Source organism: Triticum urartu, chromosome 2 (genome assembly GCF_003073215.2).
Source record: "Triticum urartu cultivar G1812 chromosome 2, Tu2.1, whole genome shotgun sequence".
NCBI classification, from domain to species: Eukaryota; Viridiplantae; Streptophyta; class Magnoliopsida; order Poales; family Poaceae; genus Triticum; species Triticum urartu.
In genome coordinates this window covers 224750444-224821130 of record NC_053023.1, presented here as the reverse complement: position 1 = coordinate 224821130, position 70687 = coordinate 224750444, and the positions used below count along the sequence as shown (strand labels likewise).

General features: G+C 45.6%; 4 protein-coding genes across 20 annotated transcripts; 2 read left to right on the top strand and 2 right to left on the bottom strand.

Moving 5' to 3' along the window:
• Positions 1-33897: 33897 nt before the first annotated feature.
• LOC125536881 (probable protein phosphatase 2C 62) lies at positions 33898-37947 on the top strand. The gene is made up of 5 exons (XM_048700170.1): positions 33898-34262; positions 35891-36142; positions 36553-36838; positions 37102-37256; positions 37605-37947. Exons 1-5 carry the CDS (start codon positions 34224-34226, stop codon positions 37743-37745), a joined length of 873 nt encoding a protein of 290 aa, XP_048556127.1. The 5' UTR covers positions 33898-34223; the 3' UTR covers positions 37746-37947.
• A 2694-nt stretch (positions 37948-40641) lies between these two features.
• Positions 40642-45262, top strand: LOC125536878 (WD repeat-containing protein DDB_G0290555). The gene is made up of 12 exons (XM_048700156.1): positions 40642-40871; positions 40958-41073; positions 41175-41204; positions 41292-41431; positions 41590-41766; positions 41927-41990; positions 42073-42180; positions 42770-42923; positions 43379-43468; positions 43626-43681; positions 44182-44239; positions 44604-45262. The coding sequence occupies exons 1-12, from the start codon at positions 40790-40792 to the stop codon at positions 45047-45049; spliced, it is 1521 nt and encodes a 506-aa protein (XP_048556113.1). The 5' UTR covers positions 40642-40789; the 3' UTR covers positions 45050-45262.
• A 232-nt stretch (positions 45263-45494) lies between these two features.
• On the bottom strand, positions 45495-50458 carry LOC125536876 (filament-like plant protein 3). 5 transcript variants are annotated; one of them, XM_048700153.1, is made up of 6 exons: positions 50219-50458; positions 49661-49838; positions 48164-48341; positions 47582-48045; positions 46080-47459; positions 45495-45964 (listed from the first exon to the last, which is right to left on the bottom strand). In XM_048700153.1, the coding sequence occupies exons 2-6, from the start codon at positions 49772-49774 to the stop codon at positions 45740-45742; spliced, it is 2361 nt and encodes a 786-aa protein (XP_048556110.1). In that variant the 5' UTR covers positions 49775-49838; positions 50219-50458; the 3' UTR covers positions 45495-45739. The 5 variants fall into 5 exon arrangements, with proteins under 5 accessions (XP_048556110.1, XP_048556108.1, XP_048556109.1 ...); XM_048700151.1 differs by having other exon boundaries at positions 50322-50458; XM_048700152.1 differs by having other exon boundaries at positions 49661-49831; positions 50322-50458.
• Positions 50459-50518: 60 nt separating this feature from the next.
• LOC125536879 lies at positions 50519-56233 on the bottom strand. 13 transcript variants are annotated; one of them, XM_048700166.1, is made up of 11 exons: positions 56005-56233; positions 55401-55423; positions 55204-55295; positions 54904-55105; positions 54734-54820; positions 54516-54643; positions 54273-54369; positions 51703-51780; positions 51328-51553; positions 50927-51150; positions 50519-50824 (listed from the first exon to the last, which is right to left on the bottom strand). In XM_048700166.1, the coding sequence occupies exons 4-11, from the start codon at positions 55036-55038 to the stop codon at positions 50795-50797; spliced, it is 1005 nt and encodes a 334-aa protein (XP_048556123.1). In that variant the 5' UTR covers positions 55039-55105; positions 55204-55295; positions 55401-55423; positions 56005-56233; the 3' UTR covers positions 50519-50794. The 13 variants fall into 13 exon arrangements, with proteins under 13 accessions (XP_048556123.1, XP_048556124.1, XP_048556115.1 ...); XM_048700167.1 differs by having other exon boundaries at positions 55401-55420; XM_048700158.1 differs by having other exon boundaries at positions 54904-55060; positions 55401-55420; positions 56005-56134.
• Between the last annotated feature and the right edge of the window lie 14454 nt (positions 56234-70687).

The following is a 70687-nucleotide window of genomic DNA, read 5'->3' as shown; positions in this document are numbered from 1 at the left end:
GCTTTCGAAAGTTCAAATCCCTGCAGGGGTGTCCCAACTTAGCCCATCACAAGCTCTCACGGTCAACGAAGGATATTCCTTCTCCCAGGACGACCCGATCAGACTCGGAATCCCGGTTACAAGACATTTCGACAATGGTAAAACAAGACCAGCAAAGCCGCCCGATGTGCCGACAAATCTCGATAGGAGTCGCACGTATCTCGTTCTCAGGTCACACCGGATGAACACTACGTACAACTAAAACCAACCCTCAAGTTTCCCCGAGGTGGCGCTGCAAGTGGCTCTGTTTTGGACGAACACTCAGAGGAGCACTGGCCCGGGGGTTTAAAATAAAGATGACCCTTGAGTCCGCAGAACCCAAGGGAAAAAGGCTTAGGTGGAAAATGGTAAAACCAAGGTTGGGCTTTGATGGAGGAGTTTTATTCAAGGTGAACTGTCAAGGGGTTCCCATTATAACCCAACCGCGTAAGGAACGCAAAATCAAGGAACATAACACCGGTATGACGGAAACTAAGGCGGCAAGAGTGGAACAAAACACCAGGCATAAGGCCGAGCCTTCCACCCTTTACCAATTATATAGATACATTGAAGTAAACAAGATATAATAATGATATCCCAACAATAAGCATGTTCCAACAAGGAACAAACTCCAATCTTCACCTGCAACTAGCAACGCTATAAGAGGGGCTGAGCAAAGCGGTAACATAGCCAAACAACGGTTTGCTAGGACAAGGTGGGTTAGAGGTTTGACATGGCAATTTGGGATGCATGATAAAGCATGTGGTAGGTATCGTGGCATAGGCATAGCAATAGAGTGAGCAACTAGCAAGCAAAGATAGAAGTGATTTCGAGGGTATGGTCATCTTGCCTGCAAAGTTCTCCGAGTTGACGTAAGCTTGATCCTCGTAAGCGTACTCAACGGGTTCCTCGATCACATACTCGTCTCCCGACTCTACCCAAGGCAAGAACACAAGCAAAGTCAAACACAATCAATCACGGTGCAATGCACAAGCAACATGATGCAAAACATGGCATGATATGCGGGATGTAATATGCAATGCATATGCGTGCTTCGGAAGGGAAAGATTTGTAACGCCCTCGATGCGGCTATATCTCCCACGTGTCGAAGCACGACTTAGAGGCATAACCGCATTGAAAGCAATGTCGCAAGTGAGGTAATCTTCACACAACCCATGTAATACATAAGGTAAAAGATACATAGTTGGCTTACAATCGCCACTTCACACAATTACATGAATAAAGCATTACATCATCCAAATACAATCAAGGCCCGACTACGGAGCCAAAATAAAAGAAGACTACCCCAAATGCTACACAGATCCCCGATCGACCCCAACTGGGCTCCACTACTGATCAACTAGAACGAAACAACACAAAGGACAAGATCTTCATCGGGCTCCTCCTTGAGCTTGGTTGCGTCATCTGCACGGTTCAACGGCACCTGCAAACTGGTTTTGGAAGTATCTGTGAGTCACGGGGACTCAGCAATCTCGCACCCTCGCGATCAAGACTATTTAAGCTTATGGGTAAGGCAAAGGTATGAGGTGGAGCTGCAGCAAGCGACTAGCATATATGGTGGCTAACAACGCAAATGAGAGCGAGAAGAGAAGGCAAAGCACGATCGAGAATCTATGATCAAGAAGTGATCCTAGAACAACCAACGTCAAACATAACCCCAACACCGTGCTCACTTCCCGGACTCCGCCGAGAAGAGACCATCACGGTTACACACACGGTTGATGTATTTTAATTAAGGTCAACTTCAGGTTTTCTACAACCGGACATTAACAAATTCCCATCTGCCCATAACCGCGGGCACGGCTTTCGAAAGTTCAAATCCCTGCAGGGGTGTCCCAACTTAGCCCATCACAAGCTCTCACGGTCAACGAAGGATATTCCTTCTAGCGGGAAGACCCGATCAGACTCGGAATCCCGGTTACAAGACATTTCGACAATGGTAAAACAAGACCAGCAAAGCCACCCAGATGTGCCGACAAATCCCGATAGGAGCTGCACATATCTCGTTCTTAGGGCACACCGGATGAGCCAGACGTCGGGTGGGCCAGCCCAGAGTTGCCCCTGGTAGCTCCGGACATCGCTCAGTTTGGACCAACACTCAGAGGAGCACTGGCCCGGGGGTTTAAAATAAAGATGACCCTTGAGTCTGCAGAACCCAAGGGAAAGAAAAGGCTAGGTGGCGAATGGTAAAACCAATGTTGGGCCATGATGGAGGAGTTTTATTCAAGGCGAACTGTCAAGGGGTTCCCATTATTACCCAACCGCGTAAGGAACGCAAAATCCGGGAACATAACACCGATATGACGGAAACTAGGGCGGCAAGAGTGGAACAAAACACCAGGCATAAGGCCGAGCCTTCCACCCTTTACCAAGTATATAGATGCATTAATTAAATAAGATATATTATGATATCCCAACAAGTAAACATGTTCCAACAAGGAACAACATCTCCATGTTCCAACAAGGAACAAACTTCAATCTTCACCTGCAACTAACAACGCTATAAGAGGGGCTGAGCAAAGCGGTAACATAGCCAAACAACGGTTTGCTAGGACAAGGTGGGTTAGAGGCTTGGTTCAACAATATGGGAGGCATGATAAGCAAGTGGTAGGTATCGTAGCATAGGCATAGCAAAAGAGCGAGCAACTAGCAAGCAAAGATAGAAGTGATTTCGAGGATATGGTCATCTTGCCTGAAATCCCGCAAGGAAGAAGAACGAGTCCATGAAGAAGACAAACGGACATAGTCGAACGGGTCCTCACAAACTCTACGTTAACAGAACCAACCCGAAGAAGCAACACCGGAAAGGAAGCACACAACATAGTAAACAACCAACACATGAACATGGTATGATATGCGGGATGCGGTATGCGATGCATATACATGATTTTACAAGGAATGATTGAACCTGGCCTCAACATGGAAATCCAAGAGTGCCACTGGAAAGGTGACGTGATTTCGGTTGAAATCGATATAAAGATCACTGGAATCGGATGCACGGTTTGGAAATGGCAAGCAAAACAAATATGGCACCGATCTGCGATAAACAGCAAGTAGCCACCTAAATGCATCAAGATAAATATGCTACAGCACTCAAACATGACAACAAAATACATGGCAGGGATCCACTCATAATTCTTGACAAAAGATGAACACTGAGCTACGGCCAATTCATCCATTAACAGGTTAAAACAAGCATGGCAAAAGTGCAAACGATAACAGGTTTCAGACTTAGTGAAATTAACACAAGCCTGGAATTTCAGATCAGGTAGCACACTTTGGAGCATAAAAACTAGATGCTACAGGAACTTAACATGGCAAAGTAAAGCATGGCATGGAGCTACTCAAAGAGCTTAACAAAAGTCCCTTAGTGACCTTGAGACAAAAGGGATCAGAAAATACAATTGCAAGCATGTGAACATGGCAAAAACATAATCAGATCTCAGACTTAGAGAAAAACTGGAACATGCAAATCTGTTAACGATTAGGCATGTTTACGAGCTCGATGCACTTACTACAGAGCAAGGCATGACAATCTAAGCATACACCCATCAAGAATACATATTGTATAAGCTAGACATGGCAAGAACAACAACATATCATGCACGGATCAACTACAACATCCTCGGCAAAATCGCTAACAAGTAGACAATCTGCCCAGATTCACGAAATAGCAAAAGTAGAGCTCGATTGACTCAAGCTAGGGTGCTCCATAATTGAAAACAAAGGCATGGATGGATATAGCACTACAAGATTAACAAAACATCCTTACTGATCATCCTCAAAAGAGGCACGGATCACTAGGAAACAACATGAACATATGGAATATTGATAAAGACACATCAAGGACTTAGTGGAATTGCTAAGTCCCTGAAATCAGCATTAACGAATGCACTACTTTGCAAGCTTGTGCTAGTCACCACACATATCACAAAAATACATGGATAGAACCTATGTAAAGATGGCAAAACATATAACAAATCACATGTAGAGCTCAGGAGCATATCATGCACACATTAAACATGGCAAAAATGACAAATAGCTATTTGGTGCAGCAGATCTGACAATTAACTCAAATAGCTCTCTTCCAACAGCATTTCGGGCATCAAGATGAGCTCGGATGAAAATGATGCAATGAGATGAAATGATGTGCTCTCTGAGACGAACATTTGGATATGCTACATGCCCAAAACGGGTCTAAGGATGCAAAGATACGGCATGATGAACATGGGCACCTGAAACTGGAAATATCGGGGACTTTGTAGAAAATCACCTCACAGACTAGGGTTGACCGCGGCACGGATTTCGAGGCGGCGGCGGATCTCGCCGGATCCGCGCCGGAGAAGGCAGGGGCGGCGACGGGAGCTCTCCGGAGTTGCGGTGGAAGCCGCCAGGGAGCTCGCCGGCGTCCGGATCTAGCCGCGGGACGGCGGGAGGCGGCGTGGCAGGCGCGGTCGCCGGCGTCGGGCGGCGCCGGGACGAGGAGCAGGGCGGCGGCCCGGTGCGGCGGCGGCCGGCGGGGAGGGCGCCGCGGCGGGGCAAGGCGAGCTCTGGCGAGGGCTCGCCGGCGACGGACGGCGGCCGAAAGGCGCGGGGCACGCTGATCGGGCAGATCGGGCCCGCCGTGGCCCGGAGCGAGCCGGAGATGGGCTCCGCGGGCCCGGCGCGGTGGGGAGGAGAGAGGCGGCGACACATGGCAAGAGCTGGTTGGCTCGCGGCGGTGGCGGGGTGACGTGGCGCGACGGGATTCATCGGAGCGACGTGGCGGCGGCGGCTGGACATTGTCCGGCACGGTGGGAGATTTGTCCGGGCGCGAGGAGGACGAAGCTAGGGTTTGATCTGCGCGAGGATTTCAGAGGGAGACACATATTTATAGGTAGAGGGAGCTAGGAGAGTCCAAATGAGGTGCGGTTTTCGGCCACGCGATCGTGATCGAACGACCGAGATGATGGAGGAGGTTTAAGTGGGTTTTGGGCCACTTTGGAAGGGTGTTGGGCTGCAACACACACGAGTCCTTTTCGGTCCCTCGGTTAACCGTTGGAGTATCAAACGAAATCCAAATGGTACGAAACTTGGCAGGCGGTCTACCGGTAGTAAACCAAGGCCGCTTGGCAAGTCTCGGTCCAATCCGGAATTGTTTAATCCCCACACACGAAAAGAAGGTAGAAAGGACCACCGGAGGAGATAGGAGCGCCGGATTGCAAAACGGACAATGGGAAAAATGCTCAGATGCATGAGATGAACATGTATGCAAATGAAATGCACATGATGACATGAAATTCAATGCACGACACGCAAGCAATGACAACACAACAACAACGAATAAACGGAGGACACCTGGCACATCGGTCTCGGGGCGTTACAAGATTGAACCAGGCCTCAACTTGGAAACCCAAGTGCGCCACTAGAAATATGAGTTGATTTCGGTCAAAATCGATATAAAGATCACCGGAATCGGATGCATGGTTTGCAAATGGCAAGCAAAACAATAATGGCACGATTCTGCGATTAACAGCACGATGCCATCTAGAATGCAACAAGAAACTAAGCTACTGCACTCTAACATAGCAACGAAGCACATGGCAGTGAACTACTCAAGATGCTTGACAAAAGATGAACACTGAGCTACGGCTAAATCACACAATAGCAGGTTCAAACAAGCATGGCAAAAGTGCAAAAGATAACAACATCACAGACTTAGTGAAAATAACATGCCAGGAATTAACATCAGGAAGCAATGTTTAGAGCAAGATAACAACATGCTACAGGATCATAACATAGCAAAGCAAGACATGGCATGAAACTACTCAAAGCATATAACAAAAGTCACTTACTGACCATAAGCCAAAAAGGATCAGAAGATATGACTTAGCAGAACAACTGGACATGGCAAAAATAGAGTTACGTAGGCATGTTTGCGAGCTCGATGCACTCACCACAAGGCATTGCATGACAAACTAAGCATACACCCAGCAAGAAGACATGTTCAAGAAGCTAAACATGGCAAGAACAATCTCATAGCATGCATGGATCAACTACAACAACCTTGGGAAAATTAATTAACACGTAACCAATCTGCCAGGAACATTTTATAGCAAAAGTAGAGCAAGATTGAGTCAAGCTAGGGTACTCCATAAATGCAAACAAAGACATGAATGGATAGAACATAACAATATGCTCAAATCATCCTTACTGAACATGCTCAAAAGAGGCATGGATCACTCTGTAAAAACATGAAAACATGGCATAAAAATAATATCAGGGAAATGACTTAGTGAAATTCTAAGTCCCTGAAATCAACAACATCACGAGAGCTACTTTGCATGCTTGTGCTAGTCACCAAATTGATCACAAAAATACATGGCATACACCCCTGTAAAGATGGCATGGCATAGCCCAAAACACATGTAGGGCTCAAGTTCATAGGAGGCACACAATAATCATGGCAAAAATGACGAACGCCCATAATCTGTTAAGAAACAGAAACTAACATTTTATAGCACTCTTGCAACAGCATTTTAGGCATCAAGATGGACTCAAACAAGCATGGTGCAATGGAACAAAATGAAGAGGACATCCTAACGAACATTTTGATATATGGCACGCGCAAAACGGAGCTATGGATGCCATGATGAATAGTGCAAGAAAATGTTGCAGACTTAGGAAAAAATATGAGGTCAACCCTAGATTTTGGATCCAGATCTGGAGACACGGTTCCCGAGGTTCGTCGGGGAGGAGGTTCGCCGGCGGCCGGAGTCATCGCGGATGGCGGCCGGAGTCGAGGAAGAGGCGGTGGCCGGAGCAGCGGGCGAGGTGGCGGCGGAGGGCGCTGGTGTTGGGGAACGTAGTAATTTCAAAAAAATTCCTACGCACACGCAAGATCATGGTGATGCATAGCAACGAGAGGAGGAGAGTGTGATCTACGTACCCTTGTAGATCGACAACGGAAGCGTTGACTTTGGTTGATGTAGTCGTACGTCTCCATGGCCCGACCGATCAAGCACCGAAACTACGTCACCTCCAAGTTTTAGCACACGTTCAGCTCGATGACGATCCCCGGACTCTGATCCAGCAAAGTGTCGGGGAAGAGTTCCATCAGCACGACGGCGTGGTGACGATCTTGATGTACTATCGTCGCAGGGCTTCGCCTAAGCACCGGTACAATGTTATCGAGGATTATGGTGGAAGGGGGCACCGCACACGGCTAAGAATATGATCACGTGGATCAACTTGTGTGTCTAGGGGTGCCCCTTGCCTCCGTATATAAAGGATCCAAGGGGGGTGCGGCCGGCCCTAGTAGGAGGCGCGCAGGAGGAGTCCTACTCCTACCGGGAGTAGGACTCCCCTCCCTTTCCTTGTCCAAGTAGGAGAGGGGGAAGGAGAGAAGGAAAAGGGGGGCGCCGCCCCTCCCTCCTTGTCCAATTCGGACTAGGGGGAGAGGGGGCGCGCGGCCTGCCCTGGCAGCCCCTCCTCTTCTCCACTTTAGGCCCATGAGGCCCATTAACCCCCCGGGGGGTTCCGGTAACCCCCCGGTGCTCCAGTTTTATCCGAAACTTCCCCGAAACACTTCCGGTGTCCGAATATAGCCGTCCAATATATCAATATTTATGTCTCGACCATTTCGAGGCTCCTCGTCATGTCCGTGATCACATCCGGGACTCCGAACTAACTTCGGTACATCAAAACTCATAAACTCATAATATAACTGTTATCGAAATCTTAAGCGTGCGGACCCTACGGGTTCGAGAACAATGTAGACATGACCGAGACACGTCTCCGGTCAATAACCAATAGCGGAACCTAGATGCTCATATTGGCTCCTACATATTCTACGAAGATCTTTATCGGTCAGACCGCATAACAACATACGTTGTTCCCTTTGTCATCGGTATGTTACTTGCCCGAGATTCGATCGTCGGTATCTCAATACCTAGTTCAATCTCGTTACCGGCAAGTCTCTTTACTCGTTTCGTAATACATCATCTTGCAACTAACTCATTAGTTGTAATGCTTGCAAGGCTTATGTGATGTGCATTACCGAGAGGGCCCAGAGATACCTCTCCGACATTCGGAGTGGCAAATCCTAATCTCGAAATACGCCAACCCAACATGTACTTTTGGAGACACCTGTAGAGCACCTTTATAATCACCCATTTACGCTGTGACGTTTGGTAGCACACAAAGTGTTCCTCCGGAAAACGGGAGTTGCATAATCTCATAGTCATAGGAACATGTATAAGTCATGAAGAAAGCAATAGCAACATACTAAACGATCGGGTGCTAAGCTAATGGAATGGGTCATGTCAATCAGATCATTCACCTAATGATGTGATCCCATTAATCAAATAACAACTCTTTGTCCATGGTTAGGAAACATAACTATCTTTGATTAACGAGCTAGTCAAGTAGAGGCATACTAGTGACACTCTGTTTGTCTATGTATTCACACATGTATTATCTCGTGAGTGAGGAGCGGAGTCCCAGGGGGAGTTTTGTTTGCAATTATTTTGATTTAGTTTGCATAAAGCATGGGACTGGGCATCCCGGTGACCAGCCATTTATCTCGTGAGTGAGGAGCGGAGTCCACTCCTCTTGAGAATAACCCGCCTAACATGGAAGATACGGATAGCCCTAGTTGATACATGAGCTATTCGAGCATACAAAACAGGATATTTATTTGAAGGTTTAGAGTTTGGCACATACAAATTTACTTGGAATGGCAGGTAGATACCGTATATAGGTAGGTATAGTGGACTCATTTGGAATAACTTTGGGGTTTATGGAGTTGGATGCACAAGCAGTATTCCCGCTTAGTACAGGTGAAGGCTAGCAAAATACTAGGAAGCGACCAGCTAGAGAGCGACAACAGTCATTAACATGCATTAAAATTAATCAACACCGAATGCAAGCATGAGTAGGATATAATCCACCATGAACATAAATATCGTGAAGGCTATGTTGATTTTGTCTCAACTACATGCGTAAACATGTGCCAAGTCGAGTCACTTAAATCATCCAGAGGAGGATACCACCCTATCATACCACATCATAACCATTTTAATAGCATGTTGGCACGCAAGGTAAACCATTATAACACTACTAGGGAAAACCTTATACACAAAATGTTACCACTAGCGCTTGTTAAAATGAGGCGCTACTGCTACGTAGCAGTAGCGCGTCTACTAGAACGGCGCTATTGTTACCCGCTTAGCAGTAGCGCGGCAGGAACAGAACGCGCTACTACTATAATTGCCACACCGTTCCCGATGTGCTAGGTATAGTAGTAGCGCCCTTCTACGAACAGCGCTACTACTACGGATTTTAGCAGCAGCGCGTTTTGCCTCCCCACGCTACTGTTAAAGCTATTTTCACCTAACCCCCCGCGCGGCCTGATTCCCTCTCCTCTGCTTCCTCCCCCAATTCTCCTCTACTATTCCTCGTCGCCTCCGCCTCGCCGCCGTCTCCCCCGACCCCGCCTCGCCGCCGTCTCCCCCGACCCCGCCTCGCCGCCGTCTCCCTCGACCCGCCTCGCCGCCGTCTCCCCCGACCCCGCCTCGCCGCCGTCTCCCCTGACCCCGCCTCGCCGCGCCTCGGTGTCGCCGTTTCCCCTGACCCCATCTCTCTCCCCGCCCTCTGTAAGCACTCTCCCCTACCGATCCCTCTTCTATGCTTAGTATGAACCCTAGCTATTTAGTGCTAGTTAGTATGAACCCTAGGCTATTTTTAGTGCTAGTTAGTTAATTACTTATATGGTAATTAGGGCAGTAGTTCCTCGGTACTAATTAGTTAGTAAGAACTAGGTACTAATTAGGTATTAGTTTATTTTTATTTATAGTAAGTTTATTTTTAGTAAGAACTAATTGAATTAATAGAACTCGTTAGTAAGAACTTGTTGCTATTTTTTAGTTAAAGCAATTTTTCCTGCATCGACGTCGACGATGCCTATCCCGCATCCTCGTCATCGAGTCGGCGGAGGACGACACCTGCTTGACCAGACGGGCCATGTCCGGGACTGAGCTCCGCCGGGGTGGTACTAGGAGGCGCAGGTTGGTGAGGAGCCAGCCTGTCGTTGACCCGAACCTTCTTTGGTGGCGGTCGCGTGGGCCAGTGACGGTCCAGAGGCTCGAGGACCCCGCGGAGGTGGTGCGTCACCGTGTCAGTGAGGAGGACGCGCACGTCCGTCGCTACTTGTTTGCGTTGGAGCACAGGTTCTCCAATACCTGGCAGGTTCTCCAGGGATCTCACTGGAGCTATGATCCCGTGATGTTTCCTTCTCTGTGGGTGTCCACCGCCCGTGCCGATACCCGTCGTGTGCTAGGGTTTTAGTTGTATTAGTGATGTTATATGTATGACACTATTCAAGATGTATTAGTGATAATATTCGACGATTTACGGACGCATGAGATGATTTACTTTTGCTTATTGAATGCATGCTAATTTGAGTCCTATAAGATATTTTGAAATGTATATCTTGTGTTGCTCAAATAGGATATGTGCTTGCCCAAGTGGCCGGTCATGTTTGCAGGTTACACCTCCGAGTGGCCTATGTTTTGCCGGAGTGTTGATTCATTTCCGTTCCGGCAAATTTCAGGCGCTCGATATGTCCTATTTTAGCAAAGGTCATGCCGGATTTTTCCGTGAATTTTGGCATGACTTGTGCCAGAATATGTAGGAAATATCGAGTGCCCCGAATTTGTGTATTGAGTACCCTGATAGTTGTCTTCGATCAATTTTCAATTGATGTTTTAACAATGAACATAGGAAATGTCTGACGACGAAAAGGATTTCGGTATTTGCAAATACTGTGAAGACGAGCACGACCTGTGCGACGGAATCTTCCTAGATGATGGTAGGCGCTTCAGCATCAAGCTGGACGAGAACTTCGAAGTGGATACAGTAAGTCACAACGACAAGTCTTTTTTCATAATTAAGCATGACATTTGCTTCAACTTATAATTTAAGCATGACATTAAGCATGACAAGTCTTTTTTTACTATTCTACTAGCGTATCCCCTGCCATGCAAGAGTTTTTGTATTGGATAAGATAGGTTTCAGTCGTACTATGGAGGAAAAGAAATTTTACTTGAAGACCGAGCATGGTTATATTTTCAACGTAAAATTATACAATTCAGACGACTACACCTATTTTGGATGCAAAACATGGCGATCACTATGCAAGACTTATGCATTTGAGCCTGATATGGTTATCACCTTTGATATTCGTCCGGAAGATGATATTGAAGGTAATACCGACATCTGGGTCGATGTGCAGACGCCTCCAGTTATACCATTATGTAAGTTTCTCAACCATATTTATGTCTTTGATATTGTTTATTCAAAAATAGTTGACAACTAATTTGTATTGTCAGCTTATTTCTATGCAAGCAAACATGTCCAGCGCTTGGTAGACAGGACCTACTACTGTCCCGGGGTTGAACTAAACTGCGAGGAGCTAAGTCATTATGTTTCATGGCTTGAGGATCTTGATACTGTCAAGACAAATTTTCTTCCTGCACTTAGAAATGTTAGTACTGAAAACGTGCGACCAATAGTGTTCGTAATGAACTACGGTCACATCTATTTAGGAAGGATGGTAAGATTTTTACTATTTGTCCTCAGTGCATCTTTTCCATACATTATTTTTGAAGCTAAACTTCATTGCTAAGTATGTTACCATACGATGTTCTTCAACAGGGACTCCCGATGAATGTTGTGCCTTATGGGATCGAGACTAAAGGTACCGTGAGTATTATTAGCTTACGGCCAAGATATCCTACATATTTCTTTAGTGCATTCAAGATTAGCGATGAATGCTTAATAGTGCAAGACGGGACCAAATATGTGATGGGGGAGCACAGAGAAGTACTAGGGGGCAGCAAACAGATGCGCTACCCACGATTAGGAGACAGGTTCATCTGCATGCTCCAACTTGATCAAGGAGGAGAGCTACACATGTTTTATGTTATTTTACCTAAGAGAGAGCAGCAGGAGTGATTAGCTAGCTAGAAATGAGTTTGAGGATGATGATGTGCTACACTATTACTATGATGATAAAATAGCTAGTGTTGGTGGTAATGAGTATGATTATTATTATTATTATCTAGTGTTAGTGGTGATTAAATAAATACTGTTGGTGGTAATGACTATGATGATGATTAAATAGCTTGTGCTGGCGGATTAGATTCAAGTGGAGGCAACATGTGGTGCACATCGAAAGTACTACTAGTCCAAACTAGATCAAGTTTGGATTAGTAGTATACTTTTGACATGCACCACATATTGCCTCCACTTGAACCTAATCCACCTTCATTTGACACACTGTTATGGACATAATGATGTAAACCTCATAACTGGTATTGTACCAATATTTGTACGATGGCGCATAAATACACTAAAAATAAAAAATAAAAAAATAATACTAGTAGCGATGGAGAGAAAACACGCTGCCAGTAGTTACATTAGCAGTAGCGTGGGAGTGAACAAACGTTGCAGCTATTTGTCCTAGCAGTAGCGCGTGCGGGCACGCGTTACTGCTAAGCAATAGCTGTAGCGCCTTATTAGTAGCGCGCCTACCCGCGCTACTAGTGAGCACAAAACCAGCGCTACTGCTAGGGTTTTCCCTAGTAGTGTAACTCATAGCTAATCAAGCATGGCATAAGCACTATGATCTCTAGTTGTCATTGCAAACATGTTTATTCATAATAGGCTGAATCAGGAACGATGAACTAATCATATTTACAAAAACAAAAGAGGTCGAGTTCATACCAGCCTTTCTCATCTCAGTCAGTCCATCATATATCATCATAATTGCCTTTCACTTGCACGACCGAACGATGTGAATAATAATAATAGTGCACGTGCATTGGACTAAGCTGGAATCTGTAAGCATTCAATAAGCAGGAGAAGACAAGGTAATATGGGCTCTTTTGTCAGATCAACAATAATGCATATAAGATCCACTTCAATAATTTAATTACGGTATTCTCCTATCGACCCCCAAAGAAAAGAAAAGAAATAAAACTATTTACACGGGAAAGCTCCCAACAAGCAAAAGAAGAACAGGATATCTTTTTGGATTTTCTTTTTAATTACTACTACAAGCATGGAAAATAAACTAATTAAAAGCTACAACTAATTTTTTGGTTTTCTTAAGGTTTATTAAACACACAAGAAGGAAGCATAAAAAGGAAAATAAACTAGCATGGATGATACAATGAAAAAGTATGAGCACCGACATCTAGCAGTGAGTGTGTGAACATGAATGTAATGTCGGTGGGAAATACGTACTCCCCCAAGCTTAGGCTTTTGGCCTAAGTTGGTCTATGGCCACGGCTGGCCTGGCGGATATCCATAATAATAGTTGGGGCCGTACTGCGAAGAAGAAGAAGACTCCGATCGCCACTGGTTGACAATCATCTCCGGATCCCACTGGTAATTAGACTGTCGTGAAGGATCAACTTGTGGTTCCGGCTCTGGATCCATGGCTGGTGCAGGGTTCCGGTAGGCGTGAATAGCCTCTAACGGAACAAGGTACTGGCCTGCAGATAAATCAAACAAAGAAGGAGCAAGCAGGGTAATAGTCTCAGGATGATGTTTATCAAAGAACAATTTGTATTTAAGCTATCCTTCCCTATTCTTAACAATAAAATCATGTGCCACCATACTTTTATAGTCTAAATAAACACGAGGCAGTACTTTTTCTTACTTCTCATAATGCCTAATAGGTATGTTAAAATGTGCAGCTAGGCGTGAAGCATAGATGCCTCCAAAGATGGGCCCCTTTGTACGGTTCAGACTTAACCGTTTAGCAATAATGCCGCCCATACTAACAGAGTTATCACCGTATAAACCGTGGAGCAAAATAATAATATCAGGGACACTAAGGTTTCCATAGTTTCCGCGACCAATTAAACAACGACTAGCAAATAATGCAAAATAGCGTAAAACAGGAAATGTATGCTAGTGATTCGTGCATCGGAAACCTTCCTTGTTTCCCCTACAGTGATAGTATCAATAAACCCATCCACATCCTCGCGATGTGGTTCCTCTGTCTTGCCCTCGAAAGGGACTAAACAAACCCGACAAAAATCATAAAGTGACATCTCCTTATGCTCATCATATAAATGAAACTCCACCGTAGGTGGTGAGTTCCTAGAATGGAAATGAAAGTTTTGCACAAAGATATTTGTGAGTAAGAGATACTGATCGCGTTGGTCATGGAGGAAAGCGGTGAGGCCTGCATTCTTAGCCATTTCATAAAAATCTTCATAAATCCCGGCTGCTCTCAAGAAATCATCGGAAGGCCATTCACACGACCGAACCTCTGCGGTGCGAGGCAGATTATACTTAGGCTTCGGTGCCTTTTTCTTCGAGCTTCGGCTCGATGAGCCCCTCAAAAGTCTCTTCATCATTTTCTGAAAAATTCTGAAATTTTTAGCAACTTCAAAATAAAAGTAAACCAAACTCAATAATATTGATAGCAACTACCCCTACAAGTGCCTAGAGCCTATATCATGCATCAAAACTACTTTTGACCATATAAATTTGACATGCAAGCACAAGAACAGGGTCACCTAAGCAGCAAAAATTTGCAATGAATAAAGCACTAGAACAAAAACTAATTGGACCAATGGAGGAGTTGCATACCAAGGAACAATCTCCCCAAGCAGTTTTATGAGAGGTGCTTTGAGCAAGGAGATCGAAAATGGCAGCAAAACGAGCTTGGACTCGGGTTTGAGCTGGTTATTCGTGTTTGGGGGAGGAAGAAGAAGTGTATGGGTGAAAGGATAAGTGGAGGAGGGCCACCATGGGCCCATGAGGCAGGGGGCGTGCCCAGGGGGTAGGGCGCGCCCTCCACCCTCGTGGGCAGGAGGTTGACCCCCCTGCTGTGTTCTCAGTGCCAAATATTCTCAAATATTATGGAAAAAATCATATTTAAATTTCAGGGCATTTGGAGAACTTCTATTATCGGGGTATTTTTATATTGCACAGATAATCAGATAACATACAGAAAAATATTTGTTTTTATTTAATATAAATTGTTGGAAATATGCCCTAGAGGCAATAATAAAAGCATTATTATTATATTTCTTTGTTCATGATAATTGTCTTTATTCATGCTATAATTGTCTTATCCGGAAATCGTAATACACGTGTGAATACATAGACCATAATATGTCCCTAGTAAGCCTCTAGTTGACTAGCTCGTTGATCAACAGATAGTCATGATTTCCTGGCTATGGACATTGGATGTCATTGATAACGGGATCACATCATTAGGAGAATGATGTGATGGACAAGACCCAATCCTAAGCATAGCACAAAGATCGTGTAGTTCGTTTGCTAGAGCTTTTCCAATGTCAAGTATCTTTTCCTTTGACCATGAGATCGTGTAACTCCCGGATACCGTAGGAGTGCTTTGGGTGTATCAAATGTCACAACGTAACTGGGTGACTATAAATGTGCATTACAGGTATCTCCGAAAGTGTCTGTTGGGTTGACACGGATCGAGACTGGGATTTGTCACTCCGGATAACGGAGAGGTATCACTGGGCCCACTCGGTAATGCATCATCATTATGAGCTCAAGGTGACCAAGTGGTTGGTCACGGGATCATGCGTTACGGTATGAGTAAAGTGACTTGCCGGTAACGAGATTGAACAAGGTATTGGGATACCAACGATCGAGTCTCGGGCAAGTAACATACCGATTGACAAAGGGAATTCTATACGGGGTTGATTAATCCTCGACATCGTGGTTCATCCGATGAGATCATCGTGGAGCATGTGGGAGCCATCATGGGTATCCAGATCCCGCTGTTGGTTATTGACCGGAGAGTCGTCTCGGTCATGTCTGCTTGTCTCCCGAACCCGTAGGGTCTACACACTTAAGGTTCGGTGACGCTAGGGTTATGAAGATATGTATATGCAGTAATCTGAATGTTGTTCGGAGTCCTGGATGAGATCCCGGACGTCACAAGGAGTTCCGGAATGGTCCGGAGGTAAAGAATTATATATAGGAAGTGCTGTTTCGGCCATCGGGACAAGTTTCGGGGTTATCGGTATTGTACCGGGACCACCGGAGGGGTCCCGGGGGCCCACCGGGTGGGGCCACCTGTCCTGGGGGGCCACATGGGCTGTAGGGGGTGCGCCTTGGCCTTCATGGGCCAAGGGCACCAGCCCTACTAGGCCCATGCGCCTAGGGTTTCCACCACGGAGGAGTCCAAGTGGTGGAAGGCACCCCGAGGTGCCTTGGGGGGGAGGGAAACCCTCCCCTGGCCGCCGCACCTAGGAGATCAGATCTCCTAGGCTGCGCACCACCCCCCCTTGGCCCTCCTATATATAGTGGGGGAGAGGAGGGATTTCATACCTCAGCCTTTGGTGCTTCCTCTCTCCCCGTTACGTCTCTCTCTCGTAGTATAGGCGAAGCCCTGCTACTGTGACGCCCTGCATCCACCACCACGCCGTCGTGCTGCTGGATCTTCATCAACCTCTCTTCCCCCCTTGCTGGATCAAGAAAGGAGGAGACGTCATCCGTTCCGTACGTGTGTTGAACGCGGAGGCACAGTCCGTTCGGTGCTAAGATCATCGGTGATTTGAATCACGTCGTGTTCGACTACATCATCCCCGTTCTTTGAACGCCTCCGCTCGCGATCTACAAGGTACGTAGATGCATCTAATCACTCGTTGCTAGATGAACTCCTAGATGGATCTTGGTGAAATGAGTAGAAAAAATTTTGTTTTCTGCAACGTTCCCCAACAGTGGCATCATGAGCTAGGTCTATGCGTAGTTCTCTTGCACGAGTAGAACACAAAGTAGTTGTGGGCGTTGATTTTGTTCAATATGCTTGCCGTTACTAGTCTTATCTTGATTCGGCGGCATCTTGGGATGAAGCGGCCCGGACCGACCTTACACGTACTCTTACGTGAGACAGGTTCCACCGACTGACATGCACTAGTTGCATAAGGTGGCTAGCGGGTGTCTGTCTCTCCTACTTTAGTCGGATCGGATTCGATGAAAAGGGTCCTTATGAAGGGTAAATAGCAATTGGCATATCACGTTGTGGTCATTGCGTAGGTAAGAAACGTTCTTGCTAGAAACCCATAGCGGCCACGTAAAACATGCAAACAACAATTAGAGGACGTCTAACTTGTTTTTGCAGGGTATGCTATGTGATGTGATATGGCCAAAAGGATGTGATGAATGATATATGTGATGTATGAGATTGATCATGTTCTTGTACAAGGAATCACGACTTATATGTCGATGAGTATGATGATCTACAAGGATGATCATGGAGCCCCAAGATGGAGATCAAAGGAGCTGTGTGATATTGGCCATATCATGTCACTATTATTATTTGATTACATGTGATGTTTATCATGTTTTGCATCTTGTTTACTTAAAACGACGGTAGTAAATAAGATGATCCCTTACAACAATTTCAAGAAGTGTTCTCCCCTAACTGTGCACCGTTGCTACAGTTCGTCGCTTCGAAGCACCACGTGTTAATCGGGTGTGATAGATCCTTTCGTTCACATACAACGGGTGTAAGAAGTTTTACACATGCAAAAACACTTAGGGTTAACTTGACGAGCCTAAGCATGTGAAGACATGGCCTCGGAACACAGAGACCGAAAGGTCGAACACGAGTCGTATGGAAGATACGATCAACATGGAGATGTTCACCGACGATGACTAGTCCGTCTCACGTGTTAATCGGACACGGATTAGTTGACTTGGATCGTGTAACACTTAGATGACTAGAGGGATGTCTAATCTGAGTGGGAGTTCATTAATAATTTGATTAGATGAACTTGACTATCATGAACTTAGTCTAAAATCTTTACAATATGTCCTGTAGATCAAATGGCCAACGTTGTATTCAATTTCAACGCGTTCCTAGAGAAAACCAAGCTGAAAGACGATGGCAGCAACTATACGGACTGGGTCCGGAACCTGAGGATCATCCTCATAGCTGCCAAGAAAGATTATGTCCTACAAGCACCACTAGGTGATCCACCCGTCCCACAAAACCAAGACGCTATGAACGCTTGGCAGACACGTACTGATGACTACTCCCTCGTTCAGTGCGGCATGCTTTACAGCTTAGAACCGGGGCTCCAAAAGCATTTTGAGAGACATGGAGCATATGAGATGTTCGAAGAGCTAAAAATGGTTTTTCAAGCTCATGCCCGGATCGAGAGAGATGAAGTCTCCGATAAGTTCTTTAGCTGTAAGATGGAGGAAAATAGTTCTGTCAGTGAGCACATACTCACTATGTCTGGGTTACATAACCGCTTGACTCAGCTGAGAGTTAATCTCCCGGATGACGCGGTCATTGACAGAATCCTCCAGTCGCTTCCACCAAGCTACAAGAGCTTTGTGATGAACTTCAATATGCAGGGGATGGTAAAGACCATTCCTGAAGTATTTGCAATGCTGAAATCAGCAGAGGTAGAAGTCAAGAAGGAACATCAAGTGTTGATGATGAATAAAACCACTAAGTTCAAAAGGGGCAAGGGTAAAAAGAACTTCAAGAAGGACGGCAAGGAAGTTGCTGCGCCCGGCAAGCAAGCTGTTGGGAAGAAGTCAAAGAGTGGACCCAAGCCTGAGACAGAGTGCTTTTATTGCAAAGGGAAGGGTCACTGGAAGCGGAACTGCCCCAAATACTTAGCGGATAAGAAGGCCGGCAACACCAAAGGTATATTTGATATACATGTGATTGATGTGTACCTTACCAGTACTCGTAGTAACTCCTGGGTATTTGATACCGGTGCCGTTGCTCATATTTGTAACTCACCGCAGGAGCTGCGGAATAAACGAAAACTGGAAAAGGATGAGGTAACGATGCGCGTCGGGAATGGTTCCAAGGTTGATGTGATCGCCGTCGGCACGCTACCTCTACATTTACCTATGGGATTAGTGATAAACCTCAATAATTGTTATTTAGTGCCTATATTGAGCATGAACATTGTATCAGGATCTCGTTTAATACGAGATGGCTACTCATTTAAATCCGAGAATAATGGTTGTTCTATTTATATGAGAGATATGTTTTATGGTCATGCTCCAATAGTCAATGGTTTATTCTTAATGAATCTCGAGCGTATTACTACACATGTTCATAGTGTGAGTACCAAAAGATGTAAGGTTGATAATGATAGTCCCACATACTTGTGGCACTGCCGCCTTGGTCACATAGGTGTCAAACGCATGAAGAAGCTCCATGCAGATGGACTTTTAGAGTCTCTTGATTATGAATCATTTGACACGTGCGAACCATGCCTCATGGGAAAAATGACCAAGACTCTGTTCTTAGGAACAATGGAGCGAGCAACCAACTTATTGGAAATCATACATACTGATGTGTGCGGTCCAATGAGTGTTGAGGCTCGCGGTGGCTATCATTATGTTCTCACCCTCACTGATGACTTGAGTAGATATGGATATGTCTACTTAATGAAACACAAGTCGGAAACCTTTGAAAAGTTCAAGGAATTTCAGAGTGAAGTTGAGAATCAACGTGACAGGAAAATCAAGTTTCTACGATCAGATCGTGGAGGAGAATACTTGAGTCACGAATTTGGCACACACTTAAGAAAATGTGGAATAGTTTCACAACTCACGCCGCCTGGAACACCTCAGCGTAATGGTGTGTCCGAACATCGTAATCGCACTTTATTAGATATGGTGCGGTCTATGATGTCTCTTACCGATTTACCGCTATATTTTTGGGGCTATGCTTTAGAGACTGCCGCATTCACTTTAAATAGGGCTCCGTCGAAATCCGTTGAGACGACACCGTATGAATTATGGTTTGGGAAGAAACCTAAGCTGTCGTTTCTAAAAGTTTGGGGATGCGATGCTTATGTCAAGAAACTTCAACCTGAAAAGCTCGAACCCAAGTCGGAAAAATGCGTCTTCATAGGATACCCTAAAGAAACTTATGGGTATACCTTCTACCTCAGATCCGAAGGCAAGATCTTTGTTGCCAGGAATGGATTCTTTCTAGAGAAAGAGTTTCTCTCGAAAGAAGTAAGTGGGAGGAAAGTAGAGCTTGATGAAGTATTACCTCTTGAACCGGTAAATGGCGCAACTCAAGAAAATGTTCCTGAGGTGCCTGCACTGACTAGAGAGGAAGTTAATGATGATGATCAAGATACTTCTGATCAAGCTCCTACTGAAATTCAAAGGTCCACAAGGACACGTTCTGCACCAGAGTGGTACGGCAACCCTGTCTTGGAAATCATGTTGTTAGACAACAGTGAACCTTCGAACTATGAAGAAGCGATGGCGGGCCCGGATTCCGACAAATGGCTAGAAGCCATGAAATCCGAGATAGGATCCATGTATGAAAACGAAGTATGGACTTTGACTGACTTGCCCGTTGAACGGCGAGCCATAGAAAATAAATGGATCTTTAAGAAGAAGACAAACGCGGATGGTAATGTGACCATCTATGAAGCTAGGCTTGTCGCTAAGGGTTATCGACAAGTTCAAGGGGTTGACTACGATGAGACTTTCTCACCGGTAGCGAAGCTGAAGTCCGTCCGAATCATGTTAGCGATTGCCGCATTCTATGATTATGAGATATGGCAAATGGACGTCAAAACGGCATTCCTTAATGGTTTCCTTAAGGAAGAGTTGTATATGATGCAGCCGGAAGGTTTTGTCGATCCTAAGAATGCTAACAAGGTGTGCAAGCTCCAACGCTCGATTTATGGGCTGGTGCAAGCATCTCGGAGTTGGAACATTCGCTTTGATGAGATGATCAAAGCGTTTGGGTTTACACAGACTTATGGAGAAGCCTGCGTTTACAAGAAAGTGAGTGGGAGCTCTGTAGCATTTCTCATACTATATGTAGATGACATACTTTTGATGGGAAATGATATAGAACTCTTGGACAGCATCAAGGCCTACTTGAATAAAAGTTTTTCAATGAAGGACCTTGGAGAAGCTGCTTATATATTAGGCATCAAGATCTACAGAGATAGATCAAGACGCCTCATAGGTCTTTCACAAAGCACATACCTTGATAAGATTTTGAAGAAGTTCAAAATGGATCAGTCCAAGAAAGGGTTCTTGCCTGTTTTGCAAGGTATGAAATTGAGCTCAGCTCAATGCCCGACCACGGCAGAAGAGATAGAAGAGATGAGTATCATCCCCTATGCCTCAGCCATAGGTTCTATTATGTATGCCATGCTGTGTACCAGACCTGATGTAAACCTTGCCGTAAGTTTGGTAGGAAGGTACCAAAGTAATCCCGGCAAGGAACACTGGACAGCGGTCAAGAATATCCTGAAGTACCTGAAAAGGACTAAGGAAATGTTTCTCGTTTATGGAGGTGACGAAGAGCTCGTCGTAAAGGGTTACGTCGACGCTAGCTTCGACACAGATCTGGATGACTCTAAGTCACAAACCGGATACGTGTATATGTTGAATGGTGGAGCAGTGAGCTGGTGCAGCTGCAAACAGAGCGTCGTGGCGGGATCTACATGTGAAGCGGAGTACATGGCAGCCTCAGAGGCAGCACATGAAGCAATATGGGTGAAGGAGTTCATCACCGACCTAGCAGTCATACCCAATGCGTCGGGGCCAATCAAACTCTTTTGTGACAACACTGGAGCTATTGCGCTTGCCAAGGAGCCCAGGTTTCACAAGAAGACAAGGCACATCAAGCGTCGCTTCAACTCCATTCGTGAAAATGTTCAAAATGGAGACATAGAGATTTGTAAAGTACATACGGACCTGAATGTAGCAGATCCGTTGACTAAACTTCTCCCTGGGGCAAAACATGATCAACACCAGAATTCCATGGGTGTTCGATTCATCACAATGTAACTAGATTATTGACTCTAGTGCAAGTGGGAGACTGTTGGAAATATGCCCTAGAGGCAATAATAAAAGCATTATTATTATATTTCTTTGTTCATGATAATTGTCTTTATTCATGCTATAACTGTATTATCCGGAAATCGTAATACACGTGTGAATACATAGACCATAATATGTCCCTAGTAAGCCTCTAGTTGACTAGCTCGTTGATCAACAGATAGTCATGATTTCCTGGCTATGGACATTGGATGTCATTGATAACGGGATCACATCATTAGGAGAATGATGTGATGGACAAGACCCAATCCTAAGCATAGCACAAAGATCGTGTAGTTCGTTTGCTAGAGCTTTTCCAATGTCAAGTATCTTTTCCTTTGACCATGAGATCGTGTAACTCCCGGATACCGTAGGAGTGCTTTGGGTGTATCAAACGTCACAACGTAACTGGGTGACTATAAAGGTGCATTACAGGTATCTCCGAAAGTGTCTGTTGGGTTGACACGGATCGAGACTGGGATTTGTCACTCCGGATAACGGAGAGGTATCACTGGGCCCACTCGGTAATGCATCATCATTATGAGCTCAAGGTGACCAAGTGGTTGGTCACGGGATCATGCGTTACGGTACGAGTAAAGTGACTTGCCGGTAACGAGATTGAACAAGGTATTGGGATACCAACGATCGAGTCTCGGGCAAGTAACATACCGATTGACAAAGGGAATTGTGTACGGGGTTGATTAATCCTCGACATTGTGGTTCATCCGATGAGATCATCGTGGAGCATGTGGGAGCCATCATGGGTATCCAGATCCCGCTGTTGGTTATTGACCGGAGAGTCGTCTCGGTCATGTCTGCTTGTCTCCCGAACCCGTAGGGTCTACACACTTAAGGTTCGGTGACGCTAGGGTTATGAAGATATGTATATGCAGTAATCCGAATGTTGTTTGGAGTCCCGGATGAGATCCCGGAAGTCACGAGGAGTTCCGGAATGGTCCGGAGGTAAAGAATTATATATAGGAAGTGCTGTTTCGGCCATCGGGACAAGTTTCGGGGTTATCGGTATTGTACCGGGACCACCGGAGGGGTCCCGGGGGCCCACCGGGTGGGGCCACCTGTCCCGGGGGGCCACATGGGCTGTAGGGGGTGCGCCTTGGCCTTCATGGGCCAAGGGCACCAGCCCTACTAGGCCCATGCGCCTAGGGTTTCCACCACGGAGGAGTCCAAGTGGTGGAAGGCACCCCGAGGTGCCTTGGGGGGGAGGGAAACCCTCCCCTGGCCGCCGCACCTAGGAGATCAGATCTCCTAGGCTGCGCACCACCCCCCCTTGGCCCTCCTATATATAGTGGGGGAGAGGAGGGATTTCATACCTCAGCCTTTGGTGCTTCCTCTCTCCCCGTTACGTCTCTCTCTCGTAGTATAGGCGAAGCCCTGCTACTGTGACGCCCTGCATCCACCACCACGCCGTCGTGCTGCTGGATCTTCATCAACCTCTCTTCCCCCCTTGCTGGATCAAGAAAGGAGGAGACGTCATCCGTTCCGTACGTGTGTTGAACGCGGAGGCACCGTCCGTTCGGTGCTAAGATCATCGGTGATTTGAATCACGTCGTGTTCGACTACATCATCCCCGTTCTTTGAACGCTTCCGCTCGCGATCTACAAGGTACGTAGATGCATCTAATCACTCGTTGCTAGATGAACTCCTAGATGGATCTTGGTGAAACGAGTAGAAATTTTTTTGTTTTCTGCAACGTTCCCCAACATAAATAACAGAAAGTAAAAGGATGGTAGAGAGAGTTGTGCCTTATAGTTTCATCCATCTCATGATCATCAAAAGGAATCCACTAACAAGGTTGATCGAGTCTTGTTAACGAACTCATTCCGAATAACATGGAACCAGAGAAATTTCGAATAACACTATGTTACCTCAACGGGGATATGCACATCCCCAATAATAAGAATATCATATTTCTTCTTGACGGTAGGAAGAGGAAATTCAAAACCTCCAAATATAATCGATAGAATTTTTCCAATAGAGTTAATACTATGAACTTGAGGTTGTTTCCTCGGAAAGTGTACCGTATGCTCATTACCATTAACATGAAAAGTGACATTGCCTTTAGTGCAATCAATAACAGCCCCTGCAGTATTCAAAAAGGGTCTTCCAAGAATAATAGACATACTATCGTCCTCAGGAATATCAAGAATAACAAAGTCCGTTAAAATAGTAACGTTTGCAACTACAACAGGCACATCCTCACAAAAACCGACAGGTATAGCAGTTGATTTATCAGCCATTTGCAAAGATATTTCAGTAGGTGTCAACTTATTCAAATCAAGTCTACGATATAAAGAGAGAGGCATAACACTAACATCGGCTCCAAGATCACATAAAGCAGTTTTAACATAGTTTCTTTTAATGGAGCATGGTATAGTGGGTACTCCTGGATCTCCAAGTTTCTTTGGTATTCCGCCCTTAAAAGTATAATTAGAAAGCATGGTGGAAATTTCAACTTTCGGTATCTTTCTTTTATTTGTAACAATTTCTTTCATGTACTTAGCATAAGGATTCATTTTGAGCATATCAGTTAATCGCATACGCAAAAAGATAGGTCTAATCATTTCAGCAAAGCACTCAAAATCCTCATCATCTTTTTTCTTGGATGGTTTGGGAGGAAAAGGCATGGGTTTCTGAACCCAAGGCTCTCTTTCTTTAACATGTTTCCTAGCAACAAAGTCTTTCTTATCATAACGTTGATTCTTTGATTGTGGGTTATCAAGATCAACATCAGGTTCAATCTCTATATCATTATCATTACTAGGTTGAGCATCATCATGAACATTATTATTAACATTATCACTAGTTTCAGGTTCATTACCAGATTGTGTTTCAGCATCAGAAATAGAAATATCATTTGGATTCTCAGGTGTTTCAGTAATAGGTTCACTAGAAGCATGCAAAGTCCTATCATTTTTTTTTCTTCTTTTTAGACGAACTAGGTGCATCTATATTATTTCTCTGAGAATCTTGCTCAATTCTTTTAGGATGGCCTTCAGGATACAAAGGTTCCTGAGTCATTCTACCACCTCTAGTCATAACTCTAACAACATTATCATTATCCTTACTATTCAATTCATTGAGCAAATCATTTTGAGCCTTAAGTACTTGTTCTACTTGAGTGGTAACCATAGAAGCATGTTTACTAATAAGTTTAAGTTCACCTTTAACATTAGCCATATAATCACCCAAGTGTTCAAGCATATTTGAATTGTATTTCAATTGTCTACCAAAATAAGCATTAAAATCTTCTTGCTTAGCCATAAATCTATCAAACTCATCTAAACATGGGCTAGCAAATTTAGTAAATGGGATTTCAGCTTTATCATATCTATAGAGAGAATTTACCTTTACTACCTGTGTCGGGTTATCAAGACCATGAGTTTCTTCAATAGGTAAAGGATTAAGATCATATGTTTCTTCAACAGACGGTGTCGGGGATATACCCCGCGGTATAACCCGACCGGAAGTATGACCCGGCCGGACTTGGCGCTTCACCGATGATCCGCCGGAGGACTGGCGACTCACGGGTCTGGCAGCTCACTGGGCAGATGACTCATGAGCCTGATGACTCACGGATGACCCCGATGGCGGGTCAGATAGAAGACTAGGCCCAAGGCCCGGAAGGCCGGCTCATGTTATGGTGGGCCGGCTTAAGAGGAAAGGGATGGCGAATGTTTCCTTTACGAGGAAGCAAGACCCGGACTTGTATTCAACTTGTAAGAAAAGATAGACTGGTCCTAGTCCTACTAGGACTCCACATGTAACCCGCCCCTCTAACTTATATAAGGAGGGGCAGGGCACCCCGAGAGGGAGAAGCAACAAGAACAATATCTAGGGCTAGACAAAAAGAGGAGAGCCGGCTTACGGCGACTACCTCATGATCATAATGAGACCTAGCCACAAACAGCATGTAGGGTTATTACCGGATGATGTTTCCCGGGGCCCGAAGCTGTCTAAATCCTCGTCTTGTGTGTTGCGTCTCTCGATTCCCCTCAACCCCTTCAAGCTACCACATAGATGCGTTGGCCTCGCGACTAAGTCCTGGCACTAAGGACATCTGCCGTGACAAATCCACGACAGGCGGTAAATTAAGACCATGTATTTCTTCAATAGGAGGTAAATTCTTAACATCTTCAGCTTTAATACCTTTTTCTTTCATAGATTTATTTGCCTCTTGCATATCTTCAGGGCTGAGAAATAGAATACCCCTCTTCTTCGGAGTTGGTTTAGGAATAGGCTCAGGAACTGGCTCCAGAGGTGTCCAATTATTTTCATTTGCCAACATATTATTCAATAGAATTTCAGCTTCATCTGGTGTTCTTTCCCTGAAAACAGAACCAGCACAACTATCCAGGTAATCTCTGGAGGCATAGGTTAGTCCATTATAAAAGATATCAGGTATTTCATTTTTCTTAAGAGGATGATCAGGCAAAGCATTAAGTAATTGAAGAAGCCTCCCCCAAGCTTGTGGGAGACTCTCTTCTTCAATTTGCACAAAATTATATATATCCCTTAAAGCAGCTTGTTTCTTATGAGCAGGGAAATATTTAGCAGAGAAGTAATAAATCATATCTTGGGGACTACGCACACAACCAGGATCAAGAGAATCAAACCATATCTTAGCATCACCCTTTAATGAGAACGAAAATATTTTAAGGATATAAAAGTAACGAGTTCTCTCATCTTTAGTGAACAGGGTGGCTATATCATTCAGTTTAGTAAGATGTGCCACAACAGTTTCAGATTCATAACCATGAAAAGGATCAGATTCAACCAAAGTAATTATATCAGGATCAATAGAGAATTCATAATCCTTATCAGTAACACAGATAGGTGAAGTAGCAAAAGCAGGGTCAGGTTTCATTCTAGCATTTAGAGATTGCTTATTCCATTTAGCTAATAACCTTTTGAGTTCATATCTATCTTTGCAAGCTAAAATAGCTAAAGAAGCTTCTTGATCAAAAACATAACCCTTAGGAATAACAAGTGATTCTTCATCATCACTTTCATTGGTATTATCAGATTCAATATTTTCAATCTCTCTAGCCCTAGCAAGTTGTTCATCAAGAAATTCACCAAGTGGCACAGTAGTATCAAGCATAGAAGTAGCTTCATCATAAGTATCATGTATAGTAGAAGTGGCATCATCGATAACATGCGACATATCAGAACGAATAGCAGAAGCAGGTTTAGGTGTCGCAAGCTTACTCAAAGCAGAAGGTGAATCAAGTGCAGAGCTAGATGGTAGTTCCTTACCTCCCCTCGTAGTTGAGGGATAGATCTTGGTTTTTGGATCTCTCAAGTTCTTCATAATGATAAGCAGATATATATCCCAAGTGACTCAAAGAATAGAGCTATGTTCCCCGGCAACGGCGCCAGAAAATAGTCTTGATAACCCACAAGTATAGGGGATTGCAATAGTTTTCGAGGGTAGAGTATTCAACCCAAATTTATTGATTCGACACAAGGGGAGCCAAAGAATATTCTCAAGTATTAGCAGTTGAGTTGTCAATTCAACCACACCTGGAAACTTAATATCTGCAGCAAAGTGTTTAGTAGCAAAGTAATATGATAATAGTGGTAACGGTAGGAAAAGGTAACAGTAGTAAAAGTAATGTTTTTGGTATTCTGTAGTGATGATAGCAATAGCAACGGAAAAGTAAATAAGCGAAGAACAATATATGGAAAGCTCGTAGGCAATGGATCGGTGATGGAGAATTATGCCGGATGCGGTTCGTCATGTAACAGTCATAACCTAGGGTGACATAGAACTAGCTCCAGTTCATCAATGTAATGTAGGCATGTATTCCGAATATAGTCGTACGTGCTTATGGAAAAGAAATTGCATGACATCTTTTGTCCTACCCTCCCGTGGCAGTGGGGTCCTTATGGAAACTAAGGGATATTAAGGCCTCCTTTTAATAGAGTACCGGAACAAAGCATTAACACATAGTGAATACATGAACTCCTCAAACTACGGTCATCACCGGTAAGTATCCCGATTATTGTCACTTTGGGGTTAACGGATCATAACACATAATAGGTGACTATAGACTTGCAAGATAGGATCAAGAACTCTCATATATTGATGAAAACATAATAGGTTCAGATCTGAAATCATGGCACTCGGGCCCTAGTGACAAGCATTAAGCATAGCAAAGTCATAGCAACATCAATCTCAGAACATAGTGGATACTAGGGATCAAACCCTAACAAAACTAACTCGATTACATGATAAATCTCATCCAACCCATCACCGTCCAGCAAGCCTATGATGGAATTACTCATGCACGGCGGTGGGCACCATGCAATTGGTGATGGAGGATGGTTGATGATGATGATGGCGACGGATTCCCCTCTCCGGAGCCCCGAACGGACTCCAGATCAGCCCTCCCGAGAGGTTTTAGGGCTTGGCGGCGGCTCCATGTCGTAAAAAGCGATGAATCCTTCTCTCTGATTTTTTCTCTCCCCGAAACACAATATATAGAGTTGGAGTTGGAGTCGGAGGAGCACCAGGGGGCCCACGAGGTAGGGGGCGCGCCCCCACCCTCGTGGACAGGTGGTGGGCCCCCTGGCCTTCATCTTTTGCAGGTATTTTTTATATTTTCCAAAAAGTTGCTCCTTGAAGTTTCAGGTCATTCCGAGAACTTTTGTTTCTGCACATAAATAACACCATGGTAATTCTACTGAAAACAGTGTCAGTCTGGGTTAGTTCCATTCAAATCATGCAAGTTAGAGTCCAAAACAAGGGCAAAAGTGTTTGGAAAAGTAGATACGACGGAGACGTATCATCGCCTCGAGGCGCCCCCAGGACTACCTCCCCTCGGCTCGGTGCCTTTCGGGACAACACCTCGACGTTGTCCGTAGGGCAAGGGGTGGAGGCGGTCGGAAGTGAATCACTATTCATATCCGATGATTCCAATGAACCGTCCGACGAATCTACGTCGAGATGAGCTCGGGACGGACTGCATAATTATATGCGACGTAATGAGAAATAGTGCAATAAGACATACCATGAATTACTATGGTGTCCGGATACTTACGACTTCGCCAGGGGCTTCTCCCTGGGTAACCACTCGTCGCCGCTGTAGGCGGCCGTCGTGGAGCAGTCCGGAGGGAGGGTCCTTCCCTTATTGGACCCTTCAGCCTCCCCGGTTGGGTCGGCCTTCCTTTTCTTGTCTCCCCCGACCGGGAGGGGGAGAACTTTCCTCCTCCTCCTCGTTTTCATGGGAGGAGTGCGCGTCGGAGTCATCGGACGATGACTCCGATACAACCTTGCGCCGGAGACCCTTTCGGGTCCCCGTGACCTTCTTCTTGGTCTTCTTCACTGGCACCTCGTAAGGTGCCGGAGCCAGCATCTCCCTTAGGAGAGCATCTGCAGGATCTTCAGGCAGGGGGCTGGGCAATCGAGCTGCTCTGATGTCTTTATCCAATCCTGTTAATGACATGGAAGCTTAGATCCTGCACATGATTTAACTGGGGCAAATAAATACCATGTGAGATATAAAAACTTACCGGATTGACATGGCGCTTTGTGTTGAGTCCGCGATCCTCGGTGAGGGAAGGAGGTACCTCGGCGCCCTTGAACAACACCCTCCAAACGTCCTCGTGCATCGTGTCATAGAGCTCTCGCAGCGTCTGGTGCTCGGCCGGGTTGAACTCCCACAAATTGAATGCCCGTCGTTGACACGGGAGGATCCGGCGGAAGAGCATGACCTGGACCACGTTGACGAGCTTGATTTTCTTGCTCATCATGTTCCTGATGCAGGTCTGGAGTCCGGTTAGCTCTACCGGAGAACCCCAGGATAGGCCTTCTCTTTCCAGGAGGTGAGCCGCGTGGGGATTCCGGATCGAAATTTGGGGGCCGCCACCCAGTTGGTGTAGCATGGCTCGGTGATGTAGAACCACCCCGATTGCCACCCCTTTATGGTATCCACATAGGAGCCCTTGAGCCAGGTGACGTTAGGCATTTTGCCCACCATGGCGCCTCCGCACTCTGCTTTCTGGCCGACCACCACCTTCGGTTTAACATTGAAGGTTTTCAGCCATAGGCCGAAGTGGGGCCTGATGCGGAGGAAGGCCTCGCACACGACGATAAACGCCGAGATGTTGAGGATGAAATTGGGGCCAGATCATGAAAATCCAGCCCGTAGTAAAACATGAGCCCGCGGACAAACGGGTGGAGGGGAAATCCCAGTCCACGGACGAAATGGGTAAGAAAAACTACCCTCTCATGGGGTTCGGGTGTAGGGATGATCTGCCCCGCATCTGGCAGCCGGTGCGCGATATCCGCGGCCAGATATCCGGCTACCTGTAACTTTGCGATGTGCTCCCCCATGACGGAGGAGACCATCCACTTGCCTCCTACTCCGACCATGCTTGGAGTGGTTTGAGAAGAAAAACGCGAACTTAGGCACTGGAGCTCGAGTGCGTGAGAATGGATAAGCAAGGAGGTAGAAAGCGTGGGTAAAAAGGGTGAATCCTTGTCCCTTTATAAGGGAGGAAGAGGCGATGCGCCTCCCCACTTGCCTGGTAAAATCGCTTATTCCCCAAGCACCGTAATTGATGGCGCGGTTGGGTTACCCACGTCCGTATTGATGAGAATCCCGTAATAAGGGGGACACGATCTCTGCTTTGACAAGACGTGTCAAGAAAACCGCCCAGCGATATATGCGGTGTTGGTTCAGAAAAACGGTTCGAATAATGACCGGGCCATGACATGATGTCATGCTATCAAACATGTCAGCAGATTGGATTTGTGGAAATATTATTCTCTCTACGGTGGTATGTGGAACTTGTTTTGCAGAGCCGGACACTATCCTTATGTTCAAAATCTTCTGTGGAATATTCGGAGGAGGAACCCGCCTTGCAATGCCGAAGACAATACTATGCGCCGGACTCATCGTCATTGAAGCCTGGTTCAGGGGCTACTGAGGGAGTCCTGGATTAGGGGGTCTCCGGACAACCGGACTATATCCTTTAGCCGGACTGTTGGACTATGAAGATACAAGATTGAAGACTTTGTCCCGTGTCCGGATGGGACTTTCCTTGGCGTAGAAGGCAAGCTTGGCAATACGGATATGTAGATCTCCTCCCTTGTAACCAACTTTATGTAACCCTAGCCCCCTTCGGTGTCTATATAAACAGGAAGGTTTAGTCCGTAGGACAACATACAATCATACCATAGGCTAGCTTCTAGGGTTTAGCCTCTACGATCTCGTGGTAGATCAACTCTTGTAATACTCATATCATCAAGAACAATCAAGCAGGACGTAGGGTATTACCTCCATCAAGAGGACCCGAACCTGGGTAAACATAGTGTCCCCTGCCTCCTATTACCATCCGCCTTAGACGCACAGTTCGGGACCCCCTACCCGAGATCCGCCGGTTTTGACACCGACAGGTATACTTGTCACGTATGTAATGCCTATATGAATCATGCCATGAAGAATCATATCATGACTATGCGCAACTTTGTCAATTGCCCATCAATAATTTGTTTACCCATCGATGATATGCTTATGAGAGAGATGCCTCTAGTGAATCTATGACCCCCGGACCCCCGGGTTCATTCTCCATTATTACTAAAAACCTACAACTCCTCGCTGTTTTTATTTGCTTTTATATTATTTTATTTTATTTATATATACCACTATCAGATTTACTCATTGCAATTAGTGATAACAAGGATTGGCAACCCTCTTGCCTTCTGTGTGTGTGTGCTTGTGTGTGTGTGTGTGCAGGTATTGTCCATGTTGTTCTTGTGCCGTCTCATTCTGGTTCAATAAACCTTGGTTCTTAACTGAGGGAAAACTATTTGCTATTATACTACATCACCCTTCCTCTTCGGAGAATCCCAACACTAGCACAAGTAGCACACGCCCAACTCATGTGCTTAATTGACCTTCATGCACTAAAAACACAAAGTTAAAGGAGCAAACTATCCCCCTTAATTGGCTTTTCTCACAATAATAACTATGTTGATTTTTTGGGGACCCCCACGTACGCCGCCCCTCTCCTCGACCCCCTCCATCCCGATCTCCTCCCTCTTGATCCATTCTAGGGCTTCGAGTCGCCGTCGCCCCTCTCCTCACCGTTACCGGAGCTCTACGGGGCAAAGCCCGAGTGGGGGACGATGGGGCACCGGGTCCTTTCTTTGTTGCGGCTCCGGGATGCGGTTCCGATGGAGATATGTGCGGGCATCTTGGACGTGTGCATCGTCAGGCGTCGACCAACGCAGCGGTGAGGGCGCCTCCGCCGTCGATGGCTCACCCAGGCGGGGTAGCGGTTCCGGGCGGTGGTGCGGCTCCGGTCGTGCGGTTTCCTGGCGGCAAACGTCACCCATGGGTGTGTTGGATGACGGAGGAGGTCGATCTGGTGGTCCAGCTGGGGATGGACTCCAATTTGCCAGTGAAAGTCTGGCTCGTCCTCGACCAGCACCATCAACGGCGACGCCTGTAGGCATCATTACATCATTAGAGGCGTTGTGGAGCAATTCATGTTCCCTTTGTGCCCCTGGGGAAACTCCGGATTCGGGCTTTTCTAGATCTGATGATGGCGAAGTTCCTACGTCGTCACCCTCATGGGGGGGGGGGTCATCTTTAGGGTTGTACATCGGCTGGAGGGACAAGTGGTTGGCTTGGTGGCTGGGCGGAGGTCTTTGTATGCTTCTCGTGCGGTGACCAAGGTGGAGCAGAATCTTAGCGGCAAGGTGCAGTGAGGTCTCGGCGCTGGATACCGTTTGATAGGAGCATGCATGAGGTTGGCGTTGTCCGGCATCATGGTCATGTCAACGACAAAAGGGTATTGGCAAGATCAGTGCATTGATTGCTCCTGACGATGGGACTGCAGAAGAAGGCGGCGAAGGATTCTACAGCGTGCGCATGCGGTGCATGCTGAGGGTTTGCTAGACGAGTTGGTGCTCCCGGCTAGCCAGCGGGCGGCTTGGTGAGGCCACCGGATTTCTTGCTGTGTGTGGCGCGAGATCAGGGCCCACCATCAATCTTGTAGGTAGGGAGATTGTTTTTATTAGGAAGGTGGCTTTGGATTGATCTATGTATTTATTTTGTAAGACCTTATTAAATAATACAATAAAGATGGTTGTGTGCATGGTTCGATGCGTAGGCCAGGTGTAATCCTTCTTTTGCGAAAACAAAACTATGTTGATTTTTAAAAGAAAGCCAAGATGCAAAATTCTCCATATGCCATTGTATTTTTGTCGTCAAGTTTAAACTCAAAATGAGTTGGGGTGTATGCATATAACTTTTTGCAAAACATATTAGCCTTTGCGCTTTCATTTTCTTTGAATACATTTTGTCGTTTCCTTTTTTTCCCTTTTTGAAATAAACCGAATTTCAGTCTCACGCTTCAGATGTTTTTGTGCAGTTCTGATAGTATATCCGCAAATTATACGTGAACCATATAAAACTCAGGAAAAGAAATGTTGCATACAAAGCCATACCATAGAAAATAAATAAACGAAGCATACCAATGATTTAGTGGCAAGTGGCCATGTTCCACTTTATTGAAGTAACAAGCAAGCGCTTGTTCTTTCCGTGACAAGAGAGGAAACTACCCCCAAGTCAATTACTCGTGTTTGCGGCCCATTTTGTAACTTGTGGTTGAGGACCAGTCAATCTAATTATACCGCTTTTAAGTATACGCATGTTTTTATCGATAGCTTGTCATGAAACCCCAGAGTGGTCAGATGCCGAGTTTGTCAAATAGAGCCGTCAGATTTTTGCCCCGGTCCTGCGTTTCACATGAAACGGAATACTACTCCCAAATGTGAAATAAGTACTCCCTCTATAAACTAATATAAGAGCGTTTAGATCACTATTTTAATATTTTAAAAGCTTTTATATTAGCTTAGTATGAAAAGGACAGGGGGAAACCAACCGCTTATTTTTCCTGTCCGCACCTGACATTTCCATTGCCCCGCCCCACCCTACCAATCTGAGGTCAACCGAGTCTATCCAGCAAGATCCAGCCCCCTTCGCAAGGCCAAAGCTGACCACCACCCCCCACCTCCACCAACCCCTCCTCCCTCCCTCCCTCAATTATTACAAGCTCTTAGCATTGTTAATCACTTCAGACCGATCCATCCGACCATCAGCTGTATTGTATTTGTTCGGTGGATGACAGCGGGGAGAGGTGCGATTCTGACTTCCCGAGGGGCGGCTGGATTCCAAGAAACCATATTCTTGTGCTGCTAGTGCTAGCTAGCTAGGGGCGACCGAGTTTCAGCCAGGGACTTGTAAACCGGTGGTCTCGAGGAGGTACCCGATCCCATGGCCGGCAAGGAAATCTACCACAAGATGAAGGACAAGGTAATCAGTTTGCGCTGTTTTGCGAGTTTAGCTAGGTAGATGCATCGTATGCTTGCTTTTCTTGTCCTTGGCCTTCCATTAAAGATGCGAGCTGGCGCTTGAGAGACCCGTGAAATGGCGGACGTGATTCACTTGTCGTGCTTAACTCCGAGCATGTCTTGGGAGATTGTAGAATGATGATAGTCAAGCGGTTAGTTTTGCTGGTCAACTATTTTTACTTTACCTTCTCCAGTGATGCAGATGGTTGTGAGTTGTCAAGTCTGGTTACCCGTAATGAGGCCTGGCTACCATGGATCTTTGTATTAGCTTTTCTTTGGTGGGGTGGGGGTTGGGCGGTGGGTTGAGCTATATAGTTGGTTTCTTTCCGAGAATCGGTATATGTAGGTTTCAATAGCTGGATGTATTAACTTAGGGAAAGGAATTTACTGTTCTAATGCTAAAATATCACCGTGGTAATACAAGTGCTAATCTGAATCAAGGTTGTTAGTTTTGCAAAAGAGATTGCAAATGTCTTCTCAAGTGTCGAGTGCTTTTTAAGTCAAATGCAATCAAGAACTACAAAAAGGCTTGAAGCAAAATCTATATGTCCCTCATGTATATGCACTAGTGCGCTACGTTTATGGATGTCTCATGTGTTGTCGTTGGCGAACAATATAAATTCCCTGTTTCTTGCTGATAGCCCTGGAATGAAGAAATTTGGAGGAAGCAAACCCTTTAGGAACAAGAGAAAACTAGTCGATATGTTGGTTATACAAGTATGGTAGGAGAGCACAATACAGTGGACAATATGCACAGGCTTAGATTTTAATTGACACTCAGAGATACAGCCGCCATGTTTGCTGGTTTAGTATGACTTCTATTTTGTATTGGAAATCAAGACTAATTGCACTGGAGTGGATTATATTGTAAATATCTGCCATCTCTATTAAAAAATGATGCATGCTAGACGCCAAATCACGAATGTCGTTCTCCTACAGAAAAACGTGGAATTGCAGGTGAAAATCACATGAAAATGCAGTCCTGCAGGCCAAATCTTTTAAGTTTTATTTTTGTGCTTACTGGTTCCTAAATTGTGTTTGGTAATGAAGGCCGAATAATATGTTTTTCCCTACTAAACTAAATTTATGGAATTTATGAATAGCCGAGGAGTAGAGGAACATAACTTTGGAAATATATGTTATTATCTGAGAAACCTAGCAGTTGCGAACCAAACAAGAACTGTAGCTGGAAAATGCTTGATAATACATTTTTTTAATTAATTTTCAGAAATATTACGCCGAAATTCTTTAGGCCCTTCCTCAACCTACTTGACATGCTTGTGAGTTTTAAGAGTTTGCATATAAGGTTAAAAAAAATAGCTGCCTTGAAATGTTATGCACTACTGGGTGTCCAGACAGTTCTAGACAAATTCATTCTGGGGAACTATTTAGACAGGCTCATTTTGGGAAACTATCTTTTGTCTTTTTGTCTTGAAAGCTTCCTGTGAAGTTTACTCTTTTTAGTTGCCTTGAAATGTCTTTTTGTTGTGCTGGATGTCCAACAAAGTTGTAGTCATATATTTGCCTTGCTGAGTGTTGAGGTCATTATCAGCATAGCTTGGTTGACAATTGGTCTGGATGTTCTTACAGGTGAAAGATGCTTTTAGTTCATCAGGGCCAGAAACAGGGAAAGGCAAGACAAAATTGTCAGGCAGGCGTGTCAAGCATGGTTACCATCTTGTGAAGGGGAAATCAAATCATCCAATGGAGGACTACTTGGTGGCGGAGTATAGGCAAGTTGGGGAGCATGATTTGGGTTTGTTTGCAATATTTGATGGCCACCTGGGCCACACTGTTCCAGACTTTCTGCGTGCACATCTCTTTGATAACATCTTGAGCGAGGTAATGCTTCGATTCCACTTGCTTTAAATTTTTTGTGGGGTCAAAGTTCAGTAATTGCTGCCATGCCTATATGCTAAAATGTTACTGCTGAGAGTGTTCTGCTATCATATCTCAAATGTTTGGTTATGGTAGCTTCATCGGCATAAGGTGAAAAAGATGTAAAAGGAAACACTTTCCAATCAGTAATGTTGGCAATACGTTTTAATAAGGTTAGAATGTTTTTTTTTGTCGGCTAAGAAGTGCATATATTTTGAATGTATGGTGTTTTTCTGCAATCTACTTGCAACTACCATACTAGAAACAGATAGAGCAATATAGGTAGCGACTTAATTCACAGCTTATGCCTATTTGGACGTAGTCAACTGAATTTACAGCCGTACTGATTATTGTATTGATATCTGCATACTCAGCCAGAATTCTTGAGTGACACGAAAAATGCTATCAGAAAAGCATATCTACTTACCGATGAGAAAATATTGGAAAAAGCAGCTGAGTTGGGAAGAGGAGGCTCTACGGCTGTTACCGCCATCTTAATAAGCAGTAACGATAGTGTGAAGCTAGTGGTCGCGAATATTGGAGATTCACGAGCAGTTATTAGCAAGAATGGTAAAGCAGAGCAGCTTTCAGTTGATCATGAGCCTAGCATGGAGCGAGAAATTATTGAGGAAAAAGGCGGATTTGTTTCGAACCTACCAGGTAACAACCATCTCTTGTCAATCCCTACCAACGCGTTGCTGTATGCCTGAAAAAGTATCTTCATTCGAGTTTAATGGTTCTGATTTATTTTTCCCCCTGAACCTTGTCTAGTGACATGCCCGGGATTTTTTAGTTATCTAGTAGCAACTGACAGTGGCGCTCATGTGATTCAGCTAATAGCAGTTTTCTTTTTGCTAGTAACTGTCACAAGCTTATGATCTATACTCTATTGAGGTTCAATTCCGAACATGTCTCATTTGCAGGAGATGTGCCACGAGTTGATGGGCAGCTGGCTGTTGCAAGAGCATTCGGAGACCGGAGCTTGAAAAAGCACCTCAGCTCTGAGCCACACGTGGCTGAGGAAGTTATCGATGAGAGTTCAGATTTTCTAATTCTAGCAAGTGATGGCTTATGGAAGGTGATGCCTATAAATCTCACACCAGTTATTCTTGATGGATTGGATCTAACTCATTGCATTATGTATCCAAGCTCAGTATAAACCAGTCTGTGTCCTCTAACCCTCTGTGCGGTCATCTATGGGGATATGCACGCACGATGTAATCTGTTTTTGAACATAGTGCAATAGTGTTTGTTCAAGCATGTATAGCACTTAGCCGGGCTTTCATGTTTAGCTTCATTCATTTTGCCATGGACCAAACTTATTTTCTGATTAGATTGATTATCAGTTCATGTATGGGTTGCTAAGTTGCATCTGGTGAGTTTACGATTTGCAAATGACACTAATGCAAACATGACACAAATTCAGGTGATGACCAACCAAGAGGCTGTTGATGAGATCAAGGACATCAGGGACGCACAGGCAGCTGCGAAGCATCTGACGGAGCAGGCGGTGAACAGGAAGAGCAAAGACGACATCTCCTGCGTCGTCGTAAACTTCCACTGCTAGCAGAGCTTGAAGCTGCTGCTAGCTTCTCAAGTGTACAATTTCTTTTGTGTCGGATTGGTTTTACGGTTTGCTGTTGATGGTCGGATATTGTGTTTAATCTTTTCTTTTTGGGAATAATCCACCACCCAGGGGGATCAAGGTTTGTAGAATATTGTTGTTTGTTCAAAGGCTATAATAAAAAGTGTTCCTCTTTTTACTATCATTTTAAGTTTTTTATTTTTTGCGACTTCCTTGGTTTCTGTTGGGCCCAGTTGGGTTTCGGGGTCCACCTACCCTTCCAGCTGCGTCTATGTAGTCATTTTGTCTGCACCGCGCAGGCATCAACTCAAGACAATGCACTCCTCTCAACTGACGCGGGTGCAGGCACCCCTTTGTCGGCTACGGTGGTCGTTCCGTTCATGTCACAACCTCTCCATCGACCAAACTCCATCCTCCTCGGCAGGCGATACCGCAAATCGACTCAAAGAAGCTCCTCGAGCTTGGTGTGAGTGCTTGAAGAAGACTCTTTGAGAAAGGGTTTCGAAATTGGGAAAATCGACATTAGTCTTTTTACCAAATGTGTTGATGGTGAACTCTTTTGTGTACTAAATTCATGTGTTGATTAGCAAAGAATTCGGTAACTTTTTTTCCCGAGGAATCGAGAGGATTACTACCTTTCATTTACGGGTAAATACATATTAACAAGAGGTGGACTCGTCTTGAGGAAAATGGCTCCGAAAACCCGCATAAATAGAAAACAAAAATAAGCCAACTAGCGAATCCCCTTTGGTGGGTGGTAGTTACCGAAAGCCATTCCCCTCTGCTTGATGTCCTCAAGGGCCAGCCTAGCTACCTCGACGTAGGTCATACGAGTTCCTTTGAAGATGCGCCTATTCCTCTCCATCCAAAAAATTTCGTACCACTGTGCCGACACCGCTCCTCGCATGAGAACCAGGAAATCATGCCACCCCACCATTCCCCAATGCCAGAGGCATGCCACATGACGAGAACAACTCTCCCGTCCATCCCTGGATGCAGTTTCTAACCACCAAGAAGAAAGGGCAATCCTTGCACGGGTGGGGCGCCGTTTCGAGATGTTTAGGCAAAGATGACATCTAGTATCACTTCGAATTCTTTCACTTTTTTTTACTATTCATGTGGGTACATTTGAGCTAGAGTGTAGAAACTCCATGTCACTCTTGATTGGGCTCTCTATCGCACGTCATTGCATTTCTTTCGTGTTGTTCTCGTTTGGTTGCCTACCACATGGCCGCTGTAGCATATTTTTTTATTTGTAAAAGGTAGCTTGGTTGTATGATAGATTTAAAAGAAATATAGATTGCAAATTTTCACGTATTTAAAAATATATTCAGGATTTTTTAAAATGTTCATGAACAAAAAAATATGCAGAAAATTATGAAAATGTTCATGGGTATATAAATTGTTATGAATTTTAAAAAATTATCCATTAATTTAAAAAATATTCACAAATATGAAACTGTTCACGAATTTGAATAAATATTCGCTATTTTTGGAATTTTTTATATATTTAAAAGTATTTATACAAAATTTAAAACTAAGACCAAGGAAAAAATGAAAAACGGAAAAATAGAAAAAATAAACATGAAACCGGCAAAACAGTCGAGAAACACAAGAAAAAAAAAGGGCGAAGAACCTTGCTAGAACGTTCTCGAAAACTCGCTCTGGCGGTGACGGGGGCAGGCCCAGTACTGTACAGGATGTGCGTTTTGAACCATTTACACATTATATTATGGAAATCGTTTATTTTCATCCGGCTGATAACAGAGGACGCGTAAGTCGCCTCGTCCTAGCGACGCGTGTCCCGCGTGGCGTGGACCTGGCAACCTTATCCTCTCCGCGTGCCCCTCGGCTCCCTCATCTCCTACCTCTGCAGAAACAAATCCCCATCTCTTTCTCCGGACGCAGGATAAGCAAGCCCGCCACCGGCCACTGGCCCGTCGTCGCGGCAGCTATCGTTGCATGAGCCAACCCAACCTGCTGCTGCAGGCACCACCAGCTGCCATCACCGCTCCACCTGCTTCTTCTCTTTTTTCTAGGCGCGACCAGTCCAACCACAGCAGCGCTGCGACCCCACGATCTCGCCGTCGACCAGTGACGCTGCAACGCGAATCGGAGGGGAGCTGCAATGCAGCAAGCGACATGTGACCCGTGGAGCCGGAGCCGTCGGCGCTGCCTTGGACCAGGCCGGGCTGCAATGGAGCTTCGCCGGAGCCGTCGGCGCTGCGGTGGAGCTCCGGCAGGGCTGCAATGGAGCTCGACCGGAGGTGCAATGGAGCTTCGCCGGAGCCGTCGGCGCTGCCTTGGACCATGCCGGGCTGCAATGGAGCTCCGCCGGAGTTGCAATGGAGCTTCGCCGGAGCCGTCGGCGCTGCCTTGGACCACGCGTGGGCTGCAGTGGAGCTCCGCCGGAGTTGCAATGGAGTTTTGCCGGAGCCGTCAGCGCTGCGGTGGAGCTCAGGCAGGGTTGCAATGCAGCTTCGCCGGAGCCGTCAGAGCTGTGTTGGAGCTCCGCCGGGGCTGCATTGGAGCTTGGCCGGAGTTGCAATGGAGCTTCGCCAGCGCGTCGGTGCTGCGTCGGAGCTCTGCTGGGGCCACAATGGAGCTCGCCGGAATCAATCCGTGGTGCTGCGTTGGAGCTGCGGTGGGACTGCAAGTCTGCAATGATGCTGCGTTGACTCGCTGCTACCCTGGCGTTGTTGTAATTCAACGGCCACCAGTGCACCGATCGAACGGCTAAATAGGCGGATGATTTCTGGTTTATTTGTAGCAGGCCCCTTATATTATTCCTCGCCTTAAGCGCTAAATAGGATTTTCGCTGTTTAAAACCCTCCGGGCTCGCCATTCAGGCTTTTCCACGGTGTCGCGGCCACCACGGAAGAACCGCCCGGCCCAGAGCAGACTCACCCTGCATCCATCTATCTCCCCTAAAACCCTAAAAACACGAGAAGCCCTACTCTGCCTCCCCTCCCCCGAATTGCCGCCTCTCCTCTCCTCTCCTCCACCGGAGAGAGAAGCCAAGGAGGATGCCGCGGATCACTTCGGTGGAGAGCCCCGGCTGCCCGCCGCTCCGCGCCATCACCACCGACATCCTCGGCCTCATCAAAGGTACTGTCACCTTACCCGACTTCGCCGCCTCCCCTCCGCCGCCGCCTGCTGCTCACTGTTCCTTCTCCGTTTTAATCCCGGCGCAGTCGTCGAGGCCCGCGCTAGACCGGCGGGCGTCGCCAAGGTCGTCGAGACGTGGGGCGAACCCGACGCCTCCAGGGCCATCCTCGTCGCTTCACTCGCCGACCGAGCCGTCGACCCCGTCAGTCCCCTCTACCAGCTCAGCTCTCTCCCGTAAGCCCTTGGTGAATCACGGCTGCTCATTCCTATAGTCACGATTGTCTATTTTGTTGCGTTTTGCAGGTTTTGGCTGTGGCAAGGAAGAACGGTGTGGTGAGTAACTGCTGCTGCTTCTCTGAGTTGGGACGCTTACCTTGTGCCTCTTTCAGTTGGTTGTTAATTCCAAAGGTTTCTGTGTAGGTTGAGTTGCTGAATCCATTGAATGGTGATGCTCTGGCCGTTGTCAAGTCCTCTAGGACAGACCAAACTGTCGGAGCTGTGGAAAATGATCCCCTAGTCGCCCTGCACCTCTTCAGAAAACATGCACCGGACTTAACCACGTAATTTTCACATGCTCATAATTTTCCCCATAATAGATATCTTACCACACGTCTACATCTGTAGTATTAAGTATCCATATATCAATGAAAAGTTCATTGCTCTTGTGCGTTTTGGTGATATTGGCCAAATTGTATTTATATCTAGTTGCTCGTTGCAGGTTAGGTACATTTCTTGCTTGTACGGAGAAGGGCAAAGCAAGTGTGAGATCTGTTGCAAAAGAAAACACGGTATCTGACTCGGATGTTGGGCCATCAAGCACTTGGGAAGTGTGTAACAAGGGTACATTGCAGTTTTCATCTGTGGATGTTGGTGAAAACTATGCAATGTTTGGAGGGTGAGTTGACTATAACCTTTAGCATGCGATTACCGAATACTGTATGCTTAAGAAACTGCTGTTGGGCTGCATTCATTTTATTTACCAGCTTTTCTGTCTGAGATGTGAAAATCATTCAGGAAATTTGTAGTGTTTTTAACAGTTATTTGATTCATTTTAGGAATGGTATGGAAGTGAACTTGTGGGATATCACATCTTGTAGTAAGATGTGGTCTGCTAAATCTGTAAGTGCCAATCTGTTTTTTGACTTATTAGCTGACATCGCAGCAAACATTTATCTGTATTAATTTTATTTTGATCTCACAGCCCCGAGCTAACAACGTCGGTATATTTACCAAACCTTGGTTCACGGCTGGAACTTTCCTGTGCAAGGATGATCACCGTAAAATTGTAGCCTGCACAAATAATCATCAGGTACCATATCTCATCACTGTTGCTAACAGAATTCCGAGTTTAATCTTGTTTGCTCAATGTTTGTGTTGGAATTCAACAAATTTAACCAGTTCAGCTCTCTGACTGCAAGCCTGCTAGTTGATGGGGTTTTGTTATGATGTCTGTTGCATCTGTGTAGTCCCCCCATAGCTTGTAAATAATGATACCATTTCATTTGCTTAATTGGCGTGTTTGCACTTTCTTTTATGCTAGGCAGTGATTAGCTGTGGATGTTTGCTACTCCCTCCATCCATATATACAGGGCCTAATGCGTTTTTTGAGACTGTCTTTGACTATCGATAAGATTAACAGTATATGAGATGTATACTGTGAAAATTATATCATTGGAAGCTCCTTTCACCTACGAATGTGACGGTATGCTTTGTGTAACTTGCATGTCATATATTATTCCTCTAACATGTGGTCAAAATTAGCCTTGAAAAACGCATTAGGCCCTATTTACATGGATAGAGGGAGTAGGACCATTTGCATCTGTAATATATTATGCTGCACTGATGATGACCGCTCAACTTTACTACCACTAATGGTGTTTTCATTTTGTGTTTACCAGGTTCGCTTATATGATACTGCTTCGCAAAGAAGACCTGTTGTTTCAGTTGATTTTAGGGAGTCACCAATCAAGGCAGTTGTAGGGGATCCAGATGGACATACTGTCTATATTGGGACAGGAACAGGAGACCTCGCTTCCTTTGACATGAGAACAGGTACGATAAACAGATGGTGTGCAGTATCTTTCAATGCAACTGAGTATTTTAGGAACATGTGCCTTTTCTGTCTAGTGTTAAAGTGGCCTATGTGTCACAAGTCTACTCCTTTTTAATCATCAGATCCACTTCATGTTTGCTGTTTTGTATAGGTAATAATGGTATGGAGTACCTATATTGGTCCGTTTCTTTATTTTATTTTGTCTAATCGACAGATAGTTAGTGACATGCAGTTGCAGCTAATGGAAATGGTAGAGTTGAAATATTTATCAGCATTTCTACATGTTAGAGTCTGATGTATAATGTTTAACAGATTGGAGATTGCGTAGCACTTAGTTTATTATTAAATATAATGACATGGACAAATGATTATGGCTAATAACAACCCAAGGTACAATGTATGCGAGTATAACTTATTTTACAGTGTTGTGATTGGTGTGTACCTTTTTTTACAGGAAAACTACTCGGATGCTATGTTGGTAAATGCAGTGGAAGTATTAGATCGATAGTTAGGCATCCGGATCTGCCTTTGATAGCATCTTGTGGTGAGTTATAAATTTCCATTTATTTCAGATTGATTTATTTTGAATGCAACATATAGTTTTACGTTCCCTCAATTTTGTTGTGCACTTTTACTTTTTATTGGCTGTCTTTGTTTGTACTTATTTGAACTAACTGGGGATATTATTTTGGTCTTTGTAGGATTGGACAGCTACTTGCGAATCTGGGATACAAATACAAGGCAGCCGCTTTCTGCGGTATGTCTAAAATTAATTTCACAGCATTCATATTAAGCTCGAAGCTTGTTGTTGCTCCTTGCAATTAATTGATGCTAATTTTTATTTATATTGCTCTAATTGTTTTCTGGCGCGTTTTGACATGTGTGTATGTAAATGAATTTATTATAGTGAGCATGAAGATATCATTGACTAGCCAAATATCTTATGACTTAATCTTGGGCTACTCTTTATTACTCCCTCCATATCAAACTATAAGATGCCTTTTAGGCTAAACTAGCCTGTAAAAACCTCTTATATTTTGGTACAGAGGTAGTACCTAAAAAACATATAATCCTATAATTGAGTGTGCAAGTTCATTTATACATGTCGGCGTATATGATAGATGATTTTTCGTTTCTATCTTGGCTAACCTTGTACTCTAGTTAATTGGCCTTTAGTGATTGCGCTACTGGTTATACACCATGGTTCTTCATTTTAAACTCTTCATGATCTAACACATGTTCATTGGTTGGTAACAGGTCTATCTCAAGCAGCACCTCACGACAGTGGTTATTGATTCACATTTCTCAGCTGAAGGTTCGTCTCTCACTCTCTCTCTGCGGGGAGTTTCTTATGTATTTCCAGTAGCTATTCTGTGTTATGTGCTCTGTTTTCCGTTGTTGTTGTGGTAAGTTATGTGAGAGTGGCAATTGTTTTTTTACATTCATGTTATCTCGAATGGTGCTTGCTGTAGGGGCAAAGTGCTTCCCTTTAGGACTGAAACATGTTGACTTGTTAAATTTCATTGGATGTGGAACTGATAATTATAGTTAAGAGCTTCTTTTTACTCAGAACACTTCTGAGTTCTGACCTGTAATCTTAAAATGGCGTACATCTTAACTGCATCTTGATGGATGCCTTGAGGTTTGAGGTACTGTGCTAACACTACTGTTGTGTCTAGAATCTGAGGAGACTAAATCCAAGCAGCCAGATTCTTCAATGGTGGCTGAAGCTGCAGTCAGAAGGGAAAAAAAGAAAAAGAAGAATGTATTGGTTGAAGAGGCTGAGGAAGGAACTCAAATGGTGGACCCTGATGACTGTGATGCTGAAGCAGTCAGAAAGGACAAGAAGAAGAAGAAGAAGAAGAAGAAGAAGAAGAAGAAAACTGTTATAGAGGATGATGAAGAAACGCAAATGGTCGACCTGGATGAAGACGATGCTGAAACAGTCAGAAAGGCAAAGAAGAAAAAGAAGAATAGAAGGGTTGCAGAGGATGAGGAAGGAACTCAGATGGCTGGCCTTAATGACAGTGATGCTGAGATCTATGCCCCAAAGAGAATAAAATCTGAATCTGGCGAAAGAAGCAAAGGCACGAAAAAGAAAAGCAAGAAGCAACAAGTTGCCTAGGACATTTGGTGTGCTGGAATTATTGACGTCTGACCACGGTGCTTGCCTTAGTGAATTTGTAAAAGAATGCCTTTTAAGTACAAGTTCATTCAAACTTGAACGGTATGGTTCATTTGTAGTTTTTCCTTGAAATATTACCTGCTGTTTACAATATTATGATAAGTGATTCGAAAATATTATCAAACTTGAACGGTATGGTTCATTTATACTATCTCATCTGACTCGTCCTCATCTTGGTTAGTTTGTACCGAAGTAGCAATGGTCTAGTTTAGTGTGGACAACGTCAGTCCTGTTGGTGTAGTGAAATTAATGCAAGCTCCTGGACATTTGAAATTTGAACTATTTTTGGCTGAAATGTGTAGGATCTCTGCCAATTGATATAAGATAATAAGTATGTATGCAAGTGTTGGGTGAGCATATAAGATACGGAGTCATGTTGCAGACGAGGTTAAAAACCATTTCGATAATTTCATGGGACTAGTTGACCAAAATTGATTTTTACACAGTTCCCTTAAGGCTATACACTTCATCTCTCCATATGAACAGTGCTTTTTTCATATGAGCCTTTGCTCTCACCTGTATAAACTCGCATTAACTTGTCTCCATATGTAATCAGGGAAGGATTCTGTCAATCTTATTATGTGACAGCCAAGCCATATAATTTTCTGCAATCTTTCTTTGCTACCACAATCATGTGACCGCCAAACAGCCCAACTGTGCTGGATAACTTGCTGAATCAAACAGCTTGAGATCGCCATCCCAGCTTTCAGCTAAGGCGATGTCATGATTCTCAACCCCAGGATCAGGGATGATGAATTCATCAAAGTTAGATAAGGTTTTCAACTGCGCGCTCAGTGACGCTATTGTTTTCTGGCAGTCTGCTAGTTTCCCCGCAGCACGAGCTAACTCTTTCTCCTGTACAAAGTGATGGCATTCCAGTTACTCATCAGAAAAACATAATCACTTAAAAAGTCCTCAACTTTTCATCACCGGACTTGGTTGTGATAGTTAAGAGATACCTTAAATTTACCTTTGTGATGTGCAGGTCTGTACTTGCCATAGGTTTCACTTCCATTGGTTTTGGCTGATGACCTGGAGCTCTGCTGCACAATTCCTGTTTCAAGTCATGGCATTGTGCGGCGAACTCCGACGATTCTGCTCTCTCTTTGAGAATTTGTTCCTCAAGCAAGTAAATCTTTCTGTGCGATTCCTCTGCTTCTTTCTCTTTGAGCTCTAACCGGCTCGTCATTTTGTTCTTCTGGGCTTCGGAAGCATCCAGTGCAGTTATGTAGGCTGATGACAAGTTCTTCTGCGTCTCCAATTTCATTTCCAACTGCCCGGCGTTCTCCTTCAAGCTCTTGATTTCAGCTTGCGCCGACTTGAGTTGAGATTCCAGTTGTGCAATCAACGGCCCTTGTTTCTCCAGAGTCTCTTCAAGCGTGTTAACCTTCTCATTCAGGGCAAAGGCATCTGAATTGGCGGCCTGGAGTTGAGATCTGAGCTCATCTCTCTCTGCTTCCAGTGCTTGGAGATCACGGCACCGCTTTGCGGATTCAACAGACAATGCCTTATCCTGCTGCTCCAGGCCACGCACCTTCTTTTGGAATGACACGATTTCTTGTCCTGCCAGCTCCAGCTCAATCTCTGCACCCTTGATCTTTGCCTCCAGAGCATCGACGGCACGGCATTTCTCTGCGAGCCTCCTCTCTAGCAGGGTGATCTTGTCGCTGTATTTTCTGGCGTCGGACTCGAGCTGAGCACGCAGCTCTTTCGTCTCCGACTCGAGCTCATCCATCTGCTGATATTTTGCCGCGAGCTCCAGCGTTAGCGCCTTCTCCGAGTCCAGCCGTTCCTCCAGGATGCGCCCCTTGTCCAGCAGGCTCGTGATCTCGCCATGGGCCAGCTCAAGTCTGCCCTCCAGATCGTTCCTCTTCCTCTCCGCGTCTTGCATTTCGGCCTCCATGGCATGCCTCTCTCCATTGACGAGATTTAGCTGCCTCTGCATCTCACATGATCTCTCCTCTGCTACCATTGCCCGATGGCGGCAAGCCCTCAGCTCGCGCTGGGCTTCGTGCAAGGCTTTGTCCTTCTCGGCCACCAGCTTCCTGGCCTTCTCCTCTAGCTTCACCAGCTGACCACCGGTGTCCTCGGCATAACTGCTGCTCCTCGAGACGGCGCCGTTGGCTGACGCAAGCTTCTCCATCTCAAGGAAGTCATCCATCACACCGATGTCGACTGCGGTTGCTAGGCTTGCACTCCTCGTCTCGGTCTTGTACTGGTCGAGCTCGGTGATGAGGGCCGATGCCCATGAGTCGGAGCAGTCCGACTGGCAGTCCGTCACCGACTCGGCACAGAGGGAGCTCGGGGTGCGCCGGAGGTCGCTGCTGAAGGAGGGTCTGCGTGCAGTGGCCTGCCAAAAACTCCAGAGACGTTAGCTTCCAACAAAGGAGGTCAAGAACCGTCCTCTTCACATCACATAATATGATGCCTCCAATGGCGCCAAAGCACACGAAGAAGGAAGGGTGTCATCACCTGCAGTTTTCTGCACTCGGCTTCGAGCTTGGCCGCCTTCCTGATGCTCTCGAGCTGCTGCTTGCTGGCCGCCTCGGCCGCCCTCCTGTTGAGCTCCTTCTCGATGGTCCTGAGCCCCAGTTCCTCCGTCTTGGCGAGCAGCTGCGCCTTGAGAGCCGAATTCTCCTTCTCCAAAGAGGCCAGCCTGGAGCTGGCATCGCCGTCACTGGTCACCGAGCGCTCCGACTTGGCTTCCAGCTTGGCCTTGAGCTCGACAATCCGCAGCTCTAGGTCGGTCTTGTCCGACTCCCACTGCCGAGACTGCAGTGCCAGCGCGCCCTGGACCTTTTGGTCCTGCTCTTCCTTGGCGCGCCGGAGCTGCCGGACGCATTCCTTGAGCGCGCCATCCAGCGTTGAGTTCTTGACAGTTGCAGCATTCAGCTGGGCTTTCAGCGATGCCATCTCGTTTTCGGCCTTCTCCCATCCTGGTACGAGAAATGCATGCACAATCTGCTTGTGAATAATGTTCAATCAAAGGCTACCTAGTAATTTTTGTGTGGTGCTTAATCTTGTTGTTCAGTCATGTTTAACTGCACTGCGTACCTAGAACAGCTTCTTCGGCAACTTTGGAATGCTGCTTGACGAGATCATCTTTCGCACGAATATCCGATACCACAGAGGACAGCCTCTCGCTCAGCACCTTGACTTTCACATTGCTGTTGTCCTGTGCTTCCTCGGATGCGACCTCGGGCGATTTCGGGGAACTCTTGAGGGTGGTATCCTAATCAAAGAGGAGATAGACAAGCAGAGTCAAAATTGTTGTCCCCACAGAAAAAAGAAGCAAACATTGGTTAGACTAACTTGGCTCATTTTTCAGCTTGTATGGAGAATGTTTAATGCATAAGCTCAAACTGTGGGCAGCCCGGCAATTGTTCCTCGCTGTTGCATTAGAGTATTGGAGGGAGAAAGACAGCCTTGGTCAAAAGACTGCAAGCGAGGGCAGCAGCAGCAGCAGCACAATCAAGTAGCAGTGGCGCACATGAAGAGAGCTGGAATCTTGATTGCTCTCTCTGCGCCAGCAAGCATTATGAGCCATTTGTGTTGGGCCAAAGGTGATGGTGCAGCACATGGAGTGGCCACCAGAAAATCTGCATCTTGCCCTTGTTGCAGCCATAATGTTGGCAGAGAAAAGAGAGTGCCAACTAACACATCATCCTTTCCTTGGTATGCATCCATGGATAGGTAAGGTAGGCTTGTCCTGTTAGCCACTCTGCTACGGGGACAATAGGACCCCTTACCATTCCCTTCCCTGCTTCAGTTGGAGGCCTACTAAAATTGCCATGAAGATTGGTCAATGTTGCCAACCAAAGCATCAAATGAGATTGAATCCTGCAGCCCATTATTGTCATGTGGCTGAGATCAATTGTGTGCCTCTACTAACATGGTAGAGCTACTGTTCGGTGGTCTACGGCGTGCATCCTAGTATTACCATTTACTACCAGAGAGGAGACTAAGACAAAAAAAAACATTTTAAAGAGAAATTAATATTCCAGAAAGAATGACAAGCAATCTGGCTCTCTTATACAGTATATGCTGATGAATTCTGATCCAGCATTGGGAATCTCTATTTAGCCCTATCCGTTACGTTATGTGACATCATCGATTTAAGAGTTGATGTTGCAACTTGGCGATAGATTAGAGGCCCTACAGATGTGTGATTGGATGAAACCTCACTCACATGTTTGCCATGCCACATGGCCTTGTCATTTTTCTCTGGGCGGCACATGTTGCATGATCTGTTAAGGAGGAGGCGTGTAGGACTCTCAAAGTCAATAAACACCCATCAACATGCCTGAACTGAACTTGCTCCACCGCAAAAGAAAAGGAAGATGTCTCAACATGCTTGTAAAACACTCCTTGACACTACACATGCATCGAATCTTTTTACTGTAGGCCAATTTCCTTTTCTTGCTCCTCTGACCCGTTAATACTTAGTTTGTTAAATCATGCAAGGCGAACAGCGAGAGAGTGCCGCAAAATCGCAGGAATGGACACCATCAACGTAGCGCAGGAAGAAGGATGACAAGAATCCGTTCTCACCTGTTCATCAGTTAAAGTCTCGGATGGGCAGGAGGCGGAGCTGTCGGTTTCGGTGGGGGCGGGGGCCTTGTCCGAGATGGACTTGCGGCGCCACGGCCAGCTCCGGCGATCCATTCCTCGAGTTAGCTAGCTCTCTACACCCTTGGGTTGAATGACGATGCTTATGCGCCCCTGTTCACTTCAGCAATCCACCCAAAAGTTTAGACAAGGAAAAGGGACAGATTGCAGTTTAGGCAGTATACTTGAAGAATAGAAACTTGAATCAATCCAATCCCAATGCATGCATATCAGCTCGATTAGGATGTTCAGTGTTGCGTCCATTCTGAATGAATTGGCAAGAAGCATGCGAATTCCAGCAATTCACTTATCCAAACACGCAACCACAAGGCAAGGACAAGAAAACCATCCATGGAGAAGAGATTAAACACCACACCACACCAGACCAGACCAGACCAGACGACTAAGAAGAAGAAGAAGAAGAAGAAGAAGAAGAAGAAGAAGAAGAAGAAGAAGAAGAAGAAGAGTTCATCAAGAAACAACACAATTCAAAACTACTACCTCCTGCTCTCGATCCGCTCCGCCGCAAATCACCGAGGTGGAGAGAGGAAAGTCCAGGCGAAGAAATCGACGAGAGAGGAGAAGCAAGGAATGGAGGACGCACCTCCCAACAGCACGGCACGGCAGCAAGACCCAGGAAGTAAGCCCCAAGAAGCGCGCCCTTTCTCCTTGCTCTTGGACCCAAGCAGGCGAGGCGAGCCTATGGTGGCATGTCGTCCGCAGTTTGCGCCCAAGATTCTGTTAGCACTTTGTTCGTTGGAAGTTGCATCACGGTGACAAACATGACCAAGAGAACAATGGTTCGAGGGGGAAAAAGAACAATGTAGTTTGGTTCACACAACAAAGAATGAAGGGAAATAACTGCCATATAAGGAACGCCTTATGCTAAATCGCCAATCACATATGCACTTGTTCATACTATTACATTTATTATGATCAGCCTGTAAAATTATTTATCGGGTTGCACTATTTTATGAGCAAACACAAACTGATGCAATGGTCACACCAAGTAGGCGGGGATGAATTGAAGTTCCTTGGATTGCTACCATGAGTCTCCCAGTAGTCAGACTTACAATTTCATGTCTCACTATGTCGAAGAACGACATGCTGCAAAGAATTGAAATATAATCTTAAGAAAATGCACCAACTGACTGAAGTACTGTTGCTAAGTACAAAATAAGATTACAGTTTTTTCATGACAGAAATTACCTTAATCTGCGTCCGGTTGTATGTGTATGTAATATGTACGAGCTCATCCATGGTCTGGATTACCGCAGGATATGAGAACTCCATACCTTTGGTGTCCTCTAGTGTCATTACCTCGTTCCATGAATCACCGTCATCCGTGGAGACTGCAATCTTAAGTGTGCCCCTGGAGAAAGTGTTGTAAGCAACTAGTACTCTTCCATCCTTCATCTTAACTCCATCGATCCCTTGAGGTGTAAAGTCCAGTGGAGAAAACAGAGAATTATCAAACACTATACATAAACTATTTATTGATGTGCTCCCACCAGACGTGATCTCTGGAGACTAGTAAAACATTTCCCAGCGCAAGAAAAGGGTAGTGAAGCAAGGAGAAGGCTAATTTAGCCAAACGGTTAAGAACAAACCAGAGTTTGGATTAGGAAGCTCAGTCTTGTGCGCGTAGCTCCATGTCACACCTCCATCTGCAGAATCCGCCAGGCAGACACGGCCAATTGTCTCAAAAGATCGCAAAAGCATCCGAATTGTCCCATTGGCAGTTTGGTATGGAACTGGCTGAATCACCCCAAGTGTTTCACCTTCTATGTATATAGGACCGTGCTTCCGCCATGTCCTGCCACCATCTTTTGTGACCTATAAGTTGTTAAGAGGACTCGTTAGAACCACAATACAGGATGTGATAAACGCTTGATGTAAGTCTCCCTCCGATCCATATTAATTGTCACAGCTTGGAGCATATTTTTTTCTATATAAAAAATGAGACACTGGAACATAGTAGTTACCTCCAACCATGCACCCCAAGAGTTCCAGCTTTCTACCGAGGACCCACATAGCAGGCGACCATCTTCAAGCAGGAAAGGCTACATTGAAAAAGTTGTCATTAGGAACCAATTTACTCAATAAAACATGGCGTCATGCTGACAAATGCCCCTACCCCTCCCCCGCGTCGTCCGCTCTCGGGCGACTCAGGGGCGCAACCCTAGTCGCCCGCCGGTTCCCCACCGCCCCTCCTCCCCGAGAACGTATCCTGTGCACCTGCCAAATCTGTGCACCAGGTGCACCAATAGGTTTTGGGCCATTAGATAAAAATGCAACGTGCCAGATTTTGCCATACGTTGGACTATACCATATTTACGGAAGTAACCTTATGGTTTATTATATTTGACCCACACTGCACATCACATTCTTCCATCAATAAATTTATGTGTTTAATTTTTTGGCCCATACACAAAAATGGTTATATACTTTGAACCGAATGCCTGATTTTTGAATCTGTTTTGATTGTCAACTTTGTCTTCACGGCTCATGAAATCTTTGAAACAAGATCAATGTTGAATATGTTGTCCAATTATTAGTCGTGTGCATTTTAAAACTTAAACTTCACTTGAAATGTAATTTAAGCATGTGCACATGGGATCGACGTGTGGAGGGAGAGGCAGAGTTTGAAAACATATAAAGTACATCTAAGTTTCAATAGAATACATATAAATGTTTTTTTTGCAGGGACAAAAAATATAAATGTTACAGCGACATTAAAAAAATATAAAAAATATTTGGCATTGATCTTGTTTAAACATCTTGTCAAAACAAAAATGGTAGTCAAAGACAAACCAAATTCGGATGTACGATTCAACATATATGAGGATATTTATGTTTTGAGAAAGAAATAAATAACACTGACTTAATGATGGGAGAGGAAAGGGTGGAGTGCGGATTGTTTTTGACACAGTATGAGGTCTTCTCTGCAAATGTTCCACCAATCTATGCTTCAGCCTACTTCCATCCCTCCAATATGTATCCGACGGCTATGGTGTCATTGGTGCATCCGTTGCACCAATTGACCTGGTGCACAGGATACGTTCTCCCTCCTCCTCCCCCGCCGCCGCCAGCAGCCGTTGCCGGGCTTGCCCGCGCGGCAGTAGGCGGCGGCGGGGCTTCCCCGCACGCCCGCCTCGGCCTCTGGAGACCCCCCTCCCCGCATCAGAAGACGCCGCCGCCCGCTTCCTACCGTCTCGCCCCCTCCCGATCCGGTGCGGGGGCCTCGGCGCCGCCCATCAACAGGCCGGCTCGGCCCTGGATCGGGGCGCTCCTCTGATCTAGCGGCTGGTGAGCCGGGGTTCGCCGGATCCGCCCGGATCTGGCCGGCGTGGCCCTGCCTCGTCCTGCCCGGCTTGGGTTGCGGTGTGGTGCTCCCTGGTGGCGGCGGTATGGGTCTTTCTCCATGGTTCGACGGGATGTGTGCGGTGGGTGGATGCCGGGGCGGCGGCCTCGGGTGGTGTGGATGGCGTTGCCTCTGCGGGCGACGGCCATGGGTGCTGGTGGTCCGCGACTTCGGCCGCGCGGGCGGCGAGGTCTCGGTGGACGTCTACTACAGTGGGTCGGGGTGCCCCGTCACCCGGCGTGCCTGCTTCGATGAAGTCGAACGCCTTCTTCGGCTGTGTGCGCTCCTCTGACCAGGTCTTTGGCCGAGTGGATGGGATGGGGGCGGGACCAGGGGAAACCCTTGGCCGTCGGCGGAGGCCACGACAATGGCGGCGCCTTTGTTGGGCGTCGGTTCCCTTCTTGGAGGCCTTGTCGAGGTCCTCTCCCATCTTTCACTGTGCTCTCCTTTTGGGCGAAAGCTCTAGTTCCCCTTGTGGGCGACGGCGTCGTACCCTCGTCATGCTCCTTCTTGAAGGCGTCGCCTCGGGTTCCCGGAAGCACAGTGGGCGCTTTGCAGTGTGTGTGAGGTGTTTGGCGGCGGCAATGTGTGCAACGTTTCATCTATTCTACCGCCGGTCTTCATCTTGTGGTAGCGCTCCTTCGGCTTGGAGATGGACTGGCATAGGTGGTGGTCGTCATTTGGCGTCATGGTGGCGTCGATGGCGGAGGAACCTGCCAAGGTTGGTACCTCAATCTGCTCTGAAGATGGACAAGTGGAAGATGGTGGCGACGACACATGTGAGTGCGTCGGACTGGATTGTGCCCCAGACCCGGTATGTGGCTCGATCGGGGCTTCCAGCTTTAGATGTTAGGCTTAGGTGAGAGGACTGGGTATATGGCCCAGCTTGCACCCCTTCATCATATGGATAGGAGTAGCGGCATAGGTTGCCAAGATGGTGGATTCAGACATATTGTTGTACTACTTTGTAAGGTCCTCGAGAATAATCAATAAAATGGCCGCATGCATCTCCCAGATGCAGAGGCCGGGGGTCATCCTCCTTTTCTAAAAAAAATGCTGACAAATGCCACAAAAGCAGTAAACTACTACTGACTTGTTAACGATCAATAGCAAAACTGCTGTTAAATGTGCACACTGCATACTGGTATAGAGAACTATGCAAGATAGAAAAAACCACAAATTTAGACATGCCTTGTTCTTAATAGGGCCAAGAATACCAGGCGGTAGCTGCTCTCTCTGTGACCAGGATATGCCACCATCCAGCGATCTTTTCATGGCACCACTCCACCTGAACAAGTTGAGTTTATCATGAAGTCACCGAATACAATCCTATTAAAAAAATATCATTTGGCTTCATCTAACTGCTCTATCCCGCGGTTCTCTTGCCAGTTCAATCCAACATCAAAGGCCAAAGAAGGAAAATAAAGTTCTTACTTCTGAACTTCCTGACCAATCTTGTAGAAGAGGAGCAGCTCATGAGAAGGGAGCTGAAATAGTACAGGATTCCACATGGGCACCCCATCTTGTTCATCAGCAACTTCTGGAGGATGCCAGTGACCATCCTACAAATGTAAATGTAAGATTCTTAGGAAGAACTGATATCTCATTTAAGAGACAAAAAAATCGAAGTGTCCTGGATAGATTGAACCCACACTGTATCTCTGCAACCAGATTTTGACATCCGGAGCACCTTCCTTGGATCCACCAAAATAAGCCACCAAAAAGTTGTCTTTCCCAATCTAGCAAGAGAAATTTCACCTATAAGTATTTACTATGATATTTCCTTTTACAAACTTTGTCGTATCCTAAAGCTATATAGTACCTCTACAATGGTGGAAGCATGGCAGCTACTGAAAGGGGCACTTCCAGCTGAAAATGTCAGCTCCTCCTTCACAATGCTCCATCCAGATGCCGCATTCTCAGTCACGTTGGTAATGTTATGAGTGCCGCCTTCCATCTGCTGTCCAGTTTCCACCTTGCTGGCACTCAGGTTAGCAATAACCTCCAATGAAATTTTTTGAAGCCTATTTCAACTTATTCAGCTGCACATACAGTCATACACTAGACTAGACTGAAAAAAGAAGACTTTCCTGAGGTTATAGGAAGGCAAAACAGAACTTACCCGTTAATAGGCTTTGAATTGGAGTCGATCTCATGCAATGATCTAGAAGATGCAGTGGTGATGACGAAAGGTTTATTGTTGAGGAGTATGGTCTGAAGTGAACAAAAAATGAAGAGGAGCAGGGAGAACATCAGTATGCAGGCTGTTGCGCTCAATGCTATTTGTTTTTTGCTGCAACTGTGGACGGTGAGCATCACCTTCTTCAGTAGTGTCCTACCTGCTGCAGCTTAGTACAGAAAATGAGTTAGGGTCCGGTTACAGATGATTCGAATCAAGGAATGGGAGCAGGAAACATGTAGGGAAAGGGCACAAAATGAGGCATCAAAACAAAGCTAGCTGAATATCACAAGTCGACAACAAGCGAACGGACGATGCTGGTGCCTTTGGGTCTGTATAACTAGTCAAATTCGAGTACAGTACTACAATGGAGATTAAAGATGCTGCATCTTAGTACAGGGAAAAGGAATGGATTGGTCTTCCTGTTGTGCTCTACGATGAAGTACGTACCACCATACAAGTGGCAAAAGAGCAATCAGTGAACTGTTTATTAGGCCCTAAAACTACTAGCATTTCACAATCAATCAAGCCCGTCAGATAAGATAGCTTCCGGACGATTCCATGGTCCGTCTCAAGGGCAAGGAGGGAAGAACTCTGAGAAAATTAAGAGGGGGATGATCCGGCGATGGGGGTGCTCTCCTGGCCCCGGGCGCGCATTGCCAAGGAAAGAAGAATCAAGCGAAACGAGCAGCGGGATCAAGGAAAGCACGGCCAAGGAAGAAGCTCTGACGCGGACTCACTGACCTGTCCTGGGGTAGCCGCGGCTGCGTGCGTCAACGCGAGGAGGATGCGGGGATTGGGCGATCCAGATATACACCGCCCGGTGCGAGTGCGAGTGCGACTGACAGGAAGAAAGAGAAATGAAAGACTGGTGGATGGATCGAGACGGGTTTATCCGGTGGTTGGTGCGTGCTCGGCGGCATTTGTTCACGGGGCGAGGGCGAGGGCGCGGGGGCGGTGCCACCCGGCAGCGAGTGTAAAGACAGACCCAGGCGGACTCGAAGCTACTCGAGTAATCGGTTCACTAATCCGCCGAAGAAAAATACGAAATCAAGTTTTCTTTTGTCCATTGCTGCAGGAAAGTTAATTTAGACCATGTTTGTTTTCAGGGACTTATTAAATTAAGGAATTAAAAAAGTCCCTATAAGTCCCATCTAAACCAAACAGGAGGGATTTATAGGGACTTAAAGTGGTGATTTGGGACTTATCATAGGGACTTTTCCATTGATTCCCCTGCCCCGCACCTAACCTTATCGCTTCGCTTCGCTCCTTCCCCGCATCCCCGCTCTGCTCCAATCGCCGCCGCCGGCGGCAGTACCCTAAACCGCCGCCGCCATGGCCGACGATGAGGAGGACCGGATCCCCTCCTTCTCTCAGTTCCACGCGCATCATCAGGCATCCCAGGGCTCATCCGCCGGGGGAAATCTCAGGAGGGGAATGGGATTCTTAGATCTCAACCACAACGTCGGCGACTTCCCGGAGTTGGGCTCGTTCCAGCAACTCCTCTTCGACCAGTCCGCCGGCCATGGTCTTCCTCCTACTGGACCTGGTCGTGGGAGGCCCGTGTCTCAGGGCAGAGGAGGCCGAGCACGGTCTCTGAACATCGGAGGCCGAGGCGGCTCTCACCTGCGTCCGTTCGTCGCCCCGGGCGCAGCTGCCGTTGAGGGAGGCGTGATAGGGCGTGGGAGGACCGTGTCGCAGGTCACCGGACGCGGTGTAGGTCGAGCCCATGGGTCCTCATCGGCCGGCAGTAGAGGAAAAGCTGCGGGGAAGCAACGTGTGTCGTCAACTACTGCATCTTCAGAAGATGTCGATGAGAATGAAGGCTTTGAAGATGAAGATAAGGATTTTGCTGTTGGAGAGGTAAAATTCTGATTGGTATACATAGTTAGTTTTCTGTCACATGGTGCAAATTCATCTTCTTTATATGCTAGCTAATTGTGTGTACAATGGTATACCTTGGTGTAGAATTTGTACTAGCTTGATTCTACTTTTGTTTGAATTGTGTATTTGTTATTTTTTGTTTAGAAAAACATTGCCAAGGCTGATTGGACAGACGAGCATATTACTGTATTTTGTAACATCGTCTGTGAGGAAGCTAGGGATGGGCACTCTGTGAATGGTACTTAGACAAGTAGAGCCTACAATAACATGAAGAAAAAAATTATCAGCGTGCTGGCCTCCTCCATGCTACCAAGCAATTCAAAAATTGCATAACTATACTCAAAAGCCACTATACTGCTTGGGTGTGGTTGGGGCAGCAAACTGGTTGTGGCCGAACTGGAGATGGAGCTATAACCGCATCGAATGAGTGGTGGAAAAAAGTAATTAAGGTACATACATTATTCTGCAAATTACATCTGAATTGCTCACACTTGGTTACATTACTTAGCCTTGTCCTAATTATCTAACTAATGTTGCAGGAGAGACCAGATGTCAGAAAATTCAAGGGTGGCAACCCTGAGTATTTGGATATGCTAATAGAGCTATTTCAAGGTGTGGCAGTTGATGGATCATCAGCTTATGTGCCCATAGATGAAGATGAAGAAGAAGATGTTGTTGCCGATGATGGAAATGAGGAGAGTCCAATGAGCACCACCAGCAGGAAGAGGGGAAGCAGCGGTGGTGAACAGTCAGCTTCAAGCCCAGGCAAGAAACACAAGAACCCAATGGTAAAACTAATGACAGGGCTCATCAATACTATGACTAGTGAGAACACTTCTGACATGATCACTGAATATGCAAACAAAAGGCAGGAAGCAAAGGACAAGGCAAAAGAGAAGAAAGCAAACAACACTAAGGAATCCATTACTCATTGTCAACTGTTGGCAGTTCAATGTGGTGTAGAAGAAACAAGTGTTGAGTACTTCATGGCAACTCAACTGTTTGCAGATGAGGCAAACAGAGTTATATTTCAGAACATTTCAAGTGATCAGGCTAGACTGACTTGGTTGAAGAGGTGGTGCATGATGAAGAAGTTGTCCTAGTGTAGTAGTGATCTTGTTTGTCCTTTTTCTAATATATGTAATGGACATGTATTGTGTGACCTTGTTAAATGATCATTGCATGTTATTGTGTGTCCTTTTTCATGCATGTACTAATGTCCACCAAAAAAATGTCATCTGTTGAGTCTCTATGTCTGTTTCTGTGGATAGTAGGTTCCCCTCAATCTGTTAGACAAGCAGAAAATAGATTTGTTAGGTCATTGGAGACAATTGTAAGGAAGTTTGATAAGGTTTTGGCCTGTTTGATCAAGCTAGAAAAAGACATCATCAGGCCAATAGATCGTCAATTCAGAACTGTGCATTCAAAATTAAGATCTAGAAAGTATGCACCATTTATGGACAATTGCATTGGTGCAATAGATGGGACACACATACAAGTTGTGGTATCACTTGCCACTGCTACCCAACATAGGAATAGACATAAGGAGAAGAGTCAGAATGTGATGTGTGTGTGACTTTGATATGAGATTCACATTTGTCCTAGCTGGTTGGCCAGGATCAGTGCATGACATGAGGGTCTTCAATGATGCCCGATCCAGATTTGGTGACAAGTTTCCAAAACCACCACCTAATAAGTTCTATCTTGTGGACTCAGGGTACCCAAATAGACCATGTTATCTTGCACCATACAAGGGTTTAACCTATCATTTCCAGGAGTACCGTGATGGCACAATGCCTAGAGGAAAAAAGGAACACTTCAATTTCACCCATTCTTCACTTAGAAATGTCATCGAGAGGTGTTTTGGAGTCCTGAAGAACAAGTGGAGAATTTTGTTTCACTTGCCTAGTTATCCACAACAGAAACAAAGCAAAATCATTGTGGCTTGCATTGCACTGCACAATTTTATTAGACAAAGTCAACTACCTGATATAGAGTTCGACAAGTGTGATCAAGATGAAAACTATGTACCATTGTCTATGCCAACGACTACAACAAATGATTCAACAAATGAGATGGACAGTGCTGCTATGAATCAATTCAGAGCTTGGGTCGTTGATGGGTTGTGGTCCTTGAAACAACAATGATATGAACAAGTGTTCTTCGCTTATGTAATCTCTGTTATCTCGGTTGTTATGTACTCTCTCTTATTTCGGTTGTTATGAACAAGTGTTGCAACGAGAAGGTGTTAATTCGTTTGTGTGAACAAGTGTTATGAACAAGTGTTATTTCGGTTGTCACTATTCTGTAATTCATTTATTACTAAGGGTAACATGGACTTATAAGTTCCTGTAAACAAACAGGTAGGGACTCGGGACTTATAAGTCCCTGTAAACAAACAGGTAGGGACTCGAGAATTATAAGTTGGGACTTAAAAAAGTCCTAGGACTTATGAAACAAACAGGGCCTTAGTAGCGGATAGTCTAGCTAAACACTGTTTTAATTCTAGTTTGTCTGAACATTGGGATGCCAATGCATCTGACTTTATTCTTCCACAACTTGTAAACGATATGGCAATCGTATAAGGAATAAAGTTTGATACTTTTAAAAAAAAGTGTATCATCATTTCATATAAAAAAGCCGGACGGCCTGTACAATGCCAACAAGGCAAGCAACACCACATTTATCCCTAGGATTAGAACCAAACCTACTGCAAATAAGAACAAGGAAACTCCTTGCCTAATGTCCAGCCAAAAATATGATAAGATGGGGCAGTGAGCAACCATATCGCGTCACTACAAATGCAAAACACATCCAACCACGGCACCAATCACCAAATCAACTGGATCAACATATCATCTCACCCATGTCGCCTAGAGAAAACGACAAGTGAGCGATAGGACCTAGCCGGATCTGTGCAAGTAGACGCGCCAGAAGCATCGGCGATGGCATACATTATGTCCCAGTGGCTCAAGACTTGAGAGGGAACCCAAACCGAGAATTGAGACGCCCCAAAGCTCCAACACCGGGGACTCTGCGAGTAGCAAAGTCAGCGTGATGTGGGGTGCGGACCCTAGGTTGCCCAATCTTGCACGACTTGAAGGGGAAAAGGAGGAACACTCAAGAAAACAAGGGAAACACTCAAACAAGACCCAATTACACATTCACTAAATAGGCAAACACATGAGATCCATAAAAATAGACGAACAACAAAGAGAAAATAGTAGCAAGGGTAATTCTTCTCAAATCCACGAGGAGGTTAGGTCTTGTGATCTATGATGGGACACTGCTACCAAGACAGAGGTCTTGTGATCTTGAGAGATCCTTCTCCCAAGATGGAGGGCTTGTTCCTCTAGGAGGAGATACAAAGAGCAAAGCTCTCTCAGTATGTCTAACTGTACTTTGCTAGTCCTTGAAAGGAGGAGGGGTGTCTATTTATAGTCTATGTTGGATTAAGGGCGAGAGAGTGGGATACATAGCGAACTGCACGCACGTAGGGCCGGACTGCCCAACAATGGCCGGATGGTCCAGTTTCATCGTAAATCCACTATTGCCTTGCCGAACATCCAGATTGGTAGTTGGACCATCCGGGTAGGAGTCCAGACGTTCGGGCATGCGCAAGAGTTGCTCTTCTTCTCCTCCTTGCTCTGCTTTTGCCCTTGGTTGGCCTTGCTCCATTGCTCCTCCATGAAGTCCTTCTTATCTAAGTATGTAAAGGGTTTTCGCTTGAGGTAGTAGCCATATCTCACTTGTATACATAGAGAGCTCAAAGAGGAGAGAGGTGACCTTGGCTTCAATAGCTCATGCACGAGCTCTAGTCAATGGTCCACTTGGCGCTTGGGTGGTGGTAGCCATGGGGATGACCATTTGGTGCTCTACACCCCCCCTCCCGGGGAAATATCCACCCTCGGATCCTGATCTTCATCACCATGGTAAGGTGCCAAGTCCGGAACATTGAAGATGTCACTCATGAAGTACTTGTCGAGCAGAATATCAATCTTGTAAGCATTGTCATTGATGCGTTGGATCACCTTGAATGGGCCATCTGCTCAGGGTAGTATCTTCGACCTATGTTGTTCTAGGAAGAGGTCATTCAGAAGGTTGAATACCATGGGCTTCTTGCCGGTGTGGATCTTGGATGCATGCCGGTGCACTTGACGCTCCATGGTGAGCCTCGTGTCTTCGTGCATTTTGTTCATGCAGTTGGCTCGTGCACTTTGCATCCAAATTGGTGTGCTCTTGTAGTGGAAGTGGTAGGATGACCAATGGGAACAAAGGGTTGAAATAGTAGACCACTTCAAAGGGAGACTTGGTATTAGTCGAGTGTCTTGCACGGTTGTAGACAAACTAGGTGATGGGCAAGCACTCCTCCCATTCTTTGATGTTCTTCTTGATGAGCACTCTAAGTAGAGTGAAGAACGTCCGGTTCATCACCTCCATTTGGCCATCATTTTGAGGATGATATGCCGAAGAGAACATGAGCTTGATTTTGAGCTTGGTGCATAGTGTCTTCCAAAAGTAACTCAAGAACTTGATGTTGCGGTCGGAGACGGTTGTCTTTGGCACTCCATGAAGACACAAATTTCTATATAAAAGTGAATTGCAATATTTGAAGCATCTTCGCTCTTGTGACATGGAATAAAATGTGTCATTAGAAAATATATCAACACCACGAATATTGAGTCTTTTCCATCTCTAGCTTTAGGAAAACCAAGTATGAAATCTATGATTATGTCCTCCCAAGGTGCATATGGAATTGGTAAAGGCATGTAAAGACCATGAGATTGTGCTTTGGACTTAGCTTTGCGGCATCTGGAGAAACGGTTGACGAAGCATCCCATATCATGAAACATCCTTGGCCAAAAGTACTTGTGGGCAAGGGTAGCATATATGTCTTTTCACGTCCAAAGTGTCCCATGAGTCCTCCACCATGTGAATCTTGCAAGAGGATCAAACACAAAGAACTCTCGGGGACACAAAGTTTGTCCGCACGCAAAAGATAACTATCTTTGAAATAGAATCTCTCCCAAACAACTGTTAGTTTGACAATTGGCAAGAGGGGTCGCAAAGAAAGGATCATGCTCATATGTTAGGGCATATTTCTCCCTAAGTGGTTTTGGTGATTGATGACAACATGTTTGCAAACTAATCATGTGCATTGAGATTTTCAGACTATCAAGCATATGGCACAAGACGATTCGTGCCCCTCAGAGTTTCAAGAGAAGATGGTTTTCTTTCCTGTGTTTCTTTTCTGGTGGACTTGAGTCGTAGGGAAAACTGTACTATCAAGAGGGGGTCTGCATCAGAATGGTTTGGGTGGAATCAACACATACACTCTCCTTGCACCTATCGTCCCCTTCCGTTCCTTGGAGTTGTTCCCCGTTTGGATCGGAGTAGGGGAGAAGAGCCAAAAGAGGTAGTACCGCTGGGTGCAGCGGTCGTACTGCTGTAACCACCATTCGTACTACCGCTCATGGCTAGGGCCTCGTTTTATCATGTCGGGTTTTATGGTGGTGCCTCCGGGTTACTACCGTGCTACTCGTTTGTTCCCAGAAAAGGGGCTGTTGTAACAGTGGTAGTTGAAGCGGTAGTACCTCCCATAGGCGGTAGTACCGCTCCTACTACCGCGGCTACCACCGCCAATTCCTCTATTCTTCTCCCATGTTTCTTCTTTCTCCCGTGTATCCTGTAAGGAGTGGTAGTACTGCTCGTAGGAGCGGTACTACGGCTCGTAGGGTGGTAGTACCGCTCGTCTGCGGACTGTATGATGCTTAACGGTTGGATTTGTCCCCCACTATAAAAGGGGGTCTTCTTCCCCTAGAAGACTCACCTCTTCGTCCCCCAAACTCCATTGTTTCTCCAGAGCTCTTTTTTGCCCAATCTCTCTCCCTAACCAATCAAACTTATTGATTTTCTAGGGTTTGGTTGAGAAGGCCCGGATCTACACTTCCACCAAAAGAAATTTGATTCCCTCCACTAATCCCTTGTGGATCTTGTTACTCTTGGGTGCTTGATCACCCTAGATGGTTGAGGTCACTTCGGAGCCACATTCCATTGTGGTGAAGCTCTTTGGTATCGTTGGGAGCCTCCAATCAAGTTATGGAGACTGCCCCAACCTTGTTTGTAAAGGTTCGGTCATCGCCTTCAAGGACACCACTAGTGGAATCACGGCATCTCGCATTGTTTGAGGGCGTGAGGAGAATACGACGGCCCTAGTGGCTTCTTGGGGAGCATTGTGCCTCCACACCGCTCCAACGGAGACGTACTTCCCCCAAAGGGAAGGAACTTCGGTAACACATCCTCGTCTCCACCGGCTCCACTTGTGGTTATCTCTCCCCTTTACTTTGTGCAAGCTAGTGTTGTGTTGTATCCTTTCCTTGCACTTGTTGTTGTTGTTGTTGTTTGCATCATATAGGTTGCTCACCTAGTTGCACATCTAGACAACCTATTTGTTGCTAAACCTAATTTGTTAAGAAAAGCTAAAAATTGGTAGTTTCCTATTCACCCCCTCTAGTCAACCATATCGATCCTTTCAATTGGTATCAAAGCCTCGTCTCTTTTTAAGGGTTTCACCACCCAAGAGTATGTTTTTACAAGTGGTTGTCTAGATGTGCAACTAGGAGAGCAACCTATATGATGCTAACAACAACTACAACAAGTGCAACCAAAGGATAGAACACAAGTAAAGCTTGAACAAAGTAAAGGTAAGAGATAACCACAAGTGGAGCCGGCGAAGACGAGGATGTATCACCGAAGTTCCTTCCCTTTGAGGGGAAGGACGTCTCCGTTGGAGCGGTGTGGAGGCATGATGCTCCCCAAGAAGCCACTAGGGCCACCATATTCTCCTCACGCCCTCACACAGTGTGAGATGTCGTGGTTCCACTAGTGGTGCCCTTGAAGGCGGCGACCGAACCTTTACAAACATGGTTGGGGCAATCTCCACAACTTGATTGGAGGCTCCCAACAACACCGCGGAGTTTCACCATAATGGAATGTGGCTCTGAGGTGACCTCAACTGTCTAGGGTGCTCATACACCCAAGAGTAACAAGATCCGCAAGGGATTAGTGGGGGAAAACAAATTTCTCTTGGTGGAAGTGTAGATCGGGGCCTTCTCAACCAATCCCTAGAAAATCAACAAGTTTGATTGGCTACGGAGAGAGATCAGACGAAAATGGGCTTTGGAGCAACAATAGAGTTTGGGGGAGGAAGAGGTGAATCTTCTTGAAGAAGACCCCCTTTTATAGTGGGGGACAAGATCCAACCGTCATCCACATGCTCAGCCCGCAGCGCGCGGTACTACCACTCAGAAGAGCGGTACTACCGCTTTCCACAGTGATGCTGCCGCTTAAACCAGCAGTACTACCGCTGGGACCAACGCTCAGCAACTTACGAGAGCACAAGGGGAGGGTCAAATATGAGAACGCCACGAGCGGTACTAGCAGCGGTGGTAGGCGCGGTACTACCGCTCCTACTGCCGCTGTCGGTTGGGCCTAGAAGGGTCAGCGGTTGTAGGCCAGAGGAACTACCACTGAACCCGACATGAGAAACCCGAGGCCCGAATCGAGGCGGTAGTACATCGGTACTGGAGCGGTACTTCCGCCTGCCTACACAGGCGGTACTACCGCTGGCTCCAACCCAAGCCACTCCAACACACAGGAAGGACACTCCAAAGAAGCGGGAAAGAACCAGGGGTGCAAGGGATATGTGTACGTGATGATTCCACCCAAATCTTTCCGATACGGACCCCCTCTTGATAGTACGATATATCCTATGACTCAAGTCCACTGAAAATGAAACGAAGGAAAAAAAACACCGTATTTTCTTGTAAACACCGAGGGGTAGAAATTGTCTTGTGCCATAGGGAGGAATATCTGCAATGTTTAATGCACACGATTAGTCCACAAAAGCATTGTCATCAATCACGAAAACCACTTAGGGATAAATATGTTGGGGAACACAGCATGCAATTTCAAAAAAAAATCCTATGCTCACGCAAGATCTGTCTAGGAGATGCATAGCAACAAGAGGGGGAGAGTGTGTCCACGTACCCACGTAGACCGAAAGCGGAAGCGTTTGAAAACGCGGTTGATGTAGTCAAACTTCTTTACATTCCGACCGATCAAGTACAGAACGTACGACACGTCCGAGTTCTGCACACGTTCAGCTCGATGACGTCCCTCGAACTCTTGATCAAGAAAAGTGTCGAGGGAGAGTTCCATCAACACAACGGCGTGGTGACGGTGATGGTGAAGTGATCCGCGCAGGGCTTCGCCTAAGCACTACGTGAATGTGCCCGGAGGCGTAAACTGTGGAGGGGGCGCCGCACACGGCTAACAATGTTTGTTGTGTGTTCTAGCGGTGCCCCCCTCATATATATAGGTTGGAGGGGAGGGGAGGCAGCCAAGGGGGCACCCCAAGTAGGAGGAATCCTACTTGGGGTCCTGCCAATTCGGCTTCCCCCTTTCCTATTCCTATTCGGAGTAGGAAGGGAAGAGGGAGAAGGGGGAATCCTATTCCCTTTTTCCTTTCCTCCTTCCCCTTTTCTACTCCTATTTGGTTAGCCCATATTGGGGGGGGGGGGCACCAGCCCCTTAGGGGCTGGTCTGTCCCTCTCTTGGCCCATTAGGCCCATATAGTTTGCCGGGGGTTGCCCGGAACCCCTTCCGGTGACCCGATACGTACCCGGTACCCACGGAACACTTCCGGTGTCCACATACTATCGTCCTATATATGAATATTTACCTCTCGACCATTTCGAGACTCCGCGTCATGTCCATGATCTCATCCGGGACTCCAATCAACATTCGGTCATCGAATCACATAACTCATATAATACAAATTATCACCAAACGTTAAGCGTGCGAACCCTACGGGCTCGAGAACTATGTAGACATGACCGAGACACCTCTTCGGTCAATAACCAATAGCGGAACCTGGATGCTTGAAAGATCGTGGATGTCGCCTAGAGGGGGGGTGAATAGGTGTTTAAAATAATTACGATTTAGGCTTGAACAAATGCGGAATAAACCTAGTGGTTAATTTGTCAAGCACAAAACCTAAAACAATTAGGCTCACCTATGTGCACCAACAACTTATGCTAATCAAGATAAGCAACTATGTGATAGCAAGATATATGACAAGAAACAATATGGCTAGCACAAAGTAAAGTGCATAAGTAAAGAGCTCGGGTAAGAGATAACCGAGGCACGCGGAGACGACGATGTATCCCGAAGTTCACACCCTTGCGGATGCTAATCTCCGTTTGGAGCGGTGTGGAGGCACAATGCTCCCCAAGAAGCCACTAGGGCCACCGTAATCTCCTCACGCCCTCGCACAATGCAAGATGCCATGATTCCACTAAGGGACCCTTGAGGGCGGTCATCGAACCGAACCCGTACAAATGGCAACCCTTGGGGGCGGTCACCGAACACGTACACTTTGGCAACCCTTGGGGCGGTCACCGGTACCCGTCAAATTGCTCGGGGCGATCTCCACAACCTAATTGGAGACCCCGATGCCTGCCCGGAGCTTTACACCATAATGATTGAGCTCCGAACACACCAACCGTCTAGGGCGCCAAGGCACCCAAGAGGAACAAGCTCTAGGGTGCCCAAACACCCAAGAGAAATAAGCTTCTCAAACTTCACTTCCACGTATCACCGTGGAGAACTCAAACCGATGCACCAAATGCAATGGCAAGGGGCACACGGAGTGCCCAAGTCCTTCTCTCTCAAATCCCATCCGGAGCAACTAATGCTAGGGAGGGAAAATGGGAGGAAGAACAAGACAGAGAACACCAAGAACTCCAAGATCTAGATCCAAGGGGTTCCCCTCACATAGAGGAGAAGTGATTGGTGGAAATGTGGATCTAGATCTCCTCTCTCTTTCCCTCAAAAACTAGCAGAATCCATGAGGGATTGAGAGTTAGCAAGCTCAAAGAAGGTCAACAATGGGGCAAAAACAAGCTCAAGAGATGGGGAACCATTGGGGAAGAAGACCCCCTTAAATAGGTCCCCACGAATCTGCCCGTTATGTAGAGAATAACATAGGAGCAGTACAACCTCTATGAGCACCGGTACAATCGGTAATAGGCAATAAGCGGTACAACCGGCCCACAACCGCCCAACAACCGCACAACAACAGAGACCAGTCCGGTGGTAGAGCGGTACATGACCGGTACAACCTCCGGACCAATTCTGAGCGGTACAACCGCTCCAAACACCGGTTGTACCGGTCAAGCGGTACAACCTCTCCATGGGGCGGTACAACCTCTCTGTGTAAAACAGGCAATATCAAAACAGCCACAACTTTCGCATACGAGCTCCGAATTCAACGAAACCAAGTTTGATGGAAAGATAATGACAAGGGCTAACACAATCTTGAGAGAAATATCAATAATAAGCAAATGAGAAAAGGACCATAATAAAATGGTGAGAACCCTTCCTCGGATAAGACCGGTAAAACCCCCAACACCGAAAATATCATAGAAGATGCATGCGAACTCCGTTTTCGATGAACTCAAGCTTGTCATCAAGATGACCATAAGCTCTAAGACTCACAAATGAAACAAAACAAGAACCAAGAAATATGATGCAAGGATGCAATGGTTTGAGCTCTCGACGAATGATACGATCAAGCTACTCCCTAGAGAGCCCCCCTTGATAGTACGGCAATCGATCCTACAACCCGGTCTCCCAACTACCACTATGAGACCGGTAAAATAGAAAACCTATCAAGGGCAAACCTTTGCCTTGCACATAGTCCAGTTGAGCTAGATGATGATGATCTTGACTTCCTCAAGTTGGACCACCTTTCTTGATTGTGTTGGCTCGATGAAGACTAGTTGATTGCTCCCCCATACTCCACTATGGGTGAGCCACTCTTTGGCACATCTTCACAATTCCATTGACACCACAATGGACGGCAAGCTTCAAGCTTGATTGCTCCCCCATACTCCATTATGGGTGAGCCACTCTTCGAGTTGCTCCACTTGAACTTGCACACTGCAAACTTGATAACGATCACCACTTGATGTCATCCTCCATGGGTTGTATGAGATCTTCCTCTTGACGCAAGACCATGGAAACATACCTAACCCCACAAAGAACTCTCACGTAGACCATGCGTTAGTACACAAAGCGTAATGGACAATGCTTACCATACCATGGGATCACTTGATCCCTCTCGGTACTTCTTCTACTTTGTGAGTTGATCACTTGATTCACTCTTGACTTAGGTCTTGATCAACATTGAATCTTTCCCAACTCTCTTCATTTGGATGATGTCTTGAAGGTAAACATTGAAATGATTCACACAATCTTCTTCTTAAGACATGCTTGCAATAAGCTCAACTCACACATGACCCAATCTTTTGGATATTCCTGAGAAAAACACCTTTTTTGGTCCCCATTCCTTCATAAACTCCTTGAAACCAACACATGGACTTCAAGACAATCTATGGACAAATGCCTTCAAATATAATTCAAGGCAACCGTTAGTCCATAGAGATTGTCCATCATTACCAAAACACACATGGGGGCACGCATGTCCTTTCATCTCCCCATTTTGGTATTGATGACAATCCACTTTCAGAGAGTTTATATAAAGGAATTTTTTATCCCATGCAAATGCAAAAAACCAATAATGCATGTGTATGAGATGCCAAATGCTTAGTACAAAACCCAAAGCAAGAAGAAAAAACTCTCTAACTTATCCACAAACTCTGAACTTCTCCCCCATGGTAATCGATTGCCAAAATGGCGAAAAGCTTAGAAGGCCAATATAAATTGTGTTCCTCCATAAGTTGTGTATTTCTCAACAAGAGGTGGAATGCCATAAACATATCCAAAGGTAATACTTTGGAGAAAACCAAACTTATATTGGAGGCCAAGATTGTTAAAGGAAGATATGCACAAAGACATACAAGAGAGACACAAGCAATTCAGAAGATACCAAAATGAGCAAGTAATCAACGGATATCAATTGAACACTAGACCAAAACATCCTACGTGCCACAAGAATAAAGATATTATGATATGAGCAAAGGATGTTTCTAAAGAAACTAGAGAAGCTCCCATTGATTGTGCACACATAAAGAATTTTTGTATTTGATACAAAGTGCACAAAACAGGATCACAGCTCCCCAAAATCAATAGAAACTTACAACAAGTGCAGGTGAGCATAAGCATATAGGAAACTAAACCTAGTACTTGCAACAAACACATGGTTGAGCAACACGTAAAATAGGCAACTTAAGAAAGGGCTCAACCAAAATGATGTGTGTGAGTCAAGGCAAAACACTTGAGAAGACTAAAGTATGGATGAGCATTAAGCATCAATAAAGTCTTGAAAGACTGAGGCACACGGTGCAAGGCCTATCATTCCCACACACAACTACAAATGGGTTCACAAGCTTACTAATAAGCATATAAAGAACATATGCTTGTGACAACCCGTCGTGAAGATAGAAGATGAAAGCCTCATCAAGACGCGGGATACCAATTAAGATGGCAAAAGCCTCGTAAAGATAAGCATGAGGAAAATAATCTTCACCACACAAGAGTGCATCAAGATGCAACGATAGAAGACACGCACTCAAGGCAAAAGCTTTCACGGAGCCACCAAAGAAATAACATAAGAAAGACAAGGTGGACGTGAAAGAAAGGATATCAACTAGATATGCAACTTATCTCAAGTGTATAAGATTCTAGGTAGACGAAATCATGATGATATATATCTACAAAGAAGGATGTACACCCGAAATAGTTACAACACGAGGAACAAGATATCCAAAGGGAGGTCATACATATACCAATAAGATATTTGCTTGGAAGCATAGCACATGGCTAGATATGGTCTTATTGAATATAAATGAATTCCTACCACACACCCATCAGACATCACAACTAGCAACAAGAGATCATTGTTGGGATGCTTTGAGAAAGGGAACACGTATCACAAGAATGAATGAATAACATGCCATGATACAACCTACACAAGGTTGATGCAAGAAATGTGTGCATGGAGAATATGAAGATACTTGTTACCGAGTTAACATTGGAAGGATGTAGTAGATACCAATTGAAGGTAGATAGTAGTTCATTGATCATCCTAGCTCGACTCCAATAAGCACATGATGACAACACCTTCCTTGTGAGTGAGCCGAGCATCCAATGTATCTCCAATTGTTCCTAGAACAACAACACAAACAAAATGGTACCCAAACTCATTGGGACCAAAGAGTTAGAGAACCAACAATACATAGGACAAACTCCACATAAAAATGTGCATATAGATACGAAAATGAATTTCATGCACATCTCATCCAATTTGAGACTTGGTGGAGTTTCCCCTATATATTGGGTCAAAGAAAGAAAGCATGCCAAAGATACTACACGAAGTTAATATGCATGCTCAAGACTTTCAAGAACCGATACCAAATGACAAAGAAATACCAAGTGAAGACAAGATACCAAATGAATAAATCATCACTTGGAGGATATCAATAAAAGATACATCAAGGAATGAGATATCCATTGATAC

Excerpts from the sequence above, each read along its gene's own strand:
- LOC125536881 (XM_048700170.1), top strand. The coding sequence starts at position 34,224 with ATGGCCGGCAAGGAAATCTACCACAAGATGAAGGACAAG. Across the intron at positions 34,263-35,890 it reads ACCACAAGATGAAGGACAAG|GTGAAAGATGCTTTTAGTTC; the intron begins GTAATCAGTTTG and ends ATGTTCTTACAG. Across the intron at positions 36,143-36,552 it reads TTGATAACATCTTGAGCGAG|CCAGAATTCTTGAGTGACAC; the intron begins GTAATGCTTCGA and ends CTGCATACTCAG.
- LOC125536878 (XM_048700156.1), top strand. The coding sequence starts at position 40,790 with ATGCCGCGGATCACTTCGGTGGAGAGCCCCGGCTGCCCGCCGCTCCGC. Across the intron at positions 41,432-41,589 it reads CATGCACCGGACTTAACCAC|GTTAGGTACATTTCTTGCTT; the intron begins GTAATTTTCACA and ends TGCTCGTTGCAG. Across the intron at positions 44,240-44,603 it reads TTCACATTTCTCAGCTGAAG|AATCTGAGGAGACTAAATCC; the intron begins GTTCGTCTCTCA and ends TGTTGTGTCTAG.
- LOC125536876 (XM_048700153.1), bottom strand. The coding sequence starts at position 49,774 with ATGGATCGCCGGAGCTGGCCGTGGCGCCGCAAGTCCATCTCGGACAAG. Across the intron at positions 47,460-47,581 it reads CCGAGTGCAGAAAACTGCAG|GCCACTGCACGCAGACCCTC; the intron begins GTGATGACACCC and ends AGTTTTTGGCAG. Across the intron at positions 45,965-46,079 it reads CAGACCTGCACATCACAAAG|GAGAAAGAGTTAGCTCGTGC; the intron begins GTAAATTTAAGG and ends CACTTTGTACAG.
- LOC125536879 (XM_048700164.1), bottom strand. The coding sequence starts at position 55,397 with ATGCTCACCGTCCACAGTTGCAGCAAAAAACAAATAGCATTGAGCGCA. Across the intron at positions 54,370-54,515 it reads ATTGGTCAGGAAGTTCAGAA|GTGGAGTGGTGCCATGAAAA; the intron begins GTAAGAACTTTA and ends CAACTTGTTCAG. Across the intron at positions 50,825-50,926 it reads ACAACCGGACGCAGATTAAG|CATGTCGTTCTTCGACATAG; the intron begins GTAATTTCTGTC and ends AATTCTTTGCAG.